We start from the raw sequence: 61,078 nt of genomic DNA, 5'->3' as shown, positions 1-61,078 counted from the left end.
AATTTTTCACTCTTTGTGTCATTGCAGCCATTTGCCAAAATCAAAAAAGTTCATTTTATTTCTCATTAATGTACACTCAGCACCCCATCTTGACAGAAAAAAACAGAAATGTAGAAATTTTTGCAAATTTATTAAAAAAGAAAAACTGAAATATCACATGGTCGTAAGTATTCAGACCCTGTGCTCAGTATTGAGTAGAAGCACCCTTTTGAGCTAGTACAGCCATGAGTCGTCTTGGGAATGATGCAACAAGCTTTTCACACCTGGATTTGGGGATCCTCTGCCATTCTTCCTTGCAGATCCTCTCCAGTTCTGTCAGGTTGGATGGTGAACGTTGGTGGACAGCCATTTTCAGGTCTCTCCAGAGATGCTCAATTGGGTTTAGGTCAGGGCTCTGGCTGGGCCAGTCAAGAACGGTCACAGAGTTGTTCCGAAGCCACTCCTTTGTTATTTTAGCTGTGTGCTTAGGGTCATTGTCCTGTTGAAAGGTGAACCTTCGGCCCAGTCTGAGGTCCTGAGCACTCTGGAAGAGGTTTTCTTCCAGGATATCTCTGGACTTGGCCGCATTCATCTTTCCTTCAATTGCAACCAGTCGTCCTGTCCCTGCAGCTGAAAAACACGCCCACAACATGATGCTCCCACCACCATGTTTCACTGTAGGGATTGTATTGGGCCGGTTGATGAGCAGTGCCTGGTTTTCTCCACACATACCGCTTAGAATTAACGCCAAAAAGTTCAATCTTGGTCTCATCAGACCAGAGAATCTTATTTCTCATAGTCTGGGAGTCCTTCATGTGTTTTTTGGCAAACTCTATGCAGGCTTTCATGTGTCTTGCACTGAGGAGAGGCTTCCGTCGGGCCACTCTGACATAAAGCCCCGACTGGTGGAGGGCTGCAGTGATAGTTGACTTTGTGGAACTTTCTCCCATCTCCCTACTGCATCTCTGGAGCTCAGCCACAGTGATCTTTGGGTTCTTCTTTACCTCGCTCACCAAGGCTCTTCTCCCAGGATTGCTCAGTTTGGCTGGACGGCCAGGTCTAGGAAGAGTTCTGGTCGTCCCAAACTTTTTCCATTTGAGGATTATGGAGGCCACTGTGCTCTTAGGAACCTTGAGTGCTGCAGAAATTCTTTTGTAACCTTGGCCAGATCTGTGCCTTGCCACATTTCTGTCTCTGAGCTCCTTGGGCAGTTCCTTCGACCTCATGATTCTCATTTGCTCTGACATGCACTGTGAGCTGTAAGGTCTTATATAGACAGGTGTGTGCCTTTCCTAATCAAGTCCAATCAGTTTAATTAAACACAGCTGGACTCCAATGAAGGAGCAGAACCATCTCAAGGAGGATCAGAAGAAATGGACAGCATGTGAGTTAAATATGAGTGTCACTGCAAAGGGTCTGAATACTTATGACCATGTGATATTTCAGTTTTTCTTTTTTAATAAATTTGCAAAAATTTCTACATTTCTGTTTTTTTCTGTCAAGATGGGGTGCTGAGTGTACATTAATGAGAAATAAAATGAAGTTTTTTGATTTTGGCAAATGGCTGCAATGACACAAAGAGTGAAAAATTTAAAGGGGTCTGAATACTTTCCGTACCCACTGTATGTGTAGATAGCAGCAGGTCACAAAACCACTGGCTCCACAACAGATGAATAGATGTGGGAAAAAAAGAAAGCAAACTCTTAAGCTGCAGTGCCAAGGCCCCTGCCATCACCAGCTCAAGCACCACTCACTAGCACACTACTTTGATATTTAAATACAACATATCTTTTCATTTGGTAATGCATACTGAAAAAACAGTGTCTAACAGTGTTACAAATCAATGTAAGTTGTGGTATTCAATCTTAATTGCCAATGCGATGAACGCTGATATGCTTTGAACATGAGAAATGTCAAGGCCATCTCAGCAGCATTTCAATTTCACATTGCTTTCCTGAGAAGTATTTTTTACAGTATCTCAGTTTTAAAGTAGTGAAAAATGGGAAAAGTGACCTATTGTCCTATCACTGTCCAATCATGATAACTTCAAGTATAATTACATAATGTGTTTATTTTCCTTGTTAGGTCTGTCCATTAAAATTAGATTTATTAGTCTTCTAATGCTTGAAAGAGATGTGGTTTAAAGTGATCACCATGAAAAGAAGGATAGATAGATAGATAGATAGATAGATAGATAGATAGCAAATGCATTTAATGCCAAAACATCACAATAGAAAATCAAAAAGATTGCTGTCATATTTTAGACGCCACTCATTGGACTTCAGCTGAATAACACTGAAGTTGTGTGTCTGTTTATGCCTGAATATCTTTGGCAACAACATGGACGACTGTGTACACTCACTGTCTCGCATATACGTGATGCGATCATAGAAAAAAGAGAAGAGTTAGGATGAAAGGATCCTAACTGACTCTCCAGAGGCTGATAATGCTGTGGTGCATGCTGATGCAGATACTGAATTTCATTTTTACAGCAGCTCTCCAGCTCCTCTCATTTTTGCAGTTCGTTCTCCCTCATTTAGTGTCATTTTCTGTATTTCTCACAAATTCTGGCTTAAAGTCTTACTGTGTTTTGTCTTAGGGGACTTCCAATGAGTAAATTCAGTATAATAATGTGATTTCCACAGTAAACAGCATGTAATTTGATCTCGATACATGCATGTCGTTACTTTGCTTGGCATGCAGGAACAGATTTTTTTCTCGTTTGGGGTTGCACTGTCTCATTCAGCAGTTACTGTTTGGGACACAAGAACACAGTGATGTGAAAAGCACCTCTAATAAATGCCAGCAAATGGAATGACAAGCTGCCATCCAGGCTGTGTTTAGGGGAAAACAAAAATATCTTGGATCTGGCAGTGCTGTAGCTCTTATAGGCTGCGCTGTTTTCCTCATGAACTTTGTGCTGCTACATTGATTTGACACTGATTAAATTCAAATGCTGTGTCTATTGTTTAAATGCCCATGAAGCAAATTAACAGATTCTGCACCAGATAGCTACAAAAAGAAAAAAAAAACCTATAAGACAGGTACATCCACAATGTCAGGAAACAGACTTTTAATAAATGGAACAATACTATAAATAAAGATTAAACAATGTCCACATTCAAAAAAAATCCAACTAAATTAATATAACACTGAACAGTATAGTACAGTACCATAGCACAGATTATTAAAAAAACAAACAAAAATCCCCCCAGACATTTACAAATTTTCTTAAAAACTTCAAGAGGCAAACATAGACATTGTATAAAAGCATCATACAGGTGAGCATTTGTCATCTGAGTATAATTTACAAATTTATTGAAGGATAAATAGTCACAGCTGATCCCTAACTTGAGAGATAGATGTAAAAACTGTTTTTTAAACATGTATCTCCCAAGCAAGGTTCCAGCCCTTTGTCTAGTGATCAGTAACAGTGAGGTGATGATGAAAGCAGTCTATCAATTCATGGGAAACTCACAAATTATCTATAACCGTAAATAACTTTGAATAGCTTTTCCACATCTCCATTGGTCTCTTCTATGTTGGTGCATCGTAGAATAAAAGTCAAACACATCTCTGCCTGTGGATATGGCTATATCAGGCCATTTTGGAAACACTGCACAGCGTTCCTTCATCTGATTCTCCAGGCATGGAGATGCAGAGGCTGCATCAGTAGGGAGCAAACTTCTGTCTCTCTGGCTTTTTGATGCAGTTGGCTGAGGAGATCTTGGCGGTGTAGGCGGCCAGAGTGGTGTGGGAGGGTGCTGCGGTGACAGCTACGGTAGGAGCAGGACTAGACAGAGTCAGAAAAGGGACAGACTTCACCCCCAGCAGGCCGGAGAGGGGCATGGCACCATACGGGGTGCCCAGCACATGAGCTGGTGTCAGGGCGCCCACAGCAGCAAGGGTGGGTGTGGGTGAAGCAGCTGGGGAGGCCGGCTGGGTGAAGGCCATGGTGAGGTCGACCGGAGATGCCATGGTGGCTGCCTGGGCTGTGGATTTGGCTGTCTCTAAACTATGAGTGCAGAGACAAGAGGAGGTAGGATGGGGACATTGAGACAGGACAGAAAATGAAGATTAGAGGATTATACTGTTGCTGAAACACTGGATGAGGTTTCTGGAAACTTATTAAAGGAGAACTCCAACAGTAACTTCAGCCTTTGATATGAGTACTACTGCAATGTGAAAAAAGTTATATGACCTTTTGTGGCAGCAAAAGGCACTGTGAAAAAGCCAATACCTTGCCTTAGGTGATGTCACTAGAATCAGCTCTAACTGCAAGGAAAACGACTGGTTGAAATTAATTTTTGAGCTTCAAAAATGTGACACATGGATAATTCTACTACTGAAAATACAAAGATTAAGCTGGTACATTTTTCATCTACCATTAAATTTCTGTGTGGGAGGTTGTGTCCTTTTACTTAACATACAAAGATCTGTTTCCCACCTCTTATTTATCTTATCAGAATCTTTTTGTATCCACTGCTAGCAAAATACCTGATCAGTCTTTGTCCTGTGGAGTTCCTCAAGGGTCAATACTGGGACCACTTTACATGTTTCCATTGAGGCAGATACCTGTTAGCTAAATTGACAGCCGAAGCTCCTGTCTCAGCACCAAATCAAACCATTTTTCAACTGCATTTAGCTTTTAATTGCTTTTACTCAATTTAGCTCCAACGCACTGTAGTGAGGTGATGAATGGTGAAGAACTGCCATCTCAAAACAACAACAAAAAAGTAAAGCCAATTTTTACAAAACTCAAGGGTTAAATGGGGAATGTTCTTTTATTCTAATTTAATAATGAGTAGTGTTACAGAAGAGTTTGTACTATATTATACAGAGTGGGCTTTATATCATTTAACCTAGCCTCATTGATAAAATTGGGGTGAACATAATAGCCAGTACAATACAATACAGCTCAACAACAGCACAAACTGCAGCTTCTAAAATGATTATACAGTTGACTCAGCACCTCTCTTCAACAGCTAGAACAGGAAAAAGAACATTATCACCTTCATGAAAAAGGATTTATAGCAGGACTGCTGTATTAGCATTTCAGCTTGGTGAACCTAATGAACTACCGAGTTCCTATTAAAATCTTTGACCCTCTCTCTACGTCTGCATTTAGGGTGATCGTTTAGATGGCTGGACATGACACTGGCCTTACCAGGACGTAATGAGGTACTGGGCCAAGTTGATGCTGACCGGTGTTCCTGTGATAGTGACATGGCGGTCACTTGTCCCATCTAGCTGGCTGCCAATCTTGATCTGAGCTCCTGACACTTGCCTGATCTCATTGATCTTAGTACCCTGACGGCCGATGATCGAGCCGATCAGCTGCAAAAGAACAGAGGCAAGTCAGATTGGACAGTTTGAAAGAAACATTAGTGGCTGTTTTGATATACAGAATAGGAGAGAAGACATGCTTTATGGGGAAATTGATCAATAAATCATTTGAGTGAATGCAGCTTTTTCCCATTGTTGGATAGGTCATTCTGGTGAAAGTGATTTTGACAAAAAGGGCAAAAGCAAAAAAAATAGGACAAAAAGTGTGCAGCGCTGTTGAGCTGACTTAATGCAGACCACTTCAAATATTGCAATTACATTGTTTGTCCTCAGTGGATTGGTCATCCATCATGCATGTCAAATGCACTTTCCCCCTCCCCTGAGTCTTCCTTAATTGCTACTGCGTGTGCACCGGTAAAAGAGACGAGAGAAGGCGCATTTGCCTCTCATTAATCTGAGTGGCTAAAAGGTTATTGATTCCTCAGAGTGGTGATGACTTCCCAAACAAATCACTTCCCAAACACATGGCTGCTAGATGCATCTCCACACTAATGGAAAACATAATGGGAAAATAACTCAAATATATAATATACAGTCCCATTGGCTCTAGCCTTCTTTCGTCTGAGAGTAGATTAGACAATGCATTCCCAAATACATTATCACTTTTGTTCTGCTTTCATTAGCCGACCTGGACCGCTGACTATTAGCGACAATAGATATTTAACAGACCCTGAGCTCTGAACTGCGTATCAGCTCAAGTGCAGGGTGTCAGGGCTCAGCGAGAGGGTTATACTTCCAGATATACAATGACTGGGATAGACAGTGATGAAGTACTTGTAGGGTTTGTGTGTGTGTGTGTGTGTGTGTGTGTGTGTGTGCTGGCAGTTTAACAGCAGCTGATGCAGAGGTACTGTAGAAATACACAAGACATACAAACACAGTGTTTGTGTTGCTCTTGCCCCTGCATTTCACATTCCTTTCCTGAGAAGTAAGTAGCCTGTTTCACAATGTCTGGTTTGTCACACAGTGACCTGGTTGGTCTCCCTGGCTATTATTGGCTCAGCGGTTTATTTGGGGGTGGGGTGTCGGGGTGGGCTGAGGGTAGCCAGCCTAAAGAGCAACTCTAGAGACAATGGCCACTACAAACCTCAAATCACAGATAACGTCTCTCCCCTGCTGAGACCAAGAATCTCTACTGGCCTTTTAACAGCAGCTGTCAATACATACCAGCTGTCTACAGCTTGCCCACTTTGGTGTGTATGACCTTAAACAAAATCATTTCTTCATATTCCATTCTTGGACCTAAAAACCTAAAAAATACAAGCAATTACAGCTAAATGAATGACACAGGGGAAATCTTAGGTGTACTTGCCTTAGTAATTATTTTTTGTATGCATTCAAATAACAGTAAGGTTGCACAATGTTCCTTGTCTTCAACTATAAGTGCCCTATATATTGTTGAGTTCCTGCTGAGCCAGTGATTTGAAAGGACACAGGAAGAGGGATGGGATGGTGAGGGTGCAATCATTTTTCTTCTGGCTAAATCTTACTTTTGCATAAGTACTGTACATACTGCTGACTGCGTGTAAGCAGTTTCGCAGTGCGTCTGTGTTTGTGCACAAGTCTCCTTCAGTGTTCAGTGTGTGAGCACAGAGCCGGATTGTGAAGTGTGGAGTGTGGGTGCCCTGAGGGGGGACAGAGGGCTGAGGAGGCTCAGTCATGGCTATAAGTCCTCTTTCTGGAACAATGGCTGGGGCTTACAGCTGTCCCTGCCACGTATAGCATCAGACTCTCTCAGTCCTCTGATGCATTGTGCCATGTGGGGGTTTACTTCAGGAATTTTAGAAATGTTGTTGAAAGGTTGTGGCTATACCCTATATAATACAGTGAAACCTTTGGCTATCAGCTCAATTTTCAGTTTCTTGTTCCTTCTCATTTAACACAAAGACAGCAACTTTTTTTTGTTTTTTTTTGTGCAGATACTTCTGCAGATACAGGTTCATGGAAAAGTGATTTTCTGTTATTTATTGTGTTTAAGGACAAATTCCATGAAAAGATCAAAACTAACAAGTAATGTCTATCTAGCAAAATCCTGATACATTATTGTTTACTCCTCTATGACATAGACCTCTATTGTCCAAAGACCATTAAAACCACATCAATGAGCCATATTGTTGCATTAGATAAAACACTACTTTCTAATCATAAACATGGCCACTGTAATCTGAATCAGTTCCACAAACACTGTTCTGCTTTCATAAATCATCTAACAAATGTACTATTTATTTCAATTTGAAAAACATTTGCCTAAAACAAATGTGCTGTTTAAAGACAAAAGATAGTCCTTTGTCATTTTAATTAATTTTTATTATTTATTTAAAACATTAAACTATTACCTTATTAGGAAATGATGAGTGGAGAAAACGGAATCGGCAAAAAGATGAACTAAGTCACTTTTGGTCATTTCATATGATTTGTTGACAAAAATAGGAAAACAACTACTATTAATTTCCCGACCAACATTAAATTTTTTAATGATTCTGGTTCTGTTATTATACTGCACATCAGCACAGCAAATTAAATCCTAAATTATAAATGGCTTCATTATAAATTTAACTTTGTAAGAGGTTCTCAGCTCCAACCAAATGTATTAGGAGACTAAAGAGAAATGTAGTCTGACTTTATTTTGAAGTGAATCTATGCATTCTGATTTCTACTCTCAGATTGAAGAGACATTTCATCAAACCCTGGCGGAGGCTAAGTGAAGAGGGAAAGGATCTTTGCCTGTTTTCTTATTGGCTGTTTTGACAGCAGACAGCTTCTAAGTAGGTCAGGGAACATGAGAGGATTTACTGAGCACTCATGGGAGTCACTCTAAAACACTGCAACTGCAGCCCAGACAAAAATGCAAAAGGATTCATAACAGCTCAGAATCGCTTTAACCTTGGGTTAGTCTGAATTTAGAATAATGAGTACAATTAGTGAGTTGCCAATGTATCACATCAGGCGTCTTTGCAGTGACAGTTACCAGTTCTTTAGTCACCTGCTGCTGAGCTGTGTACATGTGTGACAAATGATGACTTTGTGATGTTTTTTTTGTTTTTGGTCAGTTGGGAAACTATTAACATTATAAAGAACAAAAATGCTATCAGTTGCTTCTCCTTACATCATTAGGAATAAGAAGCTCCTGAGATGTCTGAGAGTTTGAGTCCATCCCTGGTGAGAGAAATAACAAGCATCAACTAAATAAAATTGACTTTTCAGACATTTTAATATTCATTCAACTGCTTTAGTAAGTGAAGTCACATAAGCCACCATTGACATGCTGGAAAAAACCCTTTCAGCAGAAAACTGCCAGATATAGTGAAGCAGTTAATTTCCATTTTAATAGACTGATGTTTAACACGGCACTCATTCTTTTCCTTCTCCCAGTTCTCTGACTCTGTGGAACGTATCATTACATATAACAGTTTCTCTCTAAGACGGGGAGATATGAGAGAGCTATAAAGTCTCTTCTCCTCTTCCCACACTGACACAGGCACATAATCAGCACAGTTAATCACAGCAAGCTTTTACTTCTCACATATAAAGGCAAATAGAAAATTTACAAGTTACAAATGGAGGAGCAAGCCAAAGACAAAACTCTCCTAGCTTCTTATTTTATAAGACACTTTCAATTAACCTTACATTGTTAGAGCAGTAACATTATAATTCAGAAAAAATAATACAGAACATGATTCATTTTATACACACCAGGTATGACAGTTGAAGCAGGCTGGGCAATGGGACTCAGACCTTGTTGCATTGACAGCTGATGTAGCTTGGCCAGCTGTAAAACAAGAAGGAAGCGCGTACTGCAGTGATGCACACTAAACCATAAACTACTCATGTCATATACAATTATAATTGATATAAAAATGGTCATACCTCTGAGTGTGGAATACCATATTGGTTTTGCAAAGTGTATGCCTGAAAGAGAGCATCCTGCATTAGGTAAATTAGAACAATAAAACATCACATACAAGCAATAAATTTGCAGTCTATTATTGGAAGTGCTTCATTGTCAATACATGCCTGTTTGAGAATAAGTGAAATGCAATATAACAGTTCAGCCATGTTGTATTGAAACACAATTTCATCCAAATATCAAAAAACATATTTTCTAACTTAATTCTAATGATATCCTTGAATGAAGATACCAGGCTTTTAATTTTTATTTGTATGTGTTGTGAAATATACATCACTTGAGTTTTTTGCCTCCAACCCAACAAAAGTCAATTCATTTTTTTTCTTGTGGTACAGCGATTTATGACAGAAGACAGAAGATTCAACACGAGCATCTCGGTCCAGACACAGTGTCCCTGATAGTCTGAATAATACACAGACCTCCATGTGAATAGATTGTACAGGGACTATTTCCTCAATAGAAAGTAGCTCCTGTAATACTGACAGTGGATTGTTGTATCCATAGAAACCGACAGTTTAATACATATGTTGAAATATACATGGCTGCTAAATTTTTTTAACCCGTGTGTTTTGTTGAGATTAGGTTTTGTGCTTTAACAAGTTATAAACATGAACGGGGTGTCTGATTTAGTTAAGATAAATACTAATCTAAGCTTTCTGGCCTGTGCAAAGGTTCCTCTTGCTTAACCTGCTATTCTGTCGCCGCCACCCATGGATACCTACTGCAATTAGTGAGGGTGTTGTCTGTGTAGTCTTCCCTCATTACAGTTATGATCCAAGTAGAGAGCACTTAGCTTAACTCAATTTTGCCTGACGCCAGCAGTCCGCCCACTGTTACCAGTCATAAATGGGTAGACGAGAGCTCAGTACATTAGAGCTGTGTTTATGTAGCAAAACATTCAAACACCACAAATTAGTAGCAATAATCCTTTCATTTACAGCAGGAGCAAGCTTAATTTTGATCTCTTTATATTTGATTACCCACAATTTGATTACCCAGTAAGTAGTATTTTTCTCTACCTACTCGTAGTTTGTCAGAGGTTGCTGTATCCCTTCTGATATTATGACAGTATCTGCAATTGCAGTCATCAGAAGAATATTCCTAATGCCAGATTGTTTGTGGTGCAGAGGTAGGCAGGACTAAAAAGGAAGCACCAGAGCTGCGGTGCTGGTGTGTGATGGCATCATGTTTCAGGAGGGGTTAGAGCTCTTATGACAGGCTAGAACAATAGTTGCAGCTTACGCTCAGCTGTTGTTTTTAATGCCTCACACCAGATGATGGACTGTGTAAATTTGGACAAAGCACACAACCCCTGCTCTCACTCACCACTCAGATCCGCAGCACCCTGAAACTGTGCTCCACAGCGAAGACCAGTGTTTGGTAAAAATGGCAAACTGATTTCTCAAGAGATTTTTTATATTTAGAAAAATAGATTGTATTCATACACGTGTCATAAGTAATTGTCCACTTACCTGCTGGAGGTCCAGACCTCCCTGGGTGACTGAATAGAGAGGGTGGGGTGCAAATTCTGATGCCTCAAACACCTGAACAGCATGTGAGAGAAGCACAACATGAAAATAATGTATGTAGCTTAATATTGAAATATCTTTGTGGTTACAAAGTGTGAACAATCATTATTTTTCACTAGAAACATTGATTAGCCAGTTTACCACCTGAAACCTACAGGTTTCATGGTAAATTTGATGTAAAAAATGTAATAACATTTCATTTCTTTCTGGGCTTTTGCTACAAATCACATTTTCTCTAAGATAGGCTCTCTGAGCTGCATTTCTGACAAATTATCCCACCTAACAGGCTTATAGGCTATGACTCATCTGCAGACCCTTTCCTCTTCCACTTCATTTTCTTTTCTGGCAAATTACACAAACATCCTTTATCACTGTGTCACCTCATTAAAGTCATGTCCCAGTGACCAGGACCTCGCCCCGGGTTTAAAGTGAGAGCTTATTATGAGGAATATCAAAAACACAAAGCCATTCCAGAAATTGACCAGAGTCTGAGGGAGCACAAACAGCGTCAGAACTGCTGACAGCTATGCAGAATATCTGGCTGCTGCTGTAGCCAGAGGAGACAGGAGGTCTCTGGTCTCACTTGCTAATCTTGTGACTTGCTCCATGGTAGGCTGGATATCTGTCCCTTCTCATACACCAGCATCCATATCCCATAACCCCACCTTCACACCCACACACACACACACACACACACACACACACCCATAAAACCTGATCCCCCACTGAGGAGCACCAGCACGAGTCCTCTTTCAACACAAGGGTTAGTCAAGTCTCCAATGAAAGATTTGCTTATTGACAACACTGGCCCCAAACCTTCTCCAATGACCAATTGCAGAGTTCTATAAACTGGGAAGGTGACATGTTAATTCAGTAGTTCCTAAAGTGCTTAGCTGTTGGTTGGTCCATCATATTTGCTTAGAATAAAACATCTCTACAGAAATTAGATGGATTGGGTGAAGTTTTGTAGATATGCAGTGTCTACATGATGAAAGTGACTTCAACAATTTCTTCAGCAGGTCAAAAATGTCTCAAGTTTATATCTCACTGTGAAATATCATTAAATATCAGTTGAACTGCTATGAAATTTAGTAAAAACATCCCTGTTCCCCCACAAGAGAAATGAATAACTTTGGTAATCTAGTAACATTTTAGCCATCAGGTTAAAATTTAATTTGCTCAGATTTTTTGTTTAAAACCAAAAATCAGCAAAAGTAAGGGCTGAGTTTTGCCAGAAATAACCACTTGTAAAAAATGCTGTCTTGAAAGTGCTTTTATTGTTCCCCTGTAAAACGTTTACAATCCTGAAGGATGAAATCACCTCACACTTTGAGAACTGTGCCACTTTATCACTGATATGATATCCAGCTGGTAGTGGAAGCTAAAGTCTCACTCTCTCACCTGGTTCCCTGCGATGAGGAGGGCAGCTGGAGAGGGGCTCGGTCGGTAGGGGATGGTGGCACCCTTCGGGGGGGACTACGAAGTCAAAAATGAGACAAGAGGTCAGAGGGTGTATTGAAATTCTTCTTATAGATCTCATAGACATGAATAAACTCTACATATCTAAAATAAAATCAGCATTTAAATAGTGTAGCCCTGAAGACTAAATTGTGTTAAACTCCAGTACATTAAGATACAACAATTAATGATGAACTAAACTGCCAAAGATACTGACGTTATTCCCTTCCTTGGTTTTCTTCGGACAATATTAATCGTTCATTGAACAGCTGAAGAAGTGTAGTGAGACCTTTTTGGGGATAATAGCTCTGAGCATTAGTTCATATCAGGCCTCAAGGCTCTGCAGTGGTTTGCCCTCTGGATAAATCGAGCATCCACTGATAAGGAGACATTTAAAGATTAAATACCTAAAAGAGAAGGAGATTATACAGTATATATATCACACAATATCTTATCAAGGAAGTGCTTTGTCGGTGATGCTGTTTAAAATATAGAGCATCTTTTCTGTGGGAGCAGTCACAGTAAATTCTTTGTATGACTTTGCATAATTTAAATCTTGGAGCCAAAAGCGAGAAGCCGCTGGTACAGAATCCTAATGAAACTTGCAAGGCTTTGAAGAAAGCCCTGGAAAACTGGATCAAACTAGCAATTAGTCAGTCAGGTCCAGCTGCATCGCTAAAACAAAAAGGACTTGTGCACTTCCATGTGCACACATGGAGAAACTGTGCTTCGGGTTGTTTTTCTCTCATCCCCTCGATTTTCTCAAGAGAGTTGTTGTCTAAAAGTGGACAGATTTTTCTAGAGGCCAGTTTGTTTTCTGTTAGCTGCTTAGTGTCTCCAACAATATTAAACCCTGACCTGAAAGCTGCACCTTTTCACTATATCCAATGTCTTCTCAGACACATTGCAGCACAGAAGCTCCAAATAATAAAGAATCTGAACTACTTGCTTTAACTCTCAAGTATTCTAAAATAGGATAATGGTGCTAAAGAATCTGATGAATAGCACCCTGAATCTGGTCAACTTTGGAGCAGCTGTCATAGGTAGCGTTACATAACAAGGCGGGCTAATGCAGCCTACAATAAATGTATTAATCTTTGCTGTAATGGAATAGACAATAACCTCATGGTGATGAAATGAAACATGCATATCAACATATTTCCTTCATGCAGCTGTAGCAGTAGCTCTCACCCAATATCAGCTAGATCTGGTTATATGGAATAAAAGACAGGATGGAGTATACTTTCTACCTCGAGGATTACTGTGCAGATGAGCTTGACACACTGGATTACCGAGTCCTGATTTCCAGATATCGTCACCCCTCGCTCAGTGGAGTTGGGCAGCAAATCCCCTGCCACCTGTATCTGAGCTCCGGTGCTCTGCAAGTGATAGGGGTTTAAAACAAAGATTAGTCTGATTCTGGAGATAAAAGAAGTCATGATTAAACTGGCATGACTTTTTTTTCTGTGCCTCTTTGCTGGATTTGCTGACTTTATATTTTTCCACCTATTCTGACGAAGACAAACTGTGCTGTAGTACTGTATGTTCTAAAGTCAAGTCCTGTCAGGTTTGAGATAAATGAAAAGTCACCCTAAATAAGAAGATATGACTCTCTTCATTTTACACAATCCTAAATTAGCATGCCTGCAGACAAGAAGTAAAACTTCTCATTCCATGTGTCCATTTACTGATCAAACTGTATGATTTCTGGAGGTCAGTGTTGAGCCACACAATCCTTTAACAGCCAAAACATCTGTGCATTTTTCCTGAGATAATGTTCCTCAGCTTGTTGCTGATTTGGGTGTGGAGACCTAAAATCGTCTGGATACCATTACTAGTAAAGGTAAAGGCTTAAATGAGAGAACCTCTATTTGTAGAAAGTTACAGAGCTAAATTTACCTCAGTCAGATGTCTCTGGCAACTGATCTGATGAGTTTAATCCTAATGTTTCAACTGAGCCTTGATGTAGGTAGGAGTTTTTTCCCTGTCAAAGCTGCCACTGCTGAGTCATAGTGAATGTTATTTATCTGTGCTGCATTGTCTCAATAATTTCCTGCCTTAACAATCTAAATGTAATGTCAGTCTAGCACCAGTTTAAGAGATAAAGATAAATGACATCTGTAACAACTAAGATTTTTTTCATGGTTTTATGTAAAATATAAAATTAATGCAAAACCAATGACATGTTCCATCAACCTCAGCTGTAGGCCTACTTTGCTACTTTGTGTTTAGTACTAATTAGCAAAATTTAACACGTAACATTCAAATCAAGTCAAAATATTAGTGACGCTAATTTAAAAACAACAAACATTGTTCAGAGTGCTATAAATTACAATACAACACAGTCCAAGGATCAAGTAAATTAAAATCTGTAATGTAAATATTTTTGGGACAAAATCATAGAAAACACAACAGAAATGCACAAAGAATAAGATAAGAATAGTGTAGAGCATGATCAGACATGTCATTTCTGATGACTGAATAAAAGAGAGTGTTAAGAGTAAAATATCAGTGATGGGGGAAGAAGAGGAAAACCTTTCCACTGTTTAGGTCCAACAATGGAAAATGCCTGATCAGCCCAGGATTTTACCTGGAGGGGTCTGAAGGTGGATGTTAAACCTTCTAAACCTTCTAGCACAACGTTGTCACTGTTGCATGTTAGCACGATGCCTATAAATGCTGTGTCTAAGTAAAAGCTCTCAGAGCATGGTTGGTCTTAAGCTTTGCTCACCTCTCTAATCTCCTTGATCTTGGCTCCTCCTTTCCCGATGAGAGAGCCACACTGGCTGGCAGGGATGACCAGCCGCAGGGTGACTGGTGGCTTGGAGCTGATGGTGCCATTGGCCACCAGTGCTGTCAGATCCTGGAGGGAAATACAGGAAACCGAAAAGTGTGGTGAGAGTCAGCAGAAGGAAAAAGAGAAGAGGGAGTGAGAGCCCGAGATAAAAAGACCAGACAGAAGGGGTCAAAGAGGGAGAAACAAGGATTGAATTTCAGTTGGGTTAATTTTATTGGCTCGCATTAATCCTAACATACTTTCAGTTTCAGTTTAATGAAGTCCTTAAGTAACTTAATGTTTTCAACACTGTTGAAATCAAAACTGGAGTAAAACTAAAATCTCCCTAATAATGTCATGTCCTGATGAGAGAAGTCAATGTCTCGCTGCATATATTGCGTATATTACCATATACTCTACACTCTAATTTGTTCTGTGCCAATCACAATGCAGCCAAGCTCACTTTCTGCAGCATCAACACAAACTGAGCAAATAGAAATATACTATACTGGAAGTGGCAGGTGGAGTTTTGGGAGGGAGGAAGAGACAGCAAAGAGCAATCAAGCATCTGCACCTAATTAACCTTTGCCTCTGTGTCTGTATGTTTCAGTGAGTGTTGGAAGAGAAGGCTGGTCAGCGATCTATGTTCTTCGGTCCAGTGTGAGGCCTGCGAAGCTGTTTAATCATTTATATGGACTCTGAATTCTGTATGAAAGGAGAAACATTAATTGCAATACCAGCGGTGAGCAAATCGTGCTTTGTGATTTTCACTCTGCAGCATAAAACCGAGCCAGAGCACACAGTTTGCATGTCCTACTGCCAGCATGCTGGTCACCGTGGATTTTATTTTTTTTTTAAAGAACTGAATCATTTAATTTATATGAAAATATGTCTTTGTATCTGTGGTCTTTTTAAAAGTTACAGGTCCATGCCATTATCATTAGCCTATTCCTTTTTCTTGAATTCATAACATGGCCATTTCAAGAATTAGCTAAATTTAGGGGGGAAATTCACTTTCTTACTAAGAGTTGGCTTAGAGCTCAGTGCACACTAATCAACACTTTAGATTTGATACAATAACCAAAAAGTAAAAACAACACCTTACGGTGGGGCTGGTAAGCAGATTTACTATTCACTGCTTTCGTTATGGTAAATTCACCAGCTTCTTATTTAAAGGATATGAGGTTGGTTTCTATATTCTTATCTAACCATCAAAGAAGTGAATGAGTGTATTTTAGACTATTGTCAGGAATGTTGGACACTGAGGAAAACTATTGAAAGTCTGGAAAAATGAAACAGCAAACCCACTTAAGTGTCTGAAGTGTTAAAGCTCACAATGTTTACAGTGCAGTAATGACTTCATCACCATGGCCTCAAAGGTGTATTAAGGAAAGAGGTCACACTCAGTGTTGCATGTTTTGCTGTCACTTCACTTGGTTATATGGCCAAGTGTTATATGCAAAATGGTGTGTGTGATAAGTGTGATACCAGGACGTTGTTTGCAAATTCATCTGCTGTCTAAGAAAGAAATGGTGCAGAATATGTGCATTTTATTTGTGTGTGAGATGAGATTGTGTGTGGGTATTTGTAAGGTTAGACAAATAAAGTAGCTGAACCAGGAACCTCATTGATTTGTGTTTTTACAGTGCAGGTAGCAAACACCCATCTGTTCTGCTGTGGGTGGAGACTGAGTTTTTAATTAATGAACAGTGTGTCTCTTTGAACCTTTGAAATGTAAATATGCTGCGCAGTCTCTCTTCCCATCAGAGTTCAACTCAGCAAATGTGTGACAGAATGCAAAAGCACACTGCTGCTTGTTTTCAAATGGTTTGTGCTGTGGCCAGTTTGCAATAAAATCAGCAGAGTTTGACTTAAGAGGAGACAGCATGCCAGCAGCTGCAGCCTCAAAGGATTTTACTTACGAAGGGAACTGCATAGTGTTTCCAATAACTGAACTTTAAATGTGAAAAGAATATTCTGATGTGGCTCTTGCGCCTTTTTGTTCTGTGTCTATATTTAGTGAGGCGGATCAGGCTTTCTGACATCTCGTTTCATTAGAAGAGGAGCACACAACTCGTCTGTACAATCACAAGACTCTGAGCATCATTTTCCTGATTTGATCTAAAAATATAAGCAACGTCTTAACTGTGAATGTTCTCATACTTTCCCTTTCCATCCTAGCAAATAGCAACTCTCAAAGCGACTTGGCGGAAATAAGGGCTAGACAAGCACTGCTCACACAAAGAGTTGCAGGGCTTAAATCCCCAAAGCATATTGTGTTGCTGCTGGGATAAGAACTCCAATACTGAGAGATTATGTGGCTTTCATGCATGCGGTGCCTCGACAGCTGGGAAGAAAAAACATGTATGATCCTTGGTGCAAGCCTTTTGTTATCAGCTTTTAAATTATTAGATCACTGTATTTGCTTTAATGTGGCAGTGACTGGGGAAAACACACACAGAAACACACAGGAGTGATCAGCTGGTGAGCCTGCAATGCCGTGTAATCATAAACTGTTGAGACAGAAACAAGACTCTAATACTCAGTCACCAAACAACAGATTATTCCCCTTTGTTTTTAATTAAAGGTGTCAGACATACAATAACTCAGCTATGGTGGAAGCGGTTCGCAGTGGGTCAGCCAACACGTTGCCATGGAAACTCAAGAGTTTCAGGGTTGAAAAGAGGTGAGTGTGAAAGATCTTTAATGAATACTGCACTGTGTCCCAGCTAGTGTGTGTTTACTAAAGGCTGTCGACCTGCACAGGGAGCACCTGCTTCCTTGCCAGCATCTGCTGCGAGTGAGGATGGCTCTTATTCCACCATGTTAATTAGTGTACTGATGGACAGTCACCATGGGCATAAAAAGCAGGAGACATCTATAAGTCATTAGTAGACCATCAAAAGACACACAAGTCCTTCTTATTAAAAAGATACTAATTAGCTTCATCATTAGCTAATCATTTACACTATTATTGAGTGGATGCTTTGCACAGGAAAAGTGTAAAAACATTTATGATAAATGACACAACAAAAACAACAATTGTAATCAAATGACTTGCTGTGCAACACCCGTCATGAACTCCACTTATGACATGCAACAACAACAACAGCTACATCCACTTTTCTCAAATTATCATCTCCATCTGTAATTTTACCTGAAAGCACAGCAGGTGCTATGAAATACAGCTCAATTTTTCTCTTTCCAGCAACAGTTTAGAGTATAATCAATAATCAATAGTGATACCAGCACATTTGTGGTAGTATTAGGGTGATGCTCGGTAAAGTATTTTTGTAATAATGTGATGAAATGGCTCCTTGCCTTTTACCACTTCCCACAAACAAACTCATTTTGGCTCCGCCCTATCAGTGAACAGGTTTCTACATATTTTAAAAAATTCTATCTTAATTGTTTTTCCCTGAAAGAAATGCTGAGCAAAACTAATTCATTCTCCTCTCTCCTCTCGTTTTTTTGTTAGAGCAAAATGATCATCGCTTTATGAGAGATAACATCATGAGATGTGATGAGATGGAATAAGTATCATGCATTACAGTCGCAGTTACCTCCTCCAGCTTGTATGTTATCATGGTGAAGGCTCTGAAGACGCTGTCTGTGGAGCCAGTGATGGTGATGATCCTCTCTGGACAGGAGCCCTCTGAGATGTTGACCCGAGCGCTGCTCTGTGGAGACAGAGGTCAATGGTCACGTTTAAAGGAATAGTTAAGACAGTTTGGGAAACATGATCATTTGCCTTCCTGTCAAGAGTAGGTACACTACTTCTCTATTATTCAGTGTCTTAGTAGATTCAGTGGCCACAGCCATACTGTATAGCACAGCACACTCATGAGTAGGAAACTCAAATGACATGAGGCACTGAAAGCTATAAAACACATTTCTGCATCTCAGACTAATAATCTAAAAGAATGTCTCCTTTGGGCATTGCCTTCAGATGATAAATCCCCTATCATCTGCTGCTTCCATTTGGTGTCCTTGTACTTCTTGGAGCTAAAAATCACATGAGCAGAAAAAGGGTAGCGCTCTGACCTTTGGACCATTTTCTCCAGCCACTCCAGTGAGTCATGCTACCACAGTGGTTTTAAGGTCTAAGGAGAGACTGACAGGATGAGGCTCATGCAGTTTGGGAGTAACACAGGTCAAAAGTAGCTAGCTGCATGAATGGCTGGATGACTACCACCGCTGAGCAGTTTGTCCAGCAGCTCTGCTTGGCTGCATTGACCTCCCTGTCCCTCTGTTTATCCTTCCACCTCATAAAGTATAACATAAAACCTTAGCAGCCAGAGAAAGACTCAAATGTGTCAGCCTAATTAGTTTTTAATAAAAAGAGTTTACCAAGCAGCATTAGTTCGTCTGCACCCTTGAGATGTAGAAAGAGGGAATAGAGGGGCTAGACAGAGGGAAAAAAGCTGTTTTAAGTAGGAAAAGAAAGAGAAAGAGGATTTGGTGAGAGAACAGCTGAAGGAGGGATAGTGAATGATGGGGAGAGAGGATTTAAATTGAAAAGGTGCTGTTATTGCCCAAAAGACAATTTGGACAATGTACCTGATCTGTATGCTTTTCAGACTCACTGCTCACAAACAGGCAGCGAGAAGTGAGCTTTAATATCTCATTATATTAAATAAGCCTGCCAGGAACCCTGAGCAGTATTAGAGGACCTCATGAGAGCAGATTTTGTTTTCTCTTGAGAAGAACCCACCGGGCTCGTGGTCATAGAAAAGGCAGAAAATAAATAATGTGTGGTCGGTTCATGTCTTGAAAAACAAAGTGTGCTTATTTCAGCTGTGTGACAGGCTGACACACAGGCATACAGCTTGCATATTATCAACAGCTTGTAGCATATCTTGCTAAGCAGGCAAACATGCTAGTAAATGCATAGACGATGAAAAGTTGAGGTTTAAAGCTCTACACCATACCTCTTCTCGTATTCGCTTCACAGTCTCTCCTTTCTGAAAAAGAAAAGACGAAGGGCAGCTTTAAAAAATTCAAATTTGCTGCTTTAAAAAAATATGTAACATCACCTTGTATTCAAACCTGTAAATATGATTGCGATTTAGCAGAACACATTTCAGTTTCGATTTTCAGTGCACTGCGCTGGAGTTTTTTGCTCTGCTTTCTCAAAAAGATATCAAATAGACTTGAAGGGGACAGACACCTGTACAATAGCTCAATACGCAGTGTGTGTAAAGGTCTCCTGCCAGGAACAAGAACATTTTGTCAGGCTTGTGTCACAGTGCACAAGATCCTGTACTGCTTTTTTTGATTGCTTTCTCTCCTCTCCCCCTTTTTCTCTTGGCTGAAGTCCATCCAAGCTGTCACACCTCTGTTCACACCTTCCTGCACCCACTGACGACCACTTCCTCCAAGACCATCAAAAACAGTATCATCTCACACCCTGGGCTACAGGTATTTATTTTATGTTCTAAAAAAAACTATTGTTTTGTTCATTGTGACTCTGGTGCCGGCCTTCTATTGATAGGAAAGAGATGAGATCTGAGATAGGAAGGCAAAAAAGGCTTGGAGGGTGGAGTGGCAAGACATTAGTCCAACTATTGCAGGTCAAGTGCCTCATTGTTAAGATGCACAGTATGAGCAAAACTAATTTCTCCTTTTTTCATTTTCTATTTTCTATATATTTTCTATTTTCTAGACTCGGATTTCTCTAACATATTGCAGCATCTATTGTGTGTTGGAAAGACAGATGCTTTTCTAAATTAATATAGTTTCTGTTCCTTCTTCTTTTGATGTCTTCTGTACATTTGTATTACAAGCTGTGAAAGCAAGGGCTTCTGAAGCAACACACCGAGTCAGGCCTTTCCAAGCAGACGGTAAAAGTGCTCACAAGGGGCCAAGAGTAATATGTCTGTGGAGCTCAATTTCAACAGGAGGCTTGCAGTCAATGCCCTAATGCTTTTGTTTGATGGATTACTGTGTTGCATTATGGGTGGAGGCTACGGTGGAGAGGTCTTCAGAGGGTTGGTTTAAGGCAATTACATTTAGGAAGGAATATTTACAACAACAATTGTTTGTTAGAGGGCTTTGTTGAGTTCACAACACAGTCAAGTCGGACAGGAAAATTAGTCCACAAAGGCTTATTAAGAATTCACATGAAAGGCATCAGTGGCAGATAATTCTAGGTTTGCATATCTACTAACATCTACTTCATCTTATAAGTGAACAGAAATGTTTATATAGGTATTTTATACACGTTATGCAAAATACCTAAATCAGTTCTTACCTTTCCTATGATGCTGCCAACCTCCTAAAATAGACAGACAAATATGGTTACAGGAATAAGAATTTGGTATATAACTGACAAGGCAGTGACAATGAAAATAAAAAAATATAAACCAAGTTTTGCAGCATGCATTAATTCGTGAAGAATGTGTGCAGAAAGCTTGTACCTTTCCATGCATGAGCAGACGTAGTGTGAGGGTCACTCCCAAGCCCCCCTCGCCAAAGTCCTGCTCACAATTCATAGTGATGTGGGAGGGGCACTCAGGGAGACACATGAACAAGGCTCATTCGCTGGTCACACAGTCAAACGAAGGCTGACGCTCGTTCTCTGGCTCTCTGAGGTCCTTCAGTGCTGTTCTGGGAGAGAAACAGAAATGACGCAAGGTAAAAGCAGTAATTAAGTGTTTCAACAGATTTTGCTCTGGAACATGCAAAATTTCTTTCCTACCAAAGAAATGTTTGACTTTTAAACACATACATTTATGCTCACACATTTGTACATTGTTTGCATTAAATATGTAGCTCATGGACATATGCATATTAAAAATCCTTGACAAGAAAAAAATAAATACAATATGTGCTATACTGTCACATTTAAAACATTGAAAGACTTACAGCCATCACATTGGAACCATGTTTCTCTGAAAGGAATTACTTCATTAGTTTGGAGAGATGTAATATCGATGGTGACTCATAAAAAAACTCATAATGAAGACCATAGTGTGTGCACAATATTGACTACATGCACCAGCAGTGTCAGCAATGCTGCTTCTCATCAGGGCTTTGGGGTGGGAACGGATGACCAACGATGACTAACGCACTTTCTATGTCTTCATTAACTCTCTCACAGTGTGTTTGATTTCTAAAAAACATGTAGCATGTAGGTAACCAGATTCAGTTCAAAAACATTTTCATGAAATTGAAAATGTTTCTTTGGGAACCTACTTTAATTTGCTCCATCATAGTCAGCTTCAGAAAAACACAGTATTGTGGTGAGGCAGAGCAGAATTCATACACAGAAAGCAGATGAAAAGCATCTGTGCTGTGTCACTTATATGGCATACAGTAGGGTGATTAATGTGGGAGCCACCTGCTCACAGTCTCAGCATGACATATATAATTAGTTGATGGAACCAGTCAGGTTTCCTCTTGATTTATATCATACTTGTATCCTTACATTTGTGAGTGGGGACAGGGCAAATAGCTTGTTAACACAGCTAGGAGCTGTATGCTTAACAGAACATTTTCAGATGCAGTGGTGGAAAGTAGCATTACATTTACCTAAACAGTACTTGTGCTGCATCGAGGTACTTGTACTTTACTTGGGCATAGTGAGTAGTATTGTGCATTTTACGATATTACTTTTGTTGTACTTTTTAATCCAAATGTGCAAAGTAATTAAAGAAACAGCCTAAGTTACTCAACATATTGATATTATTAATATAAATTATAATCAGTAAATAAATTAGGGTGTATTATTGCAAGCTGACCAACCAAGCAAAATATAACAAAAATGAACCCCACCTTTACCAGTTGCAACATATATAAATACATCAATGATTCAAATTCAATGATATACATGTAATGTATAGTAATATTAAAGAGACATCCCATATAATGAGAAATTTTACTTTTGGAGCTGTATTTTCATGTAAGCGCTATTTTTACAATTAATGAGGCTGCACTTGGCCGCACAGTGGTATTTCAAGCTAAATGCCAACATCAACATACTAACAAGCTCACAATGACAAAGCAAATTTGTTCATTTTTCCCAGGTTTTTACTATGCAAATATCTTTGCATTTTAGTGTATTAGCTGAATAAAACAAACTAACTGTATATGCCAGTTTGGGCTGTGGAAAATTATTATTTTTTTTACCATTCTCTGCCATTTGCTGACAAAACAATGAACTGGTTAATTAAGAAACATAATTGGCTTATCAATCAATCACAACAAAAAGTTAACTCCAGCCAGTGTTGCTTGATGAAAAGTGAAGGGACCACCACATTCATCCTCTGGGAACATGACATGTCTGCAAAAATTCATCGCAAGCCATACGATACTCTGAACCACAGTATTATGTAATGTAATCAATATTCAATATTAAAACAAAATGCATTTAATTCTTAATGTTTATTTTCAGATAATTGAGGAGTAAACACACCTTACACATGGAACCCTTTATTGTCACAGATCATGTTAGCCACAAGTATTCAGTAACAACACAGTGACAAATTATTCTCTCTTTGACTCATCAAGGCCACATTTGTCTGCCAAGTGCATTCCAACCAGCCTACAGTGCCACTGTACACACGCCTGCTGGTGCAGTCCTACTGACACAAGCCGACATTCAGTTGTTTTTTTTATAGATCTCCATGATGTTTGTAGATTCTTTCTGAGAGCTATGTGAGGAGCTCATGTTTAATTAACAGGTTTTATTTTAGATGGGATCAATTCTTGAGAGACTTGTAGGCAGATTTATTGCTTTTACTTAGTGCACAAGGCCTTCACTGCTTTACTGATTTATTTATGTACTGGATGCTTGCAAAGATGCATTCAGATGCTCATACAGATCCTGCTTAAGATGTCACAGAGCTTGACAGCCTGTGTGTTTCGTATTCTTTGCATGGCCGTCACACAGTCTGACATAGCAGTCCGTCAAAATGTGCCAGTAAATAGAGCAAAGTGTCATTTTGCTGGATTAGACTGTATCAAATCAAGTTTCCTTTACTTTATTTTTTATTTATTTATTTTTGTTATAAGACAGGCTCATTGGATTGACGTACAAAACTATCAGTTAGAAGCTCATCTCCATACAATTTCCATAAATAGCAAACAGCCCAAGGCGTTGGCTGAAGATAAACAAAAACTGGAACATTTCGCTTGCTGTCAGCCGCAGATATAAGCCCAAGTAATCAAGACTTTAAACTTGATCGATGCATCCAGAGAACATGTGTTCAGGACATATTTGTGCATCCTGGGGGCTAACTTCATTATGTTTAGGCACTGAAGGGCATGGCTAAAATGTTAGCACTTTATTGCATTAGGAGTTAATGGTTGGAGGGATCATTATGTGCTGCTCTGTGGGTTGATAACAAGGCATGTGCTCTGTGTCTGTGTGAGGGCGGTGAGCCTCTGAACTCCTCATTTCCAGAATCCCAAGCAGCAGCGTTCCAAGATGAACAGAGCCCCTCTGTTCTAAATTAGACCTGGTAAACTCAGAACGGGGAATTAGCAAAGTACAGTCAGACCAGGAGAGAGGCAGAGAGCCCATCTACCGTTCTGCTCCTGGGTCACCTATTGTTTAACCTTGGTCCTGCTCTACCCGAGTGAAACCAGGTTGCAGATGCCCCTGGTATTGAGGCATTGCTATATATACACTGAATGAATCATGACTTTGTCAAACCAAATGACTTTTGTGCTTTGGACATAATCTCTATGGATTATGATAAAACTGAACTCACCAGGGGAACAGCTAAGATCAGGAAGATGGTGACATTACCACAGTGAGGCCTGATGTGTCAAAAACACTAACAATCGGTCAGGATGCTAACAAGCCAACAATTTCACCAGACAGGGTGCCACAGGGGATGGGGGTCTACATTCCCCAATAAACAAGAAATAGAAGTTTGCCTCTCTAGTATTTTAGGGTGAGGGTTAGGGGTTGGGGTAAAAAGCAAATATTGTAGCACCTCAACATTGACTGGTGTATCTACTGCTCTCAATTTTGACAGCTGGTGTTTCTCAGCATGAAAGACAGGAGGATGATTAGTTGTCTTCTTAAAGCTGGGTCTTCAGTCTGCATTACAATGTAATGTCCATGTCTCCTAAGTAATATGATGAGCCACTGACATTTTCAGCAGTCTGATTATTATTATTATTACTATCGACTTACAGGTTTTACTGAAATATCTCAAAAACTAAAGGATGAGTTGCAATGATCAGCATGGCCCAATCCTATTACTGATCCACTGACTTTTCCACCTGGATGCCATTTATGGTTTTAGTGAAAAATTCCAATAAACTATGGGATGGATTGCCATAAATACATGAAAAGAAAAACGTTGTTATCACAGGTTTTATAGGTTCAGTGGATTTGAACAGTTTTATGTACATTTTGAATACTGTGGACTTGCTAATCATATATCAGGTGTGATTCTTTGTTAGAAGTACACTTCTTCTATTTACAGAAATACATTATGGCAAAAAAATACCAAAAGTCTCTTAAAAACTAGAAGATTCTGTATCAAGAATCCAGGTGCTTTTTTTTTTACGTTCATGAAGCAACCATGAAACATGTCACAGATAAAAGCAACCAGCATACATCCCTTGACAGCTGCAAGCAATTGTTGTTTTTCTTGCCATTTTTTCAGGACCATCCAGCCCTGTGAGACTGACAAGATGAAAAGGTTGTTCTACAATTTGCTTCTGTAGACGACTGGACACCTGCTCTGGGAGACAACCATGTCCATCACACAATTGGCAAACAGACTGCTTTGGGCTTGCTTAGAGGAAATGAAGAAGAAATGAGGACATGGCTGGTGTGTATGGTGAAAGCTGGAAACACTGCATACGCTACATACATATAGTACATACAGCATGTCAGGGGCATTGACTGTCTGCTTGATTAACACGCTGAGGCCGAGAGGACGTGATGTCCCCCGGGTAGGCACATATAGTGCAGTAAGCGAGAGGCTGTCAATGTGTGTCCACATGCATATGGTGAGGGCAAGAGGCAAAAGGCCATTTAAACATATGCTCAGGACAACAGGACACCCCTTCACATTCACACACACACACACACACACACACACACATGCAGGCAGCTATATTCAGATGTCTGTGAAACCAAAAAACCAACATACAGCTGCTTGGATGAAAGGAAGCAACAATCCACAAACACATAAAGGTGCCCTGTTGAATCACAAGCACAGCCTTTGATCTGCTGAAGTGCCACAGGAAGACTCTCTTAGGCTATCAGTCATTGATACTCTAACTACTACCACGTTTGAGTACATGTGAGGACACCATGGACCCATCATGAGAATAAAATCACATAAAATTACATCAAACACAAAAGGAGAAAGAAAGACAGTCCTCTAGGCCCAACTTCACTCATGGTCAGTCAGCCTTCCTCAAATGTAAATGAGATCCTCAGAGAATAAACATGTGCACACAAACACACAGGGACACATGGGTACACAGAGAAACACAGGTAAACAAAGTTTACTGTTAGTTGGAGTTATTGTGTATTAAATCTGACAACCAAACAGTCCACAAGAGAGACTGTGTAGAAGCTCTGCATAGTGGACGTGGTGAACAAACACAGCTATCACTGTACAGTCACACCACTTTGAATATTTAGATTTTGGTAGAATGTTTAAGGCTTTTTAATTAAATAAACTCAATTCCATCTGAATGAAATATTCAACGAGTGGCTGCATGTTTGGTTTAGCTTAAACCACATCTCAGCTCTAAGTCATTCAAGAATTCATCAGTAAAATTGCTTTATGAGCTGAGTGATATTAATGTAGCTGAGTGAAGACTGCACTGTATCTGCAAACTTAAAACTGTATGCATGTATCCATTTGGCAGACCCTTCAGTCCATTTGTATTGTAATATCCTCCAGTAGCTGTAGCTACAGTAAACAAAGCTATTTTAAAGCCTCTAAAAAGGTTTTTCAATGACATGTAATATGTTTAATGCTGCAAACTCAGGTAATCTGCTTCCTCAGGATCGTGTGGGACAGAGCTGTAAGAGCAAAAAAAAAACAACAAAAAAACGCAAATGCAGAAATTTCTCACAGGAAACTTGTGTTATTCATAAAGAAACCTCATCAATATGAGCATGAAGCGCATAGAGAAATGATGTTTTCAGGATCCTAAAGTTAAGCACACATATATACTCTGTAGCTGTATATATGATAATATTATATGATATTATATATTATGTATATGACACTTTGAAATGCAAAGCTTACACTTGTTTTTCGAATATGAAAATGTTTCTTCATCCTAGATGCACTTTAGACAATATCTGCACTAGAACAAGAGAGAAAAAAAAGAAACACGACAGGAGGAGAGAGGGTTAGCTCTGAAACAGGAGAGGCTTGAAATTAAAGAGCAGTGTTTCATCTCTCAGTGTGTCTGTCTCAGCTCTGTCCCATATAATGGGAGGGGTCAGCCCTCATCACAGAGGAGACTGTCCTCTCCTATCAGCCCTTGGGTTCATCTGGTGTTAAAGCATAACCGTGTCAGCCTGCAGCATGAGCTGCCTGTTAGCAACAAAGCCCCACAGAGGGTTATCAGACCCCTGGGCTGCCCACTATTCCTGGAGCCAGCTCTGCTTCCCTGCAGCAGGCAGAAGGTCAGCAGCCACTTTCACTGCAGCCACTGCACCTAAAAAAAAGGCTTACACTGATAAGGTTACCCCCAGATAGTGTATTTTAAACATCTGAATAAAACTACAAGATTTTCCTGCAGATTATAATAAACAAATCAGCTGAAAAGTAACACTGAATGTCACTAATTCAAAGTGCTGTGACACTATATATATATATATATATATATATATTTACTGTGCACAGATAATCTGGGCTCCTGAACTCCTGAGCTATGATGACAGCTCAGGTTCCGTACAAATTACAGGCATCAGAAATGGTTGCTTTTGCAAAATCTGCCATAAATGGTATGAATCAATACTTTCAGGGCTTCTTCTTTTCACAGCAACTTACAATCATGTCAGTCTCTTTACATGCCTTAGACACAGATCACCTCCAGTGGCGAAATCTGCATAATTACGAGTGAATCCAGGAACTAATGAATAGCTAGTATAATTGACACTCCATTATGGCAGTCTATCCTAAGCCATCAGTTTGTGTGAATGTCAGGCTGGAGCAGTATTTAGTTAGTTCTGGCTCAATGGTTATTAATAAGGGCATAGTGTTGAAAGAACATGGTCACTATGCAAGGAACATTCATTGATCAAGTGCTGCAGTTGTTTTTACAGAGGATCCTTCCTCATTAGGTAAACTCAAGTTCCTCCCTGCTTCTCATTATTGCCAGTGGAGCTAAAACAACACAAACGTACAGATAACGAACCTTATAGGACTTTGGTTCTGGGCTGTCAATTGTTATCTCCCAAGTGGCTGCTGGTTCCAGACACACAGTGACACCGTCTGAGCCTGTCTTTACACTGGAGTTAGTGAGCATGGTCAGTATGGTCCGGGCCCATATAATGTTCACTTGTCATTTAGCCTTCCTTATTTCAGTTACAGCTACAACTAATGAGTTTTCATTGTGAATTACTGCTGTTTTCTCAGTGCATCATTCTGACTGCACAATGTCAGAAAATACATATTTAAATTTCATTGAAGTGATAAAGTAACTAAATACATTTGCTCAAGTACTGTATCTAATGTATCTTCACTTTACTTGAGCATTTCTATTTTCTGCTGCTTCACACTTTGACCTCACTACATTTCAGGGAAAAAAGTGTACTTTTACTTCATTACATGTATTTTATACTTAATTTACTAGTTACTTTTTGGGTTCAGATATATGAAACAAAATACAGTATTATCATAAAACTTTATTGATCCTCAGTAGAAAATTCACAAACTACCCACGACTATATATAGTTACTGAAGCTATAAGCAAAGGCCTATATGTTGGTTAACATTAGTTCCACCTTTACCAGCTGCTAGTATAAAATGAACACAACAATGCATCAGTAAATATGATCAGATAATATTAAATACATTAATGTGAGATGTGTCATTGAGTACTTTGACTCGTGCATTTGTACTTAAGTAAAATTCATATAGACTTTTACTTGTAACACAGAATTATTACACTGTGGTATTTATACTTTACTAATACTTTAATAAATGATCTGAGTACTTCCACCACTGGTCTTACATGTTGCCTTACTGAAATCTGAAACTGATACTGAAATCACTATAAACTATGACAAAACAGGCTGCAAATGACCACATTTATGAAGCAAAATTCATAAAGATGTTTGGATTTTTGTTTGTTTTTGCTTGAAGAGTGGCTGAGGAGAAAATTGTCTCGAATTAATGGACTAATGGATAAACCAATTAGTAGATCTGTTCATCAATTGCAAACTAATCTTTGTCATCTTACATATTTTTTACAGTATCTTTAGGCTTTTGATACCACATGCTGCAGTGCTGTTTTCAATTGATTATACAGTTTGACTTATCCAAAGTGTTTATCCCTCTGGATTCAGCACTGGAATTTACTGGTCATTTGCCTTGCCTTGCCTTACAATGGCATGCGTCTTGTTATTAGAGAGCATCCATTAGGACCATATATCATTCTGAATGGTTTTTTGGCATGGTGGAGAATACACTTTGGCAGGGTATTAACTCCCGCTTTTATTCCATCCCTCTTACTGGATGAAGGTCACTCTCTCTATCTGCAAAATGACTTTTCTCTTTCATCCTTCCTCCCATCCTCCACACCAGGGCATGACTCAGAGAATCTGACACCTCAGAGGAGAGAGCAGAGGAGAGAGGAGAGGGAGGGAAAGAGCAGAGAGAGAGACACAAATTGAGAGAGAAAGAGGGAGAGATGGGGATGGCTGTAGGGAAGAGAGAAGAGTTGATCGATATCTCGGAGAAATAAGTAACCTAAGAAGATGTGGACTGACCCTGCTTCCTTGACATACAAGGCACTGTATTAAAAATGACAATTTAATTCTTCAGTACACAGATGGTGCAGGAGTCCTTGCTGAAATTTAGTGTACAGTTTCGTTTACACTGCTATGGCAGCATCAATAGACTTAAGTTACCTGAGGTGTGTTATTTGGTATACAACAGTACGATGCACGTTGAGCTGAAACTACATATTACATAAGCTTCGCAACAAACTGAGCACAAACCCAAAAATAGTGCAGTCCCTGTTAAATATTTCAGGCACTCAGCAGCTGAAAGGGGAGGTGGAGGGGAGATAAATGCTTCTCTGCTTTTTGGTTGCAATACAAAAACACACAAATACACACAATGATGCAGATGGCCAATTGAAAGAAAAACCTCCATTTAGTGTACTATAGACCAAAGCGGATTACGGTCACGAATGCAGTCTTTTAGCTCATTGGTTGATATATAGCACTTACTCACCACAGTGGCGTAGCATACACCTAGCCTTACTTCCCAAGTCACTTTCTGTACCGTACAGACGAATAATGAAAAGCGTCTCTTTCATGGTAACTTCTGAACTAAATAAATCACACTCATGAGACTCTTTGGGAGACAACAGAAGAGTCACGAGGCTTGCTGGGTCAATCTTCAGAGCTCAACACAGTGCTATCTTTTCATAGCAGGGACAGCCCGCGGCTCTGCCAACCACCGGGCCAGTCTTAAGAACAGCAGTGAGAGTCACATTCTACTTCAGAAGAAAGGCCTCCTTCATAGTTGAACAAGAAGGTCCAAAACAAAGAAATCTCTGCTGTTTATCTTCAAGGACGTTGCCAGATAATAAAACAATAATTATTTATGCGACATAGTTTATGCCTTGTATAATGTTGCCTACTTTATGGTAAAACATCAGGAAATTGAATGCATAGCATTTCAGTTCACACAGCTGGAGAAAGTACAGACCCTCAAGAGTCTGTAGTTATTACATAGTGACAAACCGAGGTTAATTGCTGAAATGCAGGTTAATTGCTACAGGAGGTTTATCACAAATATTAGAAAGGAAATTAATTTGTATCATAACAATGCTCCTGTGACAACAACATCTAAATGAATGCCTGAGTGGAGCAGATGTTACTGACTTCTCCTCATAAAACGCTAAACCACCAAAAGTTATTGTGCCTGTTTTGTCCCTCTTCAGTCTGCAAGAACAGCATCTTAGTAGATGAGAGGGCTTATTGGCAGTTCCCAGACGTTGGAGCAGCACGTGTCAGGTCTGGCTTCTGTTATTTATGAAGCCTCTCAGCCCCAGCCCTCACTCTGCAGCAGAGATGCAGGTGGGGTTTCATTATTGAAGATGCTCTTCCAGTTCTTATTAGATCTCCGACTCTCAGAGTGCATTAAGGAATTGCATTTGGACAGAGAGTCAGCAATAGAGTATGGTCTGTCTTTGTAGCCCCAGGAGCCTCTCTAAAAGATATCTGTGCGCCTCTCACATCAGCCAAACTGTAGGTCCTATTCCCTTTTTCCTTTACAGGAATAAACATTATATTTGCACTGAAGTAGACACCACCTTCACACACATATATACACACACACATAGAAGGCGATTCTATTCCATATTGATCTGTTATGTGCAAGAGAAGACAGATCTGAATCATGTTCTCCTACTTCTTCACTAAAACAGTCATGCAATGCATTACATCCAAATGAATTCTCCCACAAAGAGCTTGTAGTCACAGCCTAAGTGAGGTGCAGTTCTATGTCCTTTTTTTTTTCCTCCCCTTTTTGTTTGTGCAGCTACATTCTGGAGGTTCACATGCAAGATTCATGAGCATCTCCAGGCAGGATGGACCATGTGTTTCCTAATCAATCAGCTGGTCTGCTCTTAGATGTTTTTTTATTGCTTCTACAGTACAAACAATTTTAAACATGATCAGTCTCTTGAATTTCACATGCTTCCTGTGCTAAAATGGACACATTTATATTCAAACATGCAAAACATGTGGAACAGGGCAGATTTTCATTCCAGCTATTATAATCAGAGAGGAGACAAATTTGCACTGATGCCTTGAATATGGTTAATTAAGATACTGGCAAGTCTGTCTGTCTGCCCTTTATGCTAAATGAAAATAATAATTACTGCAAATCACTGGTATTTCATGACTGTAAATTGCATCAAACAAGAGGGAAATATCTGGAAAGTGTATGACCAGGAATACAAAGAAAGTGTCTAGTGTGCTTAGGAACTGCAACTCAACTGCACTTACAGTTTGCTAAATGTGATTAGAGATTCCTAAATTGGAGGGCAGAATTAAGAAAATCTATCCAGCCAAAAGACACCTGCACCGAGTTTTTGGTTTTATTTGGGTCGGCTTATCAAGACACTTTTTCTATCCAGTGTAAGACTAATGCAATTACGCATCCTGGTGAATAATGGTGCTGTCACACACACTCGCTGCCTCAGCACCAAGCAGGCGCCCACAGTACTGAACTTGTTGAGAATGAGCTTTGTGTTCAGGACGGGCCTAACCAACTGGGTCCACTTCCATTATTATAAAACCGTCCACACACAAGAGACCTATTGTCTCCACAGTCTCCATGTGCACCCTGCTCATCTGGCCACTTTCTGCCATATGCTGGGTTTAACAACCCTGTCAGTTTATGGCTTCATTACTTCAGCTCCAGCAAATGAATCTAGCAAATGATTTCATCCTATAGACTCCACTCATTGTGCGTCCCAGTAACATTACAGACTGTAGTCATTTAAAAAGACAGTAAGAACTGAAATTGTTAAACGATCTTATTTTGGCTTCAGTTCTGAGGTTGCTATAAAGAAGAGTTTGTGTTCTAAATTTAAAATAGGCCTAATACTCTACATGTCTCATTGATGTCATTAATATTAGAACATTTAGCAGTCGATTGTGATCAAGACTGTCACATATCACAGCTCTTTCAAGTTGGAGAATTGGGAACATACTGTCCAAAACATGTCTTTCCAAATAATCTAAGTCACTTACCTGTTTTCATGTAAAAGGTCGCAGGCTGCAATTCCCACTAAAGTATCCCCATGGATCTACGTGGACCGAGCTTTGTATCCACATAGAGTCCAAAGACACGAAGGTGTAGTGCGGGCTGTCCTCCCGGTCCGTCAGCAGACTGGAGTGCAGGGCGCCCGTGTGCTGAGGAGGGAGAGACACACACACACACAGATGCAGGAGGCGACCACCCCACTCACCCTGATCACCATCAGCCGAAGCAGACCTTCTGAGAGAATCGAGTGCTCTCTGGGTAATAAGGGGGAAAAAATCTCCCCCTCAGAAGGCTCAGTTGCCTTCTAGCTTCGGTACGTTAGTATCCCCGCCTCGGCCGCCGCGGTGTGATATCTTCCTGTCCCCACGGGACCTCTACCGGGAGCGCAGCGCGCTTCTCCCTGTGCGTCGCACCGCAGATTGGCACATTCAGGATCGCCGAGCCCCTGCGCGGTGCGAAGTCATGGCCGCGGAAATTACATTTGCTGAATCAATCAGACTGATTAGAAATTTGCGGTATCACCTTGTCTCGATTATAGCGAGGGGAAATGTACAGTGCCTAGGATTTGTTTCAACCGCATAAATATGATACAATATGTTTTCCATTAGAGCTACCTTTGGTTTGCACATCATTTGCTATATATCCCCATAGATTCCAAGTGCAAATCATATTGCCCATAGGTTTGAGGAAGGTCTTACTATTAGGCTGCAGGTTTACAGTACAGTGGTCTAATTGAAATTCTTAGACAAATTTTAAAGCATATAAATAGTCATTTATTGGCTTAAACAGAGTTGCAATGTAAAACAACCTCTCAGCATTTGCTTTAGAAGTTAATTTTTTTTTTGTCTTCATTGGTTCAGCAACTTTCTCTCATGCAGCGCCCTCTACTGCATTGATCTCCTTAATGCAATTTTCATTCATTTTTCTAACACAAAAAGTCCATTATAACAGTATTGTAATGTTTTTCATCCATCCAGGGTCTGGATTGGTGTGAAAGATTAGAATATGCCATAAAAATGATAAAGTCAATGTTTCTTTACAAGCAGCTGAGAAATATGAAATGAACAATACAAAAAAGACAAAAAAGACATACATGAATTGATCTTTTTAACACCGAGCAAAATGCACTTATGATTAATTTTCACTTGACAAAATGGCTCATTAATTTAAAGACATTGAAGCAAGATGTTCAGACAGCTCCCACTGCTCCTGTGGAGGGAGGGAGTGTCGGGGTAATTTCAGCATGACATCTCCATCTATTTCACCAAATGATCTCAGCTGTTTCTCAGGTGCCTCTCATCCACACACACAATGAGAGGAGGATGGGCTGAAGACAAATACATTTCCAAATGAAAGATCTTTGTTCATCACTACTTTGACATTTTTACTACTGTCTTCATGAGCTGTTACATTTGTTTTATTTGTCTAATGGTGACATTTTCTCTTGGCTGAGAGTTAAAGTAGATCAGAGAGGTCACATAAAAGTAAATCAGGGTCTGCAAAGAAGTAGATGTTTACAGCAAATACAATCACAGAGTGTGTTATTGGCTGTTTATTTCTGTATGTATGGTGAGAATTATGACTTGGGTGCTGTTGGGTCTCACTTTCACTGGGTTTTCACTTACAGGATCACTTACTGAGAAGAATTATCACCTGAAGTAATTATCACGTGTAATTATAACAATACAGTTCCACTGTGTGAATAAAGCCATATTGGTCCCTGCCCTTAAGGGAATAACAGAATGTTATAAATCATTTGACAGGGAAAGGTAACTTTAAAAGAAGCAATAACAGAATAATATGGTCTATTACTGCTCTTTCTGTCAACCAGAAAGGCAATTCAAGTGACAGTTTGTACATAATGGCTCTCTATAATTCAAGCACATAAGCGCATGCATTGTTTGCTGAACAACTTTCTATTGTCCATTCAGTCTGCTGACAGAGTGACATGTTGTTTTTCAAACAGTAGGAGGTGCTGTGGGATTTCAAATCCATCTTGTAGAGACGGGGTACTTTGTTGACAAAAAAAAAAAAAAAAAAAAAAGCACCTCTTGTGGGGTGTAAGGCTCAGACCGCTGTCAGCCATCACTCATGGTGATGTGGCTTTAAAACAGCTAAGGTGCACTGTCGGATATGACACAGCCATCAAATGGGAGAGGGAATTATGGTAGCATCAATACACTTGCCACATACAATGCAGAGCCATAATCAACAGTCAGATCTGCACTAAATCATTTCTGGACAAGCTGACAAAGCTGCACTAGGTTTGGGATTTCATAGACATAAATCTGTTTATGTCCTGGTTATGTATAAATGTGTGTGTGTGTGTGTGTGTGTGTGTGTGTGTGTGTGTGTGTGTGTGTGTGTGTGTGTGTGTGTGTGTGTGTGTGTGTTGATGTTGGATTTCTGGCAGAGGTTAAGGTGTGAGGGAAAGAGAGTGATTTACAGGTTGATTTAGGTTTTTAGAGATGGAAGCAATCCGTGTGGAACAGTATTTGGATAATTTCTAATTTTCTTTGGTTGAGCCAGAGCTGCTTGCATGTGTTTTCATCATAACATCGTAATTTGTAAAAACAAACAGAGCTGGAAGTTACATAGTGATGTCACTCACAAAGCATTGCTTGTGCAGAAGCCAGGTATGGTGTACAGACCCCCATTTGCTATGACAAACACAATGTATACCATCTCTGCTTGTCTGGGGTCATCCATGCTTAACAAATACCTCTCGTGCTAAATGGCACTGAAACAACAAGAGATGACACTAGAGCAACAACTACAATTACTCAGCCGCGGTACATCTCTCTACTTCTCTCCAGTGCACAATTTACAAACAAACATGACTTAACATTCTTGGCACTGAATTTCACAGCATCTTTTTGCCTTTTTCTGACAAATGGTGATTGAAGACATACGGGGGGAAGGGTGGAGCATATTCTGCTTTTGTCTGTTTCCACATACCAGCAGGTTCACATTTCACTGAAGTACTTTCTAGCTTGGTATTTTTTAAAAGCTAATATCATCTTTGAGTCCCTCTCAAACAAGGAGCAATGATATTCTTTTTTGATGTTTACTTATTAAAAATAAAAGGAGTTTTGAATACAAACTTAAAATGACTTCCTTTATAATTCACATTTTAAGACAACAAAAGCTACAGGTGTTTTAATGTCTGCTCCACTAGTTTAAAGAATGAGAGAGACTTGAACATGAAATGCAACAATCATTTGCATTTAGATGGTGAAATATATTAGAAATCACAGTGCCATATAGCATCCTTTGAACATGTTTGGCTTTGCTTTGAAGGGAGTATACTATTTGCACAATGAAGACAAAGGAGACACTGGACTGAACAGACTTGAGCTGGAATACTAATAGGAGCTTTAGTTTACTGAAAAAAGGATTACGTTTGTTAGCCTATGTTCTATAAGTGTTCTTCTATTTTGTTTGTACTTCAAAGAAAAGAATTCTAATGTAGAGCAGGCACTGAAGATGACAAGTTAGCCTGTGATTCAGTATGTCTGTCTATTTTGTGTAAATATCATGAAGTGTGATCATGATCAAATTTACCCCATTTTATCTACTGCATCATTTTAAGACAGTAATTTATTTGATAACTTTTATCATTTTGTATAATTAGATTAAATGTATAGACAACAAAAATGTATTTGAACAGGTTTAGATAAAACTTTATTGAGTCCCAGGGAGAAATTCACAAGCTACTCAGGTCTTAGCTCCAACTTTACCAGCTACAACAGTCATGTACATACTGATGCATCACTAATTATGATGTGATAATATAAGATACTTGAAATGTACCTGTCTAAATAAAGAATACTTTTGTATTTTGTACTTCAACTATACTTTGATGCATATACTTTTGTACATACAATTCGGAATGCACAGCTTTTACTTGTAACAGGCAGTCTGGTATTGTGTAAAAGATCTGAGTAGTTGTCATACTACTATCTATCTATCTACCTATCTATGTGTCTATCTTGCTTGCTAAAGACTATGTAAAGACAACATACAGATGTATCTATAAGTATCTGTACTGTGAAGCTATAGCAAAAATAACAAAACTGCATGGCAGTACACGGGGATGGAAGAGTTTCTGTAATACCCTCCTTAGGTGAAGGCACAGCTCATCAAAGCTTTTCTTCCAGTCTGCTCCTGCACCCAGGTAAATTAAGCTTTGTTCAAAACCATATTGCAGTTTTAATAAAACCACTTGAAAATTTTATAATTAACAAGACAACAGCCATGAATCTCTGTCATAGTTCAGTGTCTGTACATAAAAAAACATGCGGATGAGATCATAGCAGATGTGAACTGCTCCTCCAGGCTATGTCTCCAACAGCCCAAAAGATCCTGTGTCATCCACAGGTGCACAAATATGCAATGTAATCAATATTTTGAGGCTAGGATTTGTAGTTTGTGGTGGGAAACTGCCTGTAGGCAGGAACTTGATCTGTTATGGATGGCAAAAAAAACTAGGAAGTATTAGTTTATAGTAGTATCTAGTAGTTTATTTCAAAGAGGGGAAAAAGAAGAACAAGAAAGTAAAACTGCCCAAACAAAAATGAAGAAAAATGGAGAAGATTGTATGTTGTAAATCTTGAATTTTTACTTTGCTTTTCTTAGTGTGAAAATACAAGTGTGAAATAAACCTTTAAAATAATTTAATTACAACTTCCTGTCCTAGAATCTCATCAAAGGTCTTGCTTGTGTCTTCAGAAACAAGGCTTATATGCCAAGTCTCATGTAGCACGCATTAAGCATACCTTCAAACAGCTTTTGATCTTGAAAGTGCACTGAGGTGGGGAAACAGGTAATGAGATCTGTGGTCGAGCACAATACTGTAATTGTCCTCAAAACCACGATATAATGGCAACACCAACTATTCAGGTTTGTTATTTTGGCAAGTACTGAAAGTTAAAGGTTAGGCCTTAAGAGACCATGTGTTTGCTGACAGTGATAGTAAAAAGAATATGCATACCTCAATTTTTGTTGAGACATATTTGTAGCTTCAAATAACATAAGATCCACAAAGAGCAGTCACTACTGACAACAAGGGTGAATGTCTGGTCCCATATCAGACCTTCATCAGTGCAGATGATTGGCAGTAATAAAGGTCTGACATAAAGGATAACTGATGAAATATTTGTAACTATGCAGCCAACACAAGGTCAAAGCAGTTGCCAAGGAACATTCTGTTAGAGAGCTGGTTACTGATCCACTTTGCGCCTGTTTCTGACTGATTGTTTCTGTGCCCTGGGCTTTAACTATTGAAACCATTGTTTATTCATCAGTTTTCATCCCTTTATTGTCCCATGCAGTATTTTACTGTGCACACATTAAGTCACATGTCTTTATACTGGAGGCTAACTAGCAAAGCAGCTTTGTATTGCTGCTGATTTGCTCCTGATTTAAATCAGATCAGAGCTTCACTAGTTTTAGATTTAGATTGTAGAAAAATATGTTTATATTATATATAGTAACTCTTTGGTAATGGCAAACCTTTATTAAAATGCCAGACGTTTTTTAAAGGTTGTTTGCTGAAAAGCAAACTGACATGACTTGAATTTAGGGGCAGATTCATTTGAGCATTTTCATGTTGGTGACTATGATGCTTACTATAACGCAGAATAAAAACTGAAGGTCCATTTACATCTGAAATAATAAAATCCATTCAAGCAGAACAAACACATTGTTATTGCATTCTATAACAGCTCAACTGAGCCTGTGGGAAGAAAGGAACAAGGTCTTCAAAGTTTTGTTTCTCTGCACATGCCTATACACATTCCAGGAATGTGGAGAATGGCAAGCAAGTGACAAGGGAGGCCTTGTATTTGTAGGTCTATCTCCTGCCCACCCTGTAGATTAGCCTCTTATCTGTTAAATGAGACAGTGGCGACAGATTTGGATAACAGGACTTTGGCATCAGCGCCAAAGTCTCCCTGCACTGAGAGCTGTGCTGTATCACAGAGAGTCCCTGTGTGAGACCTAAGCAGCACAGACAGCCTTGGACCAAGCAGTGGGTGGATATGAGGAGTCACATAATAGTCAGCTGCAGATGCTGCCTTTCCTTCTCCTTGAACGTCACCAATGTTTTTTTCTCCTGTTTGTCTATTATCATAGATATGACTGTACATATGGGAATATATGCCAATGATATGCCCCAGAGTCTAGATTCAATTCACACTCTCCCACATATCACCTGGATGGATGCCTGGCTGTGATTCCTGTAGCCGTTAACTCACTCCATCTTGGTCTTTGCTGTTAACTGGCCAGGCAATAAGGCAGGCTGAAATGCATCCAGCTCTGAGTCATGATTTGATCTTTCTTGTAGTCTCCCTCACCCTGGGCTGGAATTGATAGGCAGCGTTAAGTGTACACCTGGGACCCGGTGTTGGGTCTCCTCACTTTTCTCCCCATTTCCAGCCTCCCTAAACCCAGGGGCACAGCTACATATTAAGCAGGAGCACTGCTTCACATACTTGGCAGCTCACACAGACTTACTGAGACAGAGCTGCCCACCACATTAGGCTTGAGTGCCAGTCACCGTCAGGTTCAATGGACAAAACTGGAGCACATTCCTGAGACCTAACATGTTCTTGTTAGTTAATAAATCTCTTAACCCACTGAGGAAGAAAACGCAGAAAGGTGATGATTATCTAGACCACAGAGGTAACAGGAGAGGACACAGAGTCAGGTTACACTGAAGAGGCTTGTCACCCTGTGTAGGGATTAGACACTTCCAGATATATAGGCCACATACTGTTGAAGAATCTGACATATGTTATCTACAAGGACTCTATAAAATAGGAAGACTAAAGCCTTGGTAACAGCTCTGAGAGGATGCTCAGTGATGCTGTGAGCTACCACCAGCATGATAACATGTTCACAATGGCAAAACTAACTTCCTGATATTAAGCAGGTGTGGCCTTTATCATATTAATTATTTTAGTTTTTCATGTTCGAATAGTTTCATGATTGAACTGCCACCAGGGGGACATGAATGCCTGAATTAAATTCCATTGTCTATTTTTTCATACTTCCAGTGGATGCTGATACATTTCACTGAAAATCACACCTGTCCACCTAATGGTGGCACAAGGAAAAGAGATTGCCAAAGTCATTAGGATGTGTACTCTAAGCACCATGAGCATCCCTACATCTAGTGGTAATAACTGCTGAGATAATTCAGTCTGGACCAAAGCGATGGACAAAATAACTGACGAGCTGCTTGCATATGTATTACAAGAGGATATGTAGGATATGTATTACACATGACACCATCATTGTCCCCTCAATTCTATTCCTGCCAACCATTTCATTCAAATATTTCTATCCATCCATCCATTGTCTATATCTGCTTATTACTAACTAGGGTCACAGGGATCTGCTGGCGCCTTTCCCAGCTCTCTTTGGATGAAATGGGTGAACCAGTCCATCACAGGGCCACATAGAGACAAACAACCTCACACACTCACACTCACTGCTATGGGCAATTTAGAGTCACCAATCAACCTGACATACATGTTTTTGGACTGTGGGAGGAAACAGGAGTACAGGGACACAGCTTCACATACTTGGCAGCCCACACAGACTTACTGGCTTAAACCCATGCAAACACAGAGAGAACATGCAAACTCCCCACAGAAAGGCCCCCTAATGGGTTGTGAACCCAGGCCTTTCTTGTTGTGAGGCAACAGTGCTAACCACTCATCCACTGTGCTGCCCTGAAATAATACCTTTATTGAGAATTATAGTTCTAAAAAAGCAAAACTAAAATGTTTCTAAGATTATAGACTGACTACTACAGAGTACCTAATAAACTAGTCCAAATAAGGAATCCATGAGGACTGGTAGGTGAAAGTGGCATTATAGTTACATAGTGCAAAAGGTTCATTTGGGCTGTATTGTGGAACTGAGTTAAAGGCATTTCAGGTGACCTCTAAAGGTGGCAGCACACACTGAGAGGCTGTTGGGGGAGTTTTCAGTACCTGGGTTTTGACTTGATTTCTGCTGTTCACTGGTGTCCTCTTCTGGGAGATATTTCTGATTTGTGCTTATGTCCTCATAATTCAAAGTCGTTAGGCCTGTTTACCTCTGATAACGAAACTATTACCCCAGTTAAAGAGGCCGCTGAAGATATTTTTCAGATTTTCATTTAGCATGAGGCTTCATTGAGAGCTGCGTGTTTACCCTCTAATGAAGTAGCCTGATCTGCCACTGGTTTAACATACAGAACTGCTAATGACCAATCTCTGATAATTACCTTCGGGATTTCTGATCCTGGATTAATTATACACCGTAATTTGCAATTTATCAGCTAACTTGCCTCAGCAAGACTTAGATGGGACTAATTTGCACTGAGACACATGTAAATATGGCACGATGACACTATAAGTCTCAGTAAGACAGAATATTTGGTAAATAATTGTTTCTTTAAAGTGTTTTCAAAAACTGCCTTAGAAGTTATTTCAGTATAAACATGTACAAGTGCTGATGGTAACTGTTTAGAAAACCTCATTTGTGCTGAGCAGGGAGAACAGATAACCAGCGGTAGGCACAAACAGGAACAGTGCACTGTTCTAGGCCTTATGCTGAAAGGAAATCCTCCTTCTTCCTGTTCTATTATCAGCTCAACATAAGTGACAGCACAGGCAGACAACCACAGACCGAAACTAAAACTTCTCACAGGTAAATAATGTCTTCCTCAAACATTTTTTAAGTATGTCAGTGCTGATCTTGATGGAATGGTCTTGCAAAATACTGTAGCCCTGTATCTTTTGTGAGAAACTAAGACAAACAAACAAAAAAAACTCCTGTAGATATTTTGAATTAAGACTGTAATAAGAATTTTGTTGAAGAGGAGATGTGCGAAAAAAAAACGGCACAAAAAAAGGCTTTCTGTTTGCTATTGAGTAAAGGTGAGAAGTCTTGTCTAAAGTAATCTATCACTGTGAGAAAAGGGGAGATTGGCTCCACTGAGGGCCTCACTACACAGTCAGTCCACTGGGCAGTCCAATAGACTGCTCAGAATAACTCCTTAATAAGTCACTTGGAAGAAAATGTGGGGAGTCAGCTGATTCCTAATCCTCTCTTTCTCACTCTGTGCTCACAAATCAAGACTCAGACTGACATGCGATCACATGAAAGTTCTGCAATGGGGCTGTCATGGTCTAGAGGACCTGATGGGGTTTTTGTGTATGTGTTTGGCAAAATCTGAGATGGGTGATGTGTTTGCAATGGAAACTCCTGATCCATAATATGACTCGATGGTAAACAATAGGATAAGAGAAAAGCAACTGTTAGGAAATGCATATATTCTTTAGTTGACAGATAATTTACATATTATGTCTGTGCTGATGGTGTATTTAGGAGATTTAGAGACAGTTAAGCAGTAACGCAGTTCTAAAAAAGGATCTCATTACTCTGAATGTGTTATGTAAATACAGTCTGTGATTTAAAAAAAATAAAACCATATAGTGTGTACATGATAATTTATTTACAGGTGCAAAGAAATAAATTCTGAAGGAATGTCATCACTTGTAAAACTTCACTTTAAACAGATACTCAGCATCTAATCTCTTCTCTCATGTGTACATGTAAATACTTCAAGCATGCTCTTTTTTTCTTACTGTCGCCTTGCAGGGGTGAACAAAGAGTCAGGGGATTCAGATGATTGACAGGCCTATGAACTATTACAGACAGGCTCCATTTCTCTATCTTAAAATGCTAATCATACTTGCCAAGGGTTTTATTAGTATAGGGCATCTATTTTTGCCATGAACATCAAGTCAATTTTTGCTCTAAGATATTCACACAGTTTATAGTTTATGATAATGTATGATGATGGCATCATGTAAATGGATCCACATATTTCATGCAAATATTTTCAGTGAAGTAAAAGCAATCTCATCATTTGTTGGCAAACAGAATGATAAAAATGACCATTTCCACTGTTTTATTTGGCAGTATATCATGACATCTCTGATTGTTGTTTTATTGTAAGTCTTTTACTGTGCTGCTACTTTTTCTTCAAAACTGGCAGACACTTCCTCTTTCAAATATTGTTCAATAGAGCACATGCCCTATTTAAAATAGTATTCCAGTCTAATATAACTGGTAATTTATGTAAGCTCAGCTTGAAATCTCAACAAAGAAATGCCATCTCCTTTGTACAAGTGGCTTCTACCTTGAAAGGGCAAGATAGGAAGTCGCCAAGGTGAAGAAATTTAATCTCATGGAATTATTTGCAGTGCAGAGACCATGATGTGATGTGGATGTCTGACCCACAAACTAATACCAGCTTACTATAACAACCATAACATTAACCGCAGTAGCAGACAGTAAGAATTATTTATTAGTTCATTCGAACAGACATTAAAGATACTGTAACTATACTCATTTCACCTGACAACACTTGATAATTGGACATTTGCACCTTTAAAGAACCAGATGCTTGCATCCTGTGGTTATGATTACAGTTGCCTTCACTCAGCAGTGAGGTGTTTTTTGAGACCAAATGCACTGATGCAAATGCAAACATGGTTGCACAATAAGTCATCTATGCTAAGTTGTCCAACACACCTTGTCAATAAAATCCCACAATATCCTTCATCCAGCTGAGATATGATTCCTCTGAAGCTAGATTTTTACCCCTTCAACTGCATGTATTGGCAAAGAAAATTGAATTTAGAAATAAGATTTCTGGTGGACAAGACTGCAAATATTGACATAATTGTTCACATGCACAAACAGAATTTAAGTCACTTCTGTTATTTGGTTGATTCATCTCAGTTCCCTTTTTTGAACAAATATAACCTTTAAACTTTACTTATATGAAAATTTATGTACATTAGGTAAAAGTGCCTTGGTGGTTTTAATAAAAAATCATATTACCATAAAAAGAGACCTGGTTCTACAAAACGGTACTTGTCTTGCATTGTTTTCTTCTGCAGTGATTTTTTATTAGATCAAAGTAGGCTCATTCTCTGTCCTCTCAGATACACTTATGATAAAGCACTCAATAAAAAAAAACTGACTTTTAAATCGGATACAATAGAATTTATTAAAATGTCCTTTGAGAAAGATCGGTGCTTAAGAAACAACATTAGGTTGTCAATTGTGATCATCAATGATTATGTCTGTGACTCAGTAGACTATATGTTACAAATAACCATTGAATTAATGAAATTGCATCTAATTTCATGTTGAATGTACTGTAAAATGCAAACATGAGTATATGCAAAGTATAAATGTATATACTTATACTTTATATATTCTCTTTTACTGTAATATCCTCTTAATGTGAATACAGTACCAGCATTATGTCCAACATAAGGCAAGTTTCTTGTGATCAAAATGTTAAGAGAGATAGTCTAGAGTTTTATATTGTATTTTCATAACCCGAAAATGAATGCCTTGGTGGTTTGATGATACTGTACTCACCATGTTTACCATAGAGTAGCTGTGCAGGAAAAAGGGTACTCCAGCCTTTTCCATTCCCCTCACTAACCTACTTGACTTCATGTCACTCCGTTCAGGAGTAATTGCGTCACTCAAGGGTGGACTATAAAATGCGTGATCACCATAACCAAATACGGTACGGTACGTGGGGATTCAAACCGACTAACAGCACAGTGCGAAGGAACAATTCATGTACTACCAGTTTATCTATAGCACGTCTCCAGATAGAGGGGAGGAGGAGTCAGGCCGGTACACACGACTGGCCTCAACCTGTAACGTTAGACCTATCTGCCAAGAGGACAGAGGCAGCAAGGGAGGGGTGGCTACCGAGAAAATCACAATAGAAAGCAGGGAACTATCTGTAAACTACCAAACCAGAGAGCTCCCTGTGCTCAGATACCCTGCTGTTGAAATGTTAGAGGGAGAGCGGGTTTAATGGCATTTGGGAAGTCTCCGCGCTGCTCCCTGGATAGAAGAGGAGACGCGAGTTAGCTAACGTTAGCTCGCTAACAAGGTCAGTTTGAATCGTGGCTTCTGTCGCTGTTTTCGCAGTAGCATCATTAAAAATGCCGCTCTCGTCACCTTCGCTAACTCGGCTCACTTGGGGAATTAGCACGGATGTCGGGACAGGTAACCAGCTATGTTTGTAACCAGCACACTCGCTTGGCGTTAGCTTGTTAGTTAGCTTGGTGGGCATCGCTGCGGAGTCCATTCATTTTTATACGACTTTGGTGTTCGTCGTTTGAAAACGATGGAGCCGGCTCACGCTGCCTTGTGGAGGTTTTTGCCGAGACGCTGGCTTTGGTTTGTAACATTATGAGCAGTGTAGCCGGGAAGAGCTCGTCGTTTGTGCGGTGGGTGCCCCAGCAGCAGCCCGCTGCCTGTTTCCTCCTACAATAAAGCAGGTGCATCTCTGCGCTGGCGATGGGCTGGTGTAGGAGAGCACTCAACGCCGCCAGGAACTGCATTTGCTATTTTTCATTTGTGTGCAGTTTCAGGGAATAATAGTCTAATTTACCTAGTGTGCCGAGTGATTCATGAAGGTTGAACCGCGTAGGCGTTCTCATTTACAAAGGCCTCGTCGATTGACTCAGTCCAAGTGAAACGGGCCCGGTAGCTAACGCTAGCTGACGGTATTCAGTCAGACCTGAACCGATTTGGTTATGGCAGTGATCTGTTTGTGTTGTGAAGCCATGAAGTTTGGGTTTTATCACACGGGGCATCGTTGCTGCTGTTACAGTGGGAAGGCTGGTTTGGTCTAAGGTTAATTTAACGTTACTTATCGTGGTTTTCCAACGTGTTGAACGTTACAGTGGACCCGGTAGATTTACTTTAACACTGGTGTCATATAATTAAGTGCTAACAACTCACTAGGAGTAAATGTAAATAGGTTTAAAACAATGTGTGTCAACAGCTAATGTGAAAGTGTCGTTGGGGAGCTCGACACAGCGTAGATTCAGCCTTGTTATTGTTTCACACTTGGTTGGTGTTTAATGTATTAGGGAACGTTACCTCTAAATTCATAAAAATACACAAAATAACTCGCTGGCCTCCAATCCTGGGGTTTGGCAGCATACAGTAGTTTTCCGGTAGCGTTAAATGAGTTGGCTCAGGTCATCGTGCCAGGTTAGACTTTCACTCAAGGCCAATTTTGTGTGTCCTCTGCATACATTTCACTACTTTGTGGCCCAGTGTGGAGAGCAACACAAGGGAAACATCCAGTTGCACGGCAAGCTTGTCTTGTGGATATGTTTGTTATTCAGCTCATGCACTATCTAGAGGCTGCTGAATGTGGTACGTCAATTCAATTGGCCCTGAGTGCCACTGTGCATCAGAGCCCTAATTATTTTTGATGGTTTTCAAATTTTAACTACTGTTGAACTGCAGACAGCATGGATGGACACTGTGGTTGTAAATGGCTTCAGTGCCCCAGTAGTGCAGGCCTCAGTGTGAAGTGAGCAGAAATCACATACACACACAAGCCTGTACCATCGTACTGTTTACCATACATGAAATGGTCTATTAATAATAGACCCTCTAGTATTATAGGTTTAATAAGAGTTCAGTGTATACAAAAACATTCCGAATGATACTAAACAGTATATATATAAAAAAGTGTCTTATATAAGCCTTGCTTTTTCAGTGGGGCGTTTGAAACCTTATTTTGAACCTTGTTTTAGTAAGAGTGTCATGGTGCAGGTCCAGTGCTGTTGTAAAAGTTGTTACCATACTGATAACAGCAAAGCACAATTATCCCCTCTGTGAACAAGGTCTAGGTGAAATGTCATTGAGACAGGATGTGTTTTTCAGCAAACAAGCTTTGAATCTGTTCTCTAGTCTTATTTATATTATAGACAGGTATATTTTGGTACACTATGTAATGCAAGTTGTTTAAGCTGTACCCAAGGCAATTAAGGATTTTTAATTTTTTTTTTTTTTTTTTCCTACAGGCAGTGTGACCTGATCTGTACTCGTTTTAAAAAACGCTGGCTTTTCCTGACACATCCTTCTTACTCAAACACTACTTATTATGCACATTTACTTTTAAGAATGCTTTCATTTTACTTGAAGAGCATATTGGAACTCTGCAAATTGACATATTTACAACTTTAATATTTCTTAATGAGCTGTTGTCTGAAATGTATTTTGAATTACTTACAAACTGTGAAATTAGAATGAGATAGAATCTAGGCCACATTGTGGAAAGCTTACTTTGATGCTCAGATGTTCTTTATTTATTTATTTTTGTATTTTGTTTTTTTCCTTTGTGTGGCAACAGCCCGGGGTGAGGTGAAGTGCTCAGTTCTGATTTAAATTAGGCTTTTGGGCAAAAGCTGTTCTCATGTTTTTTTTGTTTGTTTTTTTTAGCATATGAACACAAATGGCTCGATGAATGAAGCAGTATGCTTTGTCTTTACACTCAGCTACAGTGTAGCATAGTTTTCCTTTTTCATTTATGATCTTTAGAGTAGTCAAAAAAATGCTGCAAAGGGTTAAGAGGGTCTACTGAGTCAGAAGATGGAAATCCCAGATAAGGTGCATGCCTCAACTTGGTTAATGGGTTAGGTGAGACATGACTCATTACTGTCTATGTATTTGTAAGTGGGTGGTAAAATATATAACCAGTGTGTCACCGCTTTTCCACCAGTGTTTTTATAGTGGCTTGTTCATTTATGTATTCTTTCTTTCCTCACTCTATATGTCCATCCAGCATTACAAACCACATGCAGGATAGTGGGGGGTACAGGAGTCAAATGGATGGGAACTGATAGTATGTTATAGTTTTTTCAGCTGGCAGTCTAGTCATAACAGCCCTTTTCTCTGCCAGAAAAACTACCCTAGATACCTGCAGTAGATATTGACAGTCATCATTTCTAGTGCAAGAAAAATCACAGCAGAGATCACACAGTGTTTGAGTTGTTTTGTCTTGCATGTTTTATTAGTCAGTAATTGTATATCTGCTGACACGAAAGCTTTCCCCAGCAAACAAATAAGTGACTGTAGCTGCCTTAGTGTGTAGGTTTTTGTCCAGTAATACATTTTTAAATGCAAAGGCAGTGGGTTGGCCTGTCTCAGTAGTGTTGGCTAAGCTGTACTCTATTGTAAAGATAGTGACTCCTTACAATTATATAATTAGATATGAATAGTGTGGGAAGTTATTGTAAAAGGCAGCAAAGGAGAGGGATTACACTTGAATCCATAGAAAGCAAAGTTGAAAAAAGTAGCTATTAGTGGTGAGATTTTTGGCAGCTTAACAGCAGTCTGAATATCGGTTTCTCAGAAAGGTCAGAGATAATTAAACTACACAATTCTAGTAATTTATAGTAATACTGGTTATTGCTTTTTTTGTGACATTTGCAAAGACTGAGTTGGTTTTGGTAAAATAAGAAGCAACAAAACATTTGATATGTTATTTGTTTTTTTTAAATATAAAGGCAACGCAATATTACAAAAGACTATGTTCAGTATGTTAAGCCTTAAGCCTTATCGGGCTAATTGTGAAGAAGTCTGAGGAAAGGGTAAGGCTCTGAAAAATGTGCTGTTTACATTCTTGTCCTTTGCAACATGAAGAGCACTGATCCTTTGGTATAATGGTTAAATTCTTTGAAAATGTTAAGGTTTAGGGATGTTTTTATCATTTTTCTAATTAAATTTATTTTTGTTTTTCCTAGTTTGACACCAGTCTGAGTTACTAGATAGAGGTCAGTTCAGAATCTGCCCAATTTACTGTCAGTTGCCATGTACATTTTCATCACTCCCAACTATAACAATATTTTCTAATGAAAATCTTTCTGGCCCATTCAAGAGGGAAAATGCAGGCACTGAACTGTTCAATAAGCTGTCATTAAAATACATGAATTGCAAATAAGTCTTATTAAATGGGTTTTTTTAAAGGTTAAAACCAAAGTAAAAAATGTTGATGTCATTTTAAACACAAATAGATACAAACCAAATATTTGATTGTGGTTTGTCAGAGCAGCAGATAGTTATTGTTAGGATTTGCACTGGAATGCTAAGTTCTGCTGATGTAATTTGGGCTTAAACACAATGTATGTAATAGGTTGTCTCGCTTGTCTTGAAAGAGAGTGTAGATGAGTGAGAGAACCTTACTAATGAGAAGCTTTAATTGCTACTGCACTTGTAGTGTACTGGAAGACCATGCATTTGCTTTTGCTTGCATGGCTGATTTCATTAATGACTACCTCTCTGTATGTTCATTACACTTTATAGCTTATCCACCAAACAGTGAGGTCTGTTTCTGCTTATATTGGAGTGATGTATATTTTGTGAGTTTGTTGTTTCCCATTGCAGTGTGCAATATAATAATTTATGCAATATTTCCTGATATTATAAGGGTTAGTTTGAATAGCAGCAAACATTCTTGCTGATGTTTTTTTTTTTTTTTTAGTAATCAGCTTGTATAGCTGCATGTAATACATTTTTAGACCAGTGGTGGGCAACCCATGTTTCTTGAAGGCCACTGCTCTGCTTGTACTTCAACTATCCCTGCCCTACCCACTGTTGTTTACCTGGATTAGGTGAGTTCAGTCAGTCAAAAACACTGCAAGATACCAGTTCACTTTGTCTTCCTGCACTCCACCGTCATTTGAGATGATATCTTCATTTAATGAGTTCAGGAACCTGGGTTGCCCACCTCTGTTCTAGACCAAAAGGTTGGCCAATACTTGACATGGTTTGTACCAAGACTGGTTGCACAAAGTCTCTGCCTTCTGGCAATATGTTTAAGTGTATAATTTGAAATCACAGCCTTGTGCCATTTAGGCATTAGGATTCTACACCCTCCTCTGCCCATTTATGAGTGCCCCCAGGATTGGGGGTGGCTGGGTCAGTGCAATGCAGACTCTTAATTCCAACCCCCAGGGTACCTAATTAAAACTTACAGCCAAGACAACCAACCTTTGACACTCATAGATCTCATGACATTCACCATTACTCCAAATGCCATGATAGAGAAGTAAAGATCAGTAGGAGGCTGTCTTTTCTTTTTTTTTTCTGCTAAACAATTTTCACTACTCTACATAATAGACTCCAAATAGTTTACTCTGTAGTGATCTATAATTTGATTTGGGGCGTTAATACATCATATTACATTCTGTTTTTTTTTTTGTCCCCCCTCAGGTAGCTTGGCTGACATGGCTGTCTAACGGAGTGCCAGAGACCTCTCCATGGATCACAAAGGAGAACAAAGAAAAAAACACTGCATCTGTGAGCATATCCAATAACTAGGGAATCTGACCCATAAGCATATTATCAGACTGACATCAGTGCATGTGACCTCTTCAGTTGTTCATAGACATCAGTTGGGCAGCCCAAAGGCCTGTTGCCATGCACTCTAAAAGGAGAGACGTGAACTGTGGGAATGCTGGGAGGAGCAGGCTTTTTTCGTGCAGAACTGTCCCCCTGGTAATAGGGATTCTGGTGACCATGGCCCAGGGCACTGTGCCAGAACAGCAAGAGGCACTGGATGAGATGATATCGGTGGAACTAGAGGCTTCCATGCAGTCGTCTGTGCTCTCCGAGCTCCGGGCTGCAGCATCTTCAGTTGGTGAAGAGCCACCTACAGGTTATAGCCCAGATTCCTCTACAAACAATGGAGGAGTGCACAATGGCATACCTGACTCCTCTGCAATCGTGGGCCAGATGTTCCTGCTGAAGATTCCACCAGGATTTGCCACTACAAGCTGTAATGTCCATGTAAGTGCATGAGAGTGTTGGTTCTAGTGTTCTAATTTGGCCTTGTTGTAGTGTTGGTCTTCTGTGGGAAACATCTGTAATGTAATACTGAATTGAATAGTATTGCATTAATGAGGTCAGTAATAATCAATTAGAGCATAATTTGAAAGAGATTCACAATAACAAAGTGTGTAGTATGCAAGGGCCTTGTTTTACCAGTAGACCGAAGGTCACATTATTTCTCTTTTGTTTGAGACAAGCTACCTTTATTTGTTTGGTATGATCTAACTCCAGTATTATTTTGATGATATACACTGTGTCATGGAGGAAAAAAAAACTTTAAAATGTATTCGTACATAATCTATATGTTAATGCTGAATAAAAACCTGAAAGCAACGCCACAAGGTTGCTACAGTACAAGGTTAAAAAAGCAATTTTATAAAAAAGTGAACTGTAATTAGGTTTGAATAATGCTGTATTTTGGTGTCAGCTAAAAAGTGTATGATAAATGTAAAGCCTCAGTATAGTGAAAGAATAAAATGGGGTATCAGTGAAGATATGTGCAATTGTATTCTTTTGTCTCTAATAAAGAATGCAGTGGCCACATGGCCCCAACTTGTTTTTTTTTCTGTCATTACAGAATAAATACATAGTATTTATTCCTTTAGTTTTGATCACTGTATCACTGCTGATTGAAGCTGTCTATGGTGCAGTTTGTTAGTCAGACTTGAATGAGATGAGATTAATATCAGCCCAAACACTGTTGCAGAATGATATGCTGTCATCTAGTAATAACCCAAAATGAGGAGTGATGACTCACATAGTTGTTATGAATAGGAGCTCACTCTTCCTTTTCATATATGACAAGATTTGATAAACTGAATAAAGTTGGGGGGCTAATTAGTGAAGGCATTTCTGCTTTTGCTCAAGAAATGTGAATTTGAGTTGTATTCATATGGTTTCTGCTTTTAATTCCCATTTCACTGGCACCTTGGCTAATATGAAACGAGACTGAATACCGGATTGTGTTTGATATTGGATTCACTGTTTAAGTAATTTCTCAAACAAGAGCAAGCATATCCCTGTTGCTATTTCAAAGGTGTACTTAATATTTTACTTTAGTGTCATAAGTACCCCTGTAGTATAAAACTGTAACAGTGTTGTTCTTTTTCCTCTTTTAGCTCACTGAAATGGGAAAGGAGACCTTACCTTCCTGGTTGTATTGGGACAAAGAACAATGCATTCTCAGAGGCTTGGCCTTGGAACAAGAAAAAGGTGTGTACCATATCATGGTATCTGGAGAAGAGATAATTGACAAGAACAGCAGCCGACTGTTTCGCAGTACAGTCTTCTCTATTGAAGTATACCCAGAAGAACGGGCAGACACTGAACCAGCTCTGCTCACTCTACAGTCAGATATAAGTGGTCTCCAGCCTTTTACCTGTGGTTCTGAGGAACCTGTTACTGTCCTCACTGTCATTTTAGATGCTGACTTGACTAAGATGTATGCAGAACAAAGGGTCAACTTACTAGACATTATGAGGAAATTCTCACATGTGCCCCTGGAGCACATGAGAGTGGTTCCTGTTGTCAACAACCGTTTATTTGACATGTCTGCTTTCATGGCTGGACCAGGGAATGCTAAGAAGGTGGTTGAGAATGGGGCCCTACTGTCATGGAAACTTGGATGTGCCCTTGATCAGGGCAGTATCCCTGATATTAGCAGCGTTCAGTCATCAGCAAAAGATGGGACCATGTCATCCAGGCTGGGGTACCCAGTGGTCGGTTGGCACATTGTTAACAAAAAGCCCCATGGAGTGAAGCGGGTCAGACGGCAATTGAACAATACTCCTACTCCAGTGCCCTCCCTGCTTCCTCCAACTACTCATCCTGAACCTCCTGTACGTGTTGTTCCCACCCCAACTTCCCCTTCTATTGCCCCAGCAACAGACAATTCTGCTCCTCCTGTCCGAGGTCCTTTGCCCCTCCCAGTGAAGCCGACTATGAAGGTCAGAGATCAGATAGCCCATACACCTGTTTTTGGACCTCCTCATCCAACAAGAGTATTAGGTACTACAAGTACTGTCCCTATCCAGCCAACCATGACACGGCCTACATTTGTGGAGGCCACTGCTGTGCCAACACTGCCAACCACCACCAAAAGACCCAAACCATCTGCCACAAGGAAACCCAAGAAACCCAAAACCTCAACTCCAGCTCCCCGAGAACCCAAATCTACCACATCTAAACCACCCAGACGCACCACTCCCTTGTCTTTGGCTCCAGATTCTAATCTTAGCCCAGAGATCCGCAACCCTATTGACCAGGTAAATGCATGGGTTGGCACATACTTTGAGGTTAAGATTCCTCCTGATACTTTCTTTGACAGGGAGGATGGCACTACTGATAAGCTGCGTTTGACTTTGAAAAAGACCCCCAAAGAAGCAGTGAATGAAACATCTTGGATCCAATTCAACAGCACTATACAGCTTTTATATGGCCTTCCAGAGGAGCAGCATGAGGGGACACATGAGTACTTCATGCTGGCCACTGATAAGGGTGGGAGGAGCAGCATGGATGCATTTGAGGTACGAGTCAACCGTTGGTCTGCTAACGACAAACCTGCAGTTGTGTTTGCTGCTCGTTTCCATGGTGAGCCCAAAACTTTGACTAATGATGTCCATAGGAAGATTCTTCTGACCAAAAAGTTAGCATATGCCCTTGGTGATCGCAACAGCAGCACAGTGACTCTGAGAAGCATCACCAGAGGCTCAATTGTGGTGGAATGGACCAATAACAGTCTCCAGCAGAGTCCTTGTCCAAAGGACCAGATCACAGTTCTCAGCAACAGGATTTCTGAACGCCAAGGGACACCTAAACTGGCTTTCATCAAAGCCATGGAGCCTGAATTCAAACCCATTAACATTTCAGTTCGTGGTACCAATAAATGTCAAAGCTATACATTCATTCCACCAGGAGAGGTGCCATTGCCTGCTCTTCCTACAGCTACACCTTCACCTGGGACCAGTCGTAGGAGCAGTGATGATGTTTACCTACACACTGTCATTCCCGCTGTAGTGGTAGCAGCCCTGCTGCTCATAGCGGGGGTCATTGCTATGATCTGCTATCGCAAGAAGCGCAAAGGAAAAATGACCATAGAGGAGCAGGCTACTTTCATCAAGAAAGGAGTCCCCATAATATTTGCAGATGAGTTAGATGATTCCAAGTCACCCCCATCCTCCAGCATCCCTCTTATCCTTCAGGAGGAAAAGCCCCCACTTCCCCCACCAGAGTACCCTAACATGGCTGGCCCCCACAGTACCCTGCTTAACCAGGATCTCTTGGAGGAGTATTCGCTTTATCAAGATGATGATCCTAATGCCCCTCCTTACCAGCCCCCTCCACCATTTACTGTCCCCATAGAGGGAAAAGGCTCGCGTCCCAAGAACATGACCGCATATAGGTCCCCACCTCCCTATGTGCCACCCTAACATACACTGGAGCTTTCAGTTTGGAAAGCAGGTGCAATGTAGGGATGCTTGTTAAAAATTAAATGGCTTTGACTTTGTAGAGGAGCAGGCTACCATACCCATATATTTGATCATCATGGATAAGACACTGTATTGTACAATTCTACTGCTGTCACAGGGCAAAATAATGGGGACAGTTTGTAATTCAAGCACTCTTTTTTTTTTTTTTTTTTTTTTTTGGCCTTCAGATATGCTTTCAAATTCTTGAATATTCTTTTGTCTGTTTTGCCAAGAAGCGTCAATTTTATCTTCAATGATGTACTATTTCTATTGTATAGAAAATAATAGAGGCAGGAAAGACTGAAGTCCACAGGGCCTTTGAGCAGATGTCACCATGACAACAGACTCAAGGCTCTCCCTCACAATGTTAATCTTTATGAGTTCGGTATCACCCTTATCTGTCCTTTGGCTAGGTTTACTAAGATTTTGCACCTGTTATTTCCAGAGGGGAATGAAATACAAAAAGCCAAACTGAAAGCATGAAACACTTAGACAAATTCAGTTTGTTTCTTTCCTTGTTCTCTTTTATGTTCTGCTCCCTCTTGACAATAACAAGCAAACCTTGCACTTATGCAAATTCTTGTTAAACCTTGCACTATGTGTCTTGGGCAGAATTAAACACAGTGGGTGGCAGTTCAATATGTGAGAGAAAATTCTATTTGTCCTTGAACTCACCACATGACTGAGATTCCTCTGGCACTTGATCACAAAGGACATTACATTGATTCCGCCTGTTGTAGATGTAGCCTGATTTAATTTTCAAAACAAATAATGTTTTGTTTTTGTCCCAGTGTCTGGACCTTCCATGTCAGATTTTTGCTGTTGCCAAGGTGATGTATGTGGTCACAAAGCCATCCCACGGGGTTGCTACAACAATTGTGACGGGGCCAATGGAGTGCTGTGGTTCACAGCAGCTGAGAACTGGCAGCACAGTCAGTGAGGTGGAGCCACTGTCTTATATTCAGTTGGTTTTATTGGTATGTGGGGTGGGTGGGCTTAGAGTACTCTATTATTACTGCTCTGCCGCTAGGTGTTGCACTGTTACACTTAGTGCACTGCCTGCTGTCAGTTCAGGCATAGGGGTAAGGAAATGTACATAATTGTGTGCCTGTGAAATTAAACAGCTCCATAATGTTAGTGTTTTATCGGTAAACCTAGTTGGGGAAAGGGGGGGGCTAGAGTGGGAAATAATTTTATTTTTTAATTGTATGTTTAGATTTATGATCACAATCAATAAAAAAAATGACTTTATAGTTTGTGAGGGTACAAAAGAACATTTTCCTGCCCATCACAAAAAATAATGCATTATCTCAGTATGATGGGGAACAGAGAAACCACAACAATATGTGAATTATGTACATTTCATATCTGATATCACCATAAGAAAAAATGGTTAAAATCTAATGTTTTTACTGAGTTTTTGATACAGTCTTAAACTTGTTTTATGAAAATATATTAATAAAATGTAATACTATTTGTAAAGCCTCAAGGTTGGTGTAGTCCCTTTTTATTAAAAAATGAATGAAACGCAAGCTATGTCTTCAGCACAGATGTGCATATGTATAATAAAGGGCTAATAAGCACAATTTATTAGCCATTGGTCAAAGTAAGATACAGTACATCAACCATGTACAACTACAGTATATCATAGCAAAGAACCAGTAGCCTTTTGTAGTCTTGCTTTACAGTGGGTTAATCACATTCTTAACAGTTTGTAGAAACTATCCTTAATTGGCTCTAATGGTTGGCTGATTTTAGCTATCACAAGCTGCACAGTCTCATTTATAAACCAAATATGCAGACTCTAGTGAAACAGTGTGATATTTTAAGACAAGTGTTCCCTTTCTGTGGTGTTTAGGTGGGCTGTTTTTCATTTTTTGACTCTGCTCCAACATCTTTTGGAGAAATATCAATAATAATTACTAACATCTACTCTCATTTTTTTTAGTGCAGAGCTTCTGTTACAGCTTATTTGGGAGAGGTCGAAACAGTTTCACTGGTTGGTGGCACATTGCAGATCCTTGCTCTGACGAATACATTTTCAGTATAAAATTGCAATACAAGACATTTTGATTTATTCTTGTACAGTCATTGAAAGAAATCTTTCAACTGCTGTGTAGGTTTCTGGGTGTAATTTTTGGAATAATATACACCTGCTGAAAGGTTACTTCAGGAATTAATGAAAGTACTCAATAGTTTCTTTTCTGTACCTTTAGGGACAATTCAGAGCCTGACAAATGTGTCTTAAAGCTCATAAAAAAACACTGATAATCACCTGTCCCAATATTTTAGACTGAGAAAGGTCTTACTTCAGAAAACAGCTTCAAACATACCAGTCATGTTTCAGGTGCTGTTTGTGTGTCACTGTGAATCCGAAGCACCTTTCTTTAAATTGTCCGTTCTGTAATAATGTTATCATTCCTGTACTCACTTGCTCAGTCTTACAAGTATTAGTTATTAGAACATAATTGGTAATTCTGAGTTCACTTATGTTGCAAATTGAGTGTAATAATCATTTATCAATTAGCCACAACCATCAAACTGTGGGTGACTGACTCATTTACAAGAGATCTGTGACACTGGACTTCAGGGCTCAGTTTCCTATAAATACTGACTGTGTAATTATCATTCATGGATATACTGACTAAAACACTGACATTTCACCTCTTTGCCTAACAAATGGTTTCAGAGCTTTATTGAGAAGATCACACAGTGTGGAGTACAAACACATCAAATCATTGCAGTAATGACAAAATAACTGCACCCAGCAGAAACTCCAACATAAATTACAACAGATTTAAAGCACTGTTGAAGAAGGACCCTAATTTTCATGTAACGTTTGGGCTTGTCAGCTATAATAACAAAATTCATTTTGCTGCTACAATTAAAATTAAACAGATACTTCTGCAAGTAATTTTACCTATGATTCATTACATGTAAACTTGGATTCTCGCATTCCAATACGCTGTAATCCTCCCAGGCTGTTATTAGAGAAGTTTCAGAACCTATAGGAACTTTAATTTTTTTTAGTAACCTTGGGAATTCAGAACTCATATACTACAGTATAGCAGCCACTTACAGCTACAGGCACAATCCCCTCAGAATTTACAATTGTAGCATGATATTTTATTCTGGCAGCACATGAACACGTTGCTGACACTGATAGACAGGTGTACCTTCTTCTGATGTTGCCATTCAAGCAACTGACAGCAACTTGGTTGTCTTGAGGTTGGGGGATGCCACAATAATGCATACTAGTTCTGTCGTTGACAGAAATATCGCAGATGACAGTACCGGGCTGGAAACACGCTGACAACTTCCTGCAAAGGTGCATAACCTAGTGTTGTTTTTCCTCTATTGTATGTAGAGATATGCTTTCTGTTAATGCAGTTCTTGATGATCTCACTCCTACAGCAGCATTTGAGTAGTTTCAATCTACAAATAGAGCTAACCATTAAGAGCAGCCAATAGCAGCTAATCAGGGTATATCAAAATATGAAACTGAGGCTGTTTTATTCCCTGCCAATCTCTCACTTCACCAACCTCCCCCTCTGTACTCATTAATAATGTAATGGGAAGTAAAGTTAATGCATGTGATGAAAAATGTATAAGCTCATGAAACCTATAAGAACTGACCTTTTAGTTGTTGACATTTCTGATGCACTGCACTTGATTGTCTGCTCTTGTGGTTGCTTTGCACCTCTGCACACAAAACCTCTAGTCTTATCTGTCTCATGACTTCAATTTCTGAAACAGGAGTATAGTATATAAAATACAGGTGAATGCAAGTGAGCTGCAAATGTTTTGATGCTGCTTCAAAGATTTCAATCCCAGTTGTATTTTTGTCATTTTCAAACACCTCCAACACTAATCAAAAATGGTGTTTTGTAAATGTGTTTATAATTCCCGGGGCCATAACAAATTCTAATTAGGCCCACAGCCATGCCAGACCAAGCTCTCATTGCAAGAAGGAAGGTAATTATTTCCACTGCACAGTATTATTGACACAAGCTTTTCTTGTGATTACAAAAAAGAAAAACTAATGAGTCTTTGTATGCACCCTAGTGCATGAGGAGGCGGTAACGTAATCTGCTACTTAGCAGTGGAAATTGCAGAGAGGGTATGATGGTGGGCAGCACACATGACATGGACAGCTCAATAATAGGGCTCATTAGATGACTGAAGCCTGAGAGATGTGGCATTCAAGTTTCCCATTAAGCTGAAAACACAATGGTAAATAAAATAATCACAACGATGATGAATAATTGTCAGGTAAGCAATGGGTATAAGATTTTGTTACAGGCACTACATACAAATGTTTTGCCAAATATATTACAGTATACCTAATAAATCCTGTGAAAAGTGCTCCATACAGTACACCTGTACAGATAGACAAAGTTAAACCTTTTACTACCAGAGGCACAGATGATAGAAAATTAGTGTAAAGGCCTATATGTTTACCATTTTACTTTGTATATGTAAATATACTATAAGTTAAAGACCTAACCCAACCCTGAAAAGTGTGCTAATGTGATATTTTTTCAGTAAAATTCTTGGTATTGTCTTGGTAGGATAGCAACAGCATCTGATTCCTCCCTTCTAGATGCGCTGAACAACTTCTACCCATGGTTTGAGGTGCAGAATAACATGGTGGTGAGGAAGACCACTCCTCTTCGCAATGACCAGGTACTGTACCGTATCTTACCACAGCTAAGGTGAATGAATCGACCCATAGACAGCAGCTGGAGCAGTCAACATTCCTGGCAGAGTGTTTAGAGGATGTGCAGACCAGCTAACAGATATTCTCACAGACACTATGTACATGTCTTCAGTCAACCAAATTAATAAAGTAACAATCTGACCATGCTAAATGGGGACTTATATACTTAAATCAATCAATCAATCAAATCAACATGACTGATGGGGACACTGGTTAAAAACAATAACTTTATTACTAATAAATGAGGACAATTAAATAGATTTTCAGTTGAGTTTTGCCTAGATTGCTTTGCAAAGATGTAGTAATGTAGATATAGTGATGTAGATGTAGTGACCTGCAACTGCAAAAGTGATGCAAAACTTCAAAACAAACTCCATGTTCAACATGGCCATTGGAGCTTTAGGCTGTATGTAATATTTTGTTATTTTGCTGTGGCTGTAAGCAAAAACCACAGAGTTGGTTTTCTCCACATTAGTTACGCTGCATCCTCCTTTTGTAGACCATAGTGCAGATATAAGCATTGACATTCTTAAGTTCTTCTGGTTCATCCTCTAAAAACTTCTCACAGTCACTTTTTGCAGGTACAATACAAGATGCAAGATATTATGAATCAATTCATGTACTGTCTCCCCCACCTGCACCTCTGTCTGCAGCCAGGGGGTTTCTCTTCCTGACTCCTGATGTTATACAGACATCTGAAGATGTTTTGCATCTATGGGTGTTTTGGGGGACTTTTTTTCTCCTACTTTGGAATAGCTACTTTTGAGAAAAAATACAAACCATGAGTGATATGTGTTTATGTTGAATTCGTCAAACACTAACTGAAGCCCACTAACTCAAGCCCAGCACTGGCATCAACGTTACGTAAATGTTCATTTTAGCAGTGTAAGCAACAGCTTTGGACATAGAAAACAAGGCAGCTTTAGTGCTCATTTACCTGATGTATTTTTGTGGACCTGATGTATTCTGTAGGACATAATGTATTTTGTCTGGACCTGACAGGTTTTTTTCCTGGACCTTTTTCATGCCTTTACATGCACATACAGAAGAAAATCCTCTGTGATATTGCATTCATAAACAAGGTGCATTTGTTATGTGTTGGATTATGTTTCATTATTGACTGCAAAATATTGATTCTGTGTGTTAGAAAAATGTTGTTTTCCTTCTCTGCTAAGTAAGAAGTTTTTTGTTTGTAATATATATTTTAGATCTCAGTATGTCATTTTGATGATTGTATGAAGAATAATGAATACACTTCTGCAGGCATTTGCATCAGTCATTTAAAACCATGGAGAAAATAATAAGTTATGTGTATTACATTGTTACATTGTTGTTACATTGGAGTTACGTGTATCGTTTATATATCTAAGTTAGATTATGAATGTGAATAACATCATAGCCCTGTGTGTTTATATTCTCTTGCAGCACTTGAAATTATCACGATGATGCTAAAGTGCCTGAATCCTGTCCTATTACTAACAATGACTGCAGCGCCATCTTGTGAAAAAATGACATAATTCCATTTGAATTCTTTTCACCGTTGACACAATGAGCTTGCAGAGAGTGTAATGAACAGGAACTCTATTCAAAAGCACATTTTCTGTCAGTGTTGGCTGTGTCGATCTTGATGTTGAGACAGGGCACTGACAATGCACAGCTCTGGGGCATATTGAGTAAAACAGAGGAAGACAGATCACTGCAGTATCAGCAGATGGCAGTAGCAGCACACCATGACCATGATACTGATTAATTACCTTTACATTAAATCATCAAATAATTTGTAGTCAAATAATACATAGCCTCAGGCTGTGCTGAATTTGGATTATGATTTATCAGGTAACACATGTATGAATCCTATTACAAGATATTTGAGTATATTTAAATGAATTACCTTCGGGGGGTTATCTTAACACTATATGTGAATTAATGAAGGTGTCACTTACGTTTGCTGGTAAAGAAGTGACCCTCAGTTACCGTAATTCCCTTTGGTAATGAAATGTGTTGGTGCTTTCTTGAGTCACACTCATAATTAGATAAGTTAGAACAAGTATGAGACTCCATAATTCAGTCACAGATTTAGAAAGTGTGGACTAATTGCATTTTGCTTCTTATCTCATAAATTGGATCCTTTCCAGAGCTCTGATGGAAATCCTCCTCTTCAGTTATAGAAGGAGCTCTGGTTGCGTGCTTGCTTGGGATTTTCAGAGGCTTGACAAAG

General features: G+C 39.5%; 2 protein-coding genes across 5 annotated transcripts; one reads left to right on the top strand and one right to left on the bottom strand.

Moving 5' to 3' along the window:
• Positions 1-3,035: 3,035 nt before the first annotated feature.
• LOC113146242 (poly(rC)-binding protein 4-like) lies at positions 3,036-33,340 on the bottom strand. 3 transcript variants are annotated; one of them, XM_026333612.1, is made up of 14 exons: positions 32,928-33,340; positions 21,415-21,604; positions 21,249-21,272; positions 19,927-19,959; positions 18,559-18,675; positions 14,951-15,082; positions 13,470-13,598; positions 12,163-12,237; positions 10,705-10,776; positions 9,193-9,234; positions 9,019-9,094; positions 8,432-8,481; positions 5,147-5,316; positions 3,036-3,994 (listed from the first exon to the last, which is right to left on the bottom strand). In XM_026333612.1, exons 2-14 carry the CDS (start codon positions 21,520-21,522, stop codon positions 3,649-3,651), a joined length of 1,374 nt encoding a protein of 457 aa, XP_026189397.1. In that variant the 5' UTR covers positions 21,523-21,604; positions 32,928-33,340; the 3' UTR covers positions 3,036-3,648. The 3 variants fall into 3 exon arrangements, with proteins under 3 accessions (XP_026189397.1, XP_026189399.1, XP_026189398.1); XM_026333614.1 differs by having other exon boundaries at positions 21,415-21,599; XM_026333613.1 differs by having other exon boundaries at positions 33,146-33,340.
• Positions 33,341-41,581: 8,241 nt separating this feature from the next.
• LOC113145664 (dystroglycan-like) lies at positions 41,582-55,629 on the top strand. 2 transcript variants are annotated; one of them, XM_026332644.1, is made up of 3 exons: positions 41,582-41,643; positions 50,056-50,631; positions 51,792-55,629. In XM_026332644.1, the coding sequence occupies exons 2-3, from the start codon at positions 50,263-50,265 to the stop codon at positions 54,099-54,101; spliced, it is 2,679 nt and encodes an 892-aa protein (XP_026188429.1). In that variant the 5' UTR covers positions 41,582-41,643; positions 50,056-50,262; the 3' UTR covers positions 54,102-55,629. The 2 variants fall into 2 exon arrangements, with proteins under 2 accessions (XP_026188429.1, XP_026188428.1); XM_026332643.2 differs by lacking the exon at positions 41,582-41,643 and adding an exon at positions 44,545-44,929.
• The last annotated feature ends 5,449 nt before the right edge of the window (positions 55,630-61,078 follow it).

The sequence above is a fragment of the Mastacembelus armatus genome, chromosome 7, assembly GCF_900324485.2.
Source record: "Mastacembelus armatus chromosome 7, fMasArm1.2, whole genome shotgun sequence".
In the NCBI taxonomy this organism is placed as follows: Eukaryota; Metazoa; Chordata; class Actinopteri; order Synbranchiformes; family Mastacembelidae; genus Mastacembelus; species Mastacembelus armatus.
Note: the sequence above shows the minus strand (reverse complement) of the source record. Positions and strands in the feature narration are given on the sequence as shown.

Coding starts and splice junctions, on each gene's coding strand:
- LOC113146242 (XM_026333612.1), bottom strand. CDS start 21,522: ATGTGTCTCCCTGAGTGCCCCTCCCACATCACTATGAATTGTGAGCAG. Junction 13,599..14,950: donor AGATCAAGGAGATTAGAGAG/GTGAGCAAAGCT, acceptor TATCACTTGCAG/AGCACCGGAGCTCAGATACA. Junction 9,235..10,704: donor GAGGTCTGGACCTCCAGCAG/GTAAGTGGACAA, acceptor GCTCTCTTTCAG/GCATACACTTTGCAAAACCA.
- LOC113145664 (XM_026332644.1), top strand. CDS start 50,263: ATGCACTCTAAAAGGAGAGACGTGAACTGTGGGAATGCTGGGAGGAGC. Junction 50,632..51,791: donor CTACAAGCTGTAATGTCCAT/GTAAGTGCATGA, acceptor TTCCTCTTTTAG/CTCACTGAAATGGGAAAGGA.